Raw genomic sequence first — 54,844 nt, 5'->3', positions numbered from 1 at the left:
GATTCGCTGTGGTGATGATCCGAATAATTGGATGCAAGCGTTCGTCCGTTCGCCGTAATCCCGTATGCCAAGTCTTTCTACCCGCATCTATTCACACAAACTGAACCCAGCTTGATATCCTCGGTGGGCTATCATAAGATCATTGCTCCATTCATTGTAGAAACCGACTCTATCCGCACCATAATCTGATAAGGCCCCCTTGTTCCGCTCCATGGCTTTGCAAAACTCACCTCCACTTCAAAATCTTATCTTAGGAAATTGCTCTCCCAACTCACCCCGACGATACGATCGACGTTGCAGCAGCCGTTTGAATGCAGGAAAGCACCAAGTCACTTTCAATTAGCAGTAATTTCCATGAAACAAAGCCTCGGTTTGCGGTTGCAACAAACCGACAAGCCGGCAATCCGATGAATGCCGAGGACCAGACTATTTCGACAAACTTGACCGACCGCAACGCAATTCATGCCGGAAAGAGAAACCATTTGGCCACCGATACACTGACCATCCTTAATTCATAGTCCGTAACGTGCAGCTTGGTGCAGCCGCTGCTGAATAGAAACAATAGCAAAGCAATCGCAGCAACCGCATCCCAACTCTCGCCATTCCATGGCCTGCTGCTGCGACTACAACCGTGACGACGGTCCTGAAGCTGATGCTCTTCGAAAAGACAAAAAGATCCCTCGCCCAAGCAATGCACTACGCGACGTTCTTCCAGCAGCGAAAATGTTGAAAAAATGTAAATCACAATCTCAGCCGGAGTAAAATATTCCACAGCATCTTTTCCACCCGCGGCGAATTACAAAGTGTCTTCACAACGTTAGCCGGCACCCGTATGGATCAGCACTGGCCCCAGCACCAGCCAGCGTCAGCGCAGCGAGACATTCCGTCTCCGATGCGATGGATGCCGTTTCAACACACAACCCGGACCCGGGCACCACCCAGACAGATATCCTTCAAACGGTGGAAGTCGCAGTTCACACTGAATCACTTACGAAAAGAAATGAATTCGCGCGCGCCAAAAACAATCTCCGTCGCAAGTCACTTCTCGGGAGCATTCGATTTGATAAGTTTTGGGCCAGCTTGGATGGCATGCAACCGTTCACGCCGACCGTCGTTAGAGGACTGAATGCGCTGGGAGTGCTGCTATCAACCAACAACGTTGGTGCTGGACCCCAAAAGGATATACGAAACTGACAGCCAACAACCGGTGCCGGATGCTGTGGCTTTCGCTCTCGAAGGCTCGCTCTCTCCCAGAACTGCTCACCATTGATAAGGGTGAAAGTAAAAGAGGGGGAGATCTCTGAGGAGGGGAATGAATTATTCCGCCGCTTGTTCTAGGCGTTTGTTATGGTGTTCTTAAGTATTCGCTTTCAATGCCATTGCAGCCTCCGTTACGTGCGATGATGGTTCCCGATCATGCATGCTCTTTCCGTTGGGTGGTGGACGCACGGTAGTACCGTGCGGCATCGAAGTCCGTACACTTAAGCACCTTAGTATATGAAAAAGTCATTAGAAAGTAGGAATCGAATGTAAATAAAACGTTTGTCATTGACACAGGCGCATGAAGGCTTCTACTTTTGAAGTGTTTCACATTTACTCATTAAAAACTACGAAAAACATGATAAAATAATGAATTAAATCAACTACTTTTGACTCGAAATCCGTACACCGTGGACGGAGTTCGAATCAAAGGATCAAAATCCGTACAGCTATTTCTTCACTGAATATTTAAATTGAAACAGTCTGATTGACTGAACTACCAATGTTAATAGTTTGATACGCACCTTGAGAAGCGATCCCTTGGATTTGTATTCTGCTTATCTTATGTAATGATTTGCAATTAGCAATTAAAACACAGTTACTTTTGGTGCAATTATGCTCTACCTGAAAACAAAATGGCGACACAAACTCCGCGTTTGGTGGTGTGTAGATTTGTTTTTGATTTTTTTGTTTTAATTTCAAAGCCTTCTTTCCAAATCTATGCCCTAGAAGCTTACTGTCAAGTATCTGAACAGGATAAGATTAATTATTCCTGCATTTATTACCTTTAACCTCCTTTAATTTATTGATATCTCATTAGGTGGACGGATTTTCGGTGCTGTACGGACTTCGGTCCTGCACGGTAATTGAGAATGAGATTTGTTGACGAAGGATTGCGATGGAATGTTTATCTGCAAATAATATCAATGAGTTTTCTGAAGAAATTCAAAACAATGTACCATGGGAAGTCGGTTTCCGGCAAATATTTAGTAAATTGAGTATTAGACTCCTTGCTTGTGTTAAACTATTTTCAAGGTTTCGACATTCAGTCAGGAGATTTTTAGAACAACTGTTTTAGATCGTACCAGTACCAGTCTTGTTTGTCTTTGTTTGTCTTCTTTGTCTTCTTTGTCTTCTTTGTCTTCTTTGTCTTCTTTGTCTTCTTTGTCTTCTTTGTCTTCTTTGTCTTCTTTGTCTTCTTTGTCTTCTTTGTCTTCTTTGTTGTTTTTGTCTTTGTCTTCTTTGTCTTCTTTGTCTTCTTTGTCTTTCTTTCTTCTTTGTCTTCTTTGTCTTCTTTGTCTTCTTTGTCTTCTTTGTCTTCTTTGTCTTCTTTGTCCTCTTTGTCTTCTTTGTCTTCTTTGTCTTCTTTGTCTTCTTTGTCTTCTTTGTCTTCTTTGTCTTCTTTGTCTTCTTTGTCTTCTTTGTCTTCTTTGTCTTCTTTGTCTTCTTTTGTCTTCTTTGTCTTCTTTATCTTCTTTGTCTTCTTTGTCTTCTTTGTCTTCTTTGTCTTCTTTGTCTTTGTCTCTTTGTCTCTTTGTCTCTTTGTCTCTTTGTCTCTTTGTCTCTTTGTCTCTTTGTCTCTTTGTCTCTTTGTCTCTTTGTCTCTTTGTCTCTTTGTCTCTTTGTCTCTTTGTCTCTTTGTCTCTTTGTCTCTTTGTCTCTTTGTCTCTTTGTCTCTTTGTCTCTTTTTGTCTCTTTGTCTTCTTTGTCTCTTTGTCTTCTTTGTCTCTTTGTCTTCTTTGTCTTTGTCTTCTTTGTCTTCTTTGTCTTCTTTGTCTTCTTTGTCTTCTTTGTCTTCTTTGTCTTCTTTGTCTTCTTTGTCTTCTTTGTCTTCTTTTGTCTTCTTTGTCTTTGTCTTCTTTGTCTTCTTTGTCTTCTTTCTTTTGTCTTCTTGTCTTCTTTGTCTTCCTTTGTCTTCTTTGTCTTCTTTGTCTTCTTTGTCTTCTTTGTCTCTTTGTCTTCTTTGTCTTCTTTGTCTTCTTTGTCTTCTTTGTCTTCTTTGTCTTCTTTTGTCTTTGTCTTTGTCTCTTTGTCTTTGTCTTCTTCTTTGTCTTTGTCTTCTTTGTCTTCTTTGTCTTTGTCTTCTTTGTCTTCTTTGTCTTCTTTGTCTTCTTTGTCTTCTTTTGTCTTCTGTCTTTGTCTTCTTTGTCTTCTTTGTCTTCTTTGTCTTCTTTGTCTTCTTTGTCTTCTTTGTCTTCTTTGTCTTCTTTGTCTTCTTTGTCTTCTTTGTCTTTGTCTTTGTCTTCTTTTGTCTTTGTCTTTGTCTTCTTTGTCTTCTTTGTCTTCTTTGTCTTCTTTGTCTTCTTTGTCTTCTTTGTCTTCTTTGTCTTCTTTGTCTTCTTTTGTCTTCTTTGTCTTCTTTGTCTTCTTTGTCTTCTTTGTCTTCTTTGTCTTCTTTGTCTCTTTGTCTTTTGTCTTTGTCTCTTGTCTTCTTTGTCTTCTTTGTCATCTTTGTCTTCTTTGCCTTCTTTGTCTTCTTTGTCTTCTTTGTCTTCTTTGTCTTCTTTGTCTTCTTTGTCTTCTTTGTCATCTTTGTCTTCTTTGCCTTCTTTGTCTTCTTTGCCTTCTTTGTCTTCTTTGCCTTCTTTGTCTTCCTTGTCTTCTTTGTCCTCTTTGTCTTCTTTGTCTTTGTCTTTGTCTTCTGTATTCTTTGTCTTCTTTGTCTTCATTGTTTTCTTTGTCTTCATTGTTTTTTTTTTGTCTTCTTTGTCTTCTTTGTCTTCTTTGTCTTCTTTGTCTTCTTTGTCTTCTTTGTCTTCTTTGTCTTCTTTGTCTTCTTTGTCTTCTTAGTCTTCTTTGTCTTCTTTGTCTTCTTTGTCTTCTTTGTCTTCTTTGTCTTCTTTGTCTTCTTTGTCTTCTTTGTCTTCTTTGTCTTCTTTGTCCTTGTCTTATTTATCTTCTTTGTCTTTTTTGTCTTTTTTGTCTTCTTTGTCTTTTTTGTCTCCTTTGTCTCCTTTGTCTTCTTTGTCTTCTTTGTCTTCTTTGTCCTCTTTGTCTTCTTTGTCTTCTTTGTCTTCTTTGTCTTCTTTGTCTTCTTTTGTCTTCTTTTGTCTTCTTTGTCTTCTTTGTCTTTTGTCTTCTTTGTCTTCTTTGTCTTCTTTGTCTTCTTTGTCTTCTTTGTCTTCTTTTGTCTTCTTTGTCTTCTTTGTCTTCTTTGTCTTCTTTGTCTTCTTTGTCTTCTTTGTCTTCTGGCTTATTTGTCTTCTTTGCCTTCTTTGTTTTCTTTGACTTCTTTGTCTTTCTTGTCTTCTTTGTTTTCTTTGTCTTTTTTGTCTTCTTTGTTTTCTTTGACTTCTTTGTCTTTCTTGTCTTCTTTGTTTTCTTTGACTTCTTTGTCTTTCTTGTCTTCTTTGTCTTCTTTGTCGTCTATGTCTTCTTTGTCTATATTTTCTTCTTTGTCTGCTTTGTCTTTTTTTGTCTTTTTTTGTCTTTTTTGTCTTCTTTTGTCTTCTTTTGTCTTCTTTGTCTTCTTTGTCTTCTTTGTCTTCTTTGTCTTCTTTGTCTTCTTTGTCTTCTTTGTCTTCTTTGTCTTCTTTGTCTTCTTTGTCTTCTTTGTCTTCTTTTGTCTTTTGTCTTTTGTCTTTTGTCTTCTTTGTCTTCTTTGTCTTCTTTGTCTTCTTTGTCTTCTTTGTCTTCTTTGTCTTCTTTGTCTTCTTTGTCTTCTTTGTCTTCTTTGTCTTCTTTGTCTTCTTTGTCTTCTTTGTCTTCTTTGTCTTCTTTGTCTTCTTTGTCTTCTTTGTCTTCTTTGTCTTCTTTGTCTTCTTTTGTCTTCTTTGTCTTCTTTGTCTTCTTTGTCTTCTTTTGTCTTCTTTGTCTTCTTTGTCTTCTTTGTCTTCTTTGTCTTCTTTGTCTTCTTTGTCTTCTTTGTCTTCTTTGTCTTCTTTGTCTTTGTCTTCTTTGTCTTCTTTGTCTTCTTTGTCTCTCTTTGTCTTCTTTGTCTTCTTTGTCTTCTTTGTCTTCTTTGTCTTCTTTGTCTTCTTTGTCTTCTTTGTCTTCTTTTGTCTTCTTTGTCTTCTTTGTCTTCTTTGTCTCTCTTCTTTGTCTTTGTCTCTTTGTCTTCTTTGTCTTCTTTGTCTTCTTCTTTGTCTTCTTTGTCTTCTTTGTCTTCTTTGTCTTCTTTGTCTTCTTTGTCTTCTTTGTCTTCTTTGTCTTCTGTCTTCTTTGTCTTTGTCTTCTTTGTCTTCTTTGTCTTCTTTGTCTTCTTTGTCTTCTTTGTCTTCTTTGTCTGTCTTCTTTGTCTTTGTCTTCTTTGTCTTCTTTTGTCTTCTTTGTCTTCTTTTGTCTTTGTCTCTTTGTCTTCTTTGTCTTCTTTTTGTCTTCTTTGTCTTCTTTGTCTTCTTTGTCTTCTTTGTCTTCTTCGTCTTCTTGTCTTCTTTGTCTTCTTTGTCTTCTTTTGTCTTCTTTGTCTTCTCTGTTTTCTTTGTCTTCTTCGCCTTCTTCGTCTTCTTGTCTCTTTGTCTCTTGTCTCTTCTTGTCTTCTTTGTCTTCTTTGTCTCTTTGTCTTCTTGTCTTCTTTGTCTTCTTTGTCTTCTTTGTCTTCTTTGTCTTCTTTGACTTCTTTGACTTCTTTGACTTCTTTGACTTCTTTGACTTCTTTGACTTCTTTGACTTCTTTGACTTCTTTGTCTTCTTTTCTTCTTCGTCTTCTTTGTCTTCTTTGTTTTCTTTGTCTTCTTCGTCTTCTTCGTCTTCATTGTCTTCTTTGTCTTCTTTGTCTTCTTCGTCTTCTTTGTTTTCTTTATCTTCTTTGTCTTCTTTGTCTTCTTTGTTTACTTGTCTTCTTGTCTTCTTGTCTTCTTGTCTTCTTGTCTTCTTGTCTTCTTGTCTTCTTGTCTTCTTTGTCTTCTTTGTCTTCTTTGTCTTCTTTGTCTTCTTTGTCTTCTTTGTCTTCTTTGTCTTCTTTGTCTTCTTTGTCTTCTTTGTCTTCTTTGTCTTCTTTGTCTTCTTCGTCTTCTTGTCTTCTTTGTCTTCTTTGTCTTCTTTGTCTTCTTTGTCTTCCTTGTTTTCTTTGTCTTCTTCGTCTTCTTCGTCTTCTTGTCTTCTTTGTCTTCTTTGTCTTCTTTGTCTTCTTTGTCTTCTTTGTCTTCTTTGTCTTCTTTGTCTTCTTTGTCTTCTTTGTCTTCTTTGTCTTCTTTGTCTTCTTTGTCTTCTTTGTCTTCTTTGTCTTCTTTGTCTTCTTTGTCTTCTTCGTCTTCTTTGTCTTCTTGTCTTCTTGTCTTCTTCGTCTTCTTGTCTTCTTTGTCTTCTTTGTCTTCTTTGTTTTCTTTGTCTTCTTCGTCTTCTTTGTCTTCTTTGTCTTTTTTGTCTTCTTTGTCTTCTTTTGTCTTCTTCGTCTTCTTCTTTTGTCTTCTTTGTCTTCTTTGTCTTCTTTGTCTTCTTTGTCTTCTTTGTCTTTTTTTTATCTTTTTTGTCTTCTTTGCCTTCTTTGTCTTCTTTGCCTTATTTGTCTTATTTGTCTTCTTTGCCTTCTTTGTCTTCTTTGTCTTCTTTGTCTTCTTTGTCTTTTTATCTTCTTTGTCTTCTTTGTCTTCTTTGTCTTCTTTGTCTTCTTTGTCTTCTTTGTCTTCTTTGTCTTTTTTGTCTTCTTTGTCTTCTTTGTCTTCTTTGTCTTCTTTGTCTTCTTTGTCTTCTTTGTATTCTTTGTCTTCTTTGTCTTCTTTGTATTCTTGTATTCTTCTTTGTATTCTTCGTCTTTCTTCATTGTTGCCTGGGGTTTTAATTAATGAAGACCATGCTCCAGAGCAGCCGTGCACAAATAAAGGAAACATAAAGAAGAAAGCTTGTAATCAATCCCTCAATTAAGTCCCACCCATGTTTACGGGCGGAAGCCGCACCGCTCCAGTCAATGATGCACTTCAAGTCAAGGCTCACTCGACCGTGTTGTTCCTTTCACAATCAAAGTACGCCTGCTGTTTACTGAGTTCATGTCTGCCCGCTCATTCATGCCGCAACCCACATGGCTTCAGTTTGATTACACACCGCAAATCGAACACATTGCCTGATCAATAATTCACAGATCGGAGCACTTCGAACCAGGATATTGTAAACCCCTCCTTTCACCCACAAAAACCCGAACAGGCGCGTGCTCAACAGCAGTCGCCTTGGTCTGCCCTTTTCCGCCCTACCACGGGAAGCGTCAAATGCATTGTGTTTGTTTTGGGATGTTGTTTGCTCGGACGTTATCCTTATTTTTCAGCCATTGAGGAAATCGAGTCTTGTTTCCGTTGCCCCCATGCAAATCCAACCAACCAGCTCAGCCAAGTTCTTGCTCTCGGATCATTAAACTCCATGCAGCTTGCTCGGATTTCTTGGCCGAAGTTGTGTAAATTATGGGCCCCATTGTGCTTTCGCAATATGCAGTGTCGCAGGGGCTCCGGGTAGGTATTTTTATCGCCATTCTCATGGTATGCTTCGTTTCAGCAGTTCTGCAGAAGTAAATTCTCGAGTCGTTCAACCGGAGCAATCGATGTTGGTTCTTTTGCTCCGAAACCCCGGAAATGTGAAGAAAAATTGGAGCGAAAAGTTTTGTGATGGCTTTGCATTAATTTGGCTTGTTCGGGGATTTTTACGCCGATCTGGCTCTGTGATTCATCCAACGAGTAAAATTAACAGAAAATCTATGTTTGATTCTTATTCATGGTGGGGTGAAATCATGCAAGCGATGCTTTTTCCATCGCTTCAAAATTTGCCTAATAGAATAGAAGTACTTGCATTATGGATAGAGTTGATTCCTTCTTCAAAACTTTTTTTTTGTTCCATATTACCATAGCTGGGAGAAAAGACTAACAAAACGATTGTCATATTTCGCCAAACTAAGAACCGTCTGAGGTACCGAGACGAAGAATGAGTTTCATGCATGCTCACATCATGCCGGATATGTAACTCAAACGTCTTAGTCTTTCTCTTCCGTCTACCTTCGTCTCCGGGGGAATTCAGCTCCACATCCAACATCCAAAAGCGCAGTTCTGGTTCCATCGCCGTCATAATCATCATCATCGTGCTGCCCAGAAGCTATTCATTCCGTTCTGCCGACTAGTTCTAGTTTCACAACCAGTCGCAAAAGTGCTATGGGCAACAGTTTTTCCTTTTTCGTAGAATTCTCACAACTAGGAACGACATACAGTGGCAAATCCGTGCTTTTCGGTTGGGATCCTTCTCTCCATTGAACACCACTAGTGTGTATAGAGAGGGGTATGGAAGAAGTTTTAATGGAATAAGCGATGGTTTTCAAAGGAAATTATGCTTCAGGATGAAGACGTTCTTTATATGAAAAGTCAAATCAGTTGGTTTCCATCTTTATGACGGATCCATCTAATGCTATGTTTGTTTCGATTGTTCGATGATCATCAGAAAGCAATTTCCTTGGATGCAGCATGCTTTTGTGGATTTTTCATTACTATACGGATTTTGATCGAAGTGTCTCCGTATGAGTATGACTAAAAATTTTCAGTTTTAGTAGAAATGATTAAAATAGATCAGATAAGATGGAATGAGTCTCAAATTTTTTATTGTACCGGAGTTGGATTCTATCCAATTTTGAGTAGATCAGACTAAGAATGTAAATGGCAGAGTCCATACTACCCATGGTTTCATAGTTGACGTATCAATGATTTAAAATTTCAGCAAGTTTGGATTATTTCGCGTTTACTAGAATGATTAAACCGCTCCAACATTGATACATTGCTTGTTCCAAACCTCATTTAAGTGCTTGTGGGCTGAAAGATTTAAATTTTGCGATGTTTGCCCTTAAATAATTCAAAATACATGCAAAAGTGCAATGGTTGTTACGTCAACTATGAAATCATGGGCAGCATAAGGGTACAAAAAATGTGTTTTGGCCAGGTTCACTGGTTATTTTTTTTTAGAAAGAACATTTGGAACCAAGGAAATTGGAATCGATGTTGGATCTCTAAAGGAACACTTCTTTGCACCCATGAATTGCCGATATCTCATTTTGCACGTCGCCGCACGCCTGGATGACCCCACTCTACATGGGCGGCTTTGGTGATAAGGCATGTAAATAACGCCATCCATCCCTTGACCGAAGATCGCCCATCCTTCACTCAGTTGGACCAAAGAAGTCCAGTCTGCCGAAGCTAAACGACCGAGTATGCGGGCTCAGTCGCGACTTGAAAAAAGGAGTCTCTCGTGAACATATCAGTTTCGCTTTTAATACTTTGCATTGCGTACACATTTTAGACAATTTTCGCACGATATTGGTACCAATCGACTACCAGGTTGGCTAGGCGATGTCCTTTCGGATTGATGAATGCAAATTTGGTGTCGTACGGTACGAAAACTGCCCCAGTGATGCGAGTGTCCAGCCAAACAACACCGCAAATTCGACAATAGACGGCGAAAATTTGTATATTTCCTCTGAAAATTGCACCTCAGCCAGGACGAGTTCTTTCTTCAAAATGTTCTGCTGGCAGTTGTCCACAAAGCGATGAATATATTGGTGACTGTTCGCCTGAGCTTTCCGAACTTGTGAAAGCGACTCCATTCGATGACATCACTCTGCTGCATCACTAGGATAACGCGACATGGTTTCTTGTGGATTTGAGCCACTTTTCCACGCGGTTCCGTCATTTGCGACGTTGATCTTCGACGGTGCACTCCTGGAGGTTGGATTTGGAGAATTTTTTGCCTTTTCTGCAGGTGACGACTTGTCGTTAGCGTCGATGATCGGAGTCGGCCCAAAACACTCGCAGCGAAATTGACAGTCGGCGACTGTTGCATTCCGTTTTCATCAACCAATACAGCCTCTGGAGCTCCAAACTGGAAATGGAGAGGTGCCACCTTTGGTTTTACTCCTTTTTTGGCGTCCAATATTGTTGCTGTATCTCACACGATTCTGATATTGCTTGGTGTTTTTGATGTTTTATCTTTTGTGGATCAACTGCGGCCAACTCCACTGTCGTCGCTTTGTGGATGTACCCTTCTGTGGTATTGCACTATTTGACATTTGTCACTCTCGAACATGGCAGGATCAAATAATACTGCTTGACCAGCCCATGCAAACTCTTGATGGAACCGCAACCGCAAACGGGCATGTTACACCTGGCTTAGTTGACCAGTTCGGGATCAATCCGTAGATTGCCAACTTAAGGTGGACATTCGTCGCCATTAACTCACTCGCATGACCTAACGGTATCTGTATTACGTAAGTGCTCAGGACAGATGCGAGGTAGTACAGCTCTTTAGAGATCATCCCGATCCATCTTCTTGAAAATGTTGCATTCCTCACACGATGATCCGGTTTTCCGCAAACCAAGCAGCTTACTCCTTTCAGCTTCTCTTCCTTCTCCGACGCGTTCCCTTTGGATGCAATGAAAACATGACTTTCGCAGGTATAGAAACCAAGTTCACTATACATCCATTTAATATACGGAGGTCGACTACTGGGAACTGCCATTTGAATGTGAACCAGTCCAGCTTCAGATTTACGGGAGGTTTATCCACTAGTTTTTGGAGCACTATCGGATTGGAAAGATGTGGTACTTGTTCTGCCTCTAGATTATCGCAGAAATACGTCGCCTGGCGTACCCCGACGCCGGGTTGAAACCAAAGGCAGGGGTTCTTTCCATCACGGGTGACCGAAACAAATGAGGCTAAACCGTGCGGAGGTACATTGTCTCTTGTCTGGAGGGGAAAATCGACCCGGGAAGCGCGACATCCGTCGACGCAGCTCTCTCTATAAAACCAGATTAATCCACCTAGCGGTGATGGTGCCTTTCTCGACCTTCGTAAAATGTGTGCTTGAAAATAGATGAGCTAGTAGCTAGGAGTAAAAAAGAAAAAAAAATCTTTGTCCATTCTATGAAAATCGGATTTTTTCAAGCAAAGATGTTGTAGTTCCAGTTGAAAACCGAAAATCATATTTTGTCCCATTCCCGGATGTCGCAACTGCATCGCGAGTGGTGCACGATTATGGCACAGATGCGCACTACTCGCGATGCAGTTGCAACATCCGGAAATGCGAGAAAATGCGATTGTCGCGAGACCTCGGTTCGGTTTTCAACTTGATCTTCAATATGCTAATAAGAATTTCGACAATTTTTTTCCTTTTCTAATCTTTTTGACGTACATACCCATGTTTTATTTTACCCAGTCATATATTTTGAGGATATTACTTTTGGATGTTTGTTAAACTGAAGCTCCGACTACACAAAAAGAAAACGAAAATGTCATTCCCATCGAGCGGAGAGCAATATTTGTTATGATATAAATCTCATGACCGTCCTTCTGCCAAACTCCCGTATGAAGAGGGAGGGAAGCGTATCAGTGTGGAAGCATCCGATAGATCGTTTTCGGAGAGAAATTATAGCCTTTCGGTACAACTTTGTTGCACAGGAAAGGCAAAAATTATGGCCAATTTCTAAGGTAATAGTCCAATCTGGCAAATTTTCAATAGAAAATAATAGAACAGGATTCCGCGTCCAATGCAATTTGTTGTGAGTAAATCGAGGGTACGTGCATTGAAAGTGAGCTAGGCTTTTCTACGCGCCTTTTTTAAAACACAAAGTGTTTTGGCCATAATTTCTGTGCCCATAATCCAATCTTCCAAATTTTCAATATAAAACAATACGGCAGGATTCCGCGTCGAGCGGAAATTGTTGTAAGTGAATTGGTTTTGGATAAGTACCAAAAAAAGTGAGCTAAACTTTCGCACTTTTGGTGCGCGCACACACACACACATACACACACAGAGACACCATCTTAGTTCGTCGAGCTGAGTCGATTGGTATATAACACTATGGAACTCCAGGCCTTCTGTAAAAGTTTAGTTTTGGAGCGAACATATAACCTTTTCGTATACTTTGTAGGCAAAAGGCGAAAATGGTGTTTTGGCCATAACTTCCGATCCCATAGTTCGATCTGGCCAATTTCAAATAGGACACATTGGGACAGGATTATGCGTCAAATGTAACTTGTTGCGAGCAAATCAGCTAGAGATAAATGCCTAAAAATTGAGTGACATTCTTTACGCGATTTTTTCGTAAAAGTTTGCGTTTTAGCTATAACTTCCGATCCCATGGTCCGATCTGGCCAATTTTCAATAGGAAATAATGAGACAGAATTTTGCGTCGAATGCAACTAGTTGCGTGTAAATCGACCAAGGTTAGATGTCCAAAAAAATAGGTGACTTTTTGTAAGTCTTCTAATAAAAAAGGTATTTTGACCATAACTTCCGATCCCATAGTCCGATCTGGCCAATTTTCAATAGGAAATAATGGGACAGGATTCTGCGTCGAATGCAATTTGTTGCGAGCAATTCGATTGAGGATAAGTGCCTGAAAAATGAGTGACATTTTTTGGTCATAACTTTAGATCCCATAGTCCGACCTGGCCAATTTTCAATAGGAAACAATGGGACAGGATTTTGCGGCGAATGCAGTCTGTTGCGAGCAAATCGGTTGAGGATAAGTGCCCGAAAAATGAGTGACATTTTTTACGCGATTTTTACGTATAAATTTGTGTTTTGGTCATAACTTCCGATCCCATAGTCCGATATGGCCAATTTTCAATAGGAAACAATGGGACAGAATTATGCGTCGAATGCAACTTGTTGTGAGCAAATTGGTTAAGGATAAGTGCCCAAAAAATGAGTGACATTTTTTACGTGATTTTTTCGTATGAATTTGTATTTTGGCCTTAACTTTTGATCCCATAGTCCGATCTGGCCAATTTCAAAAAGGAAACAATGGGACAGGATTCTGCGTCGAATGCAACTTGTTGTGAGCAAATTGGTTAAGGATAAGTGCCCGAAAAATGAGTGACATTTTTTACGTGATTTTTTCGTATGAATTTGTATTTTGGCCATAACTTTCGATCCCATAGTCCGATCTGGCCAATTTCAAATAGGAAACAATGGGACAGGATTCTGCGTCGAATGCAACTTGTTGCTAGCAAATCGGTTAAGGATAAGTGCCCGAAAAATGAGTGACATTTTTTGAGTAGTTTTGCGCACACACACACACACACACACACACACACATACACACACACACACACACACACACACACACACACACACACACACACACACACACACACACACACACACACACACACACACACACACACACACACACACACACACACACACACACACACACACTCACACACACACAGACATCACCTCAATTCGTCGAACTGAGTCGATTGGTATATAACACTATGGGTCTCCGGGCCTTCTATAAAAAGTTTGTTTTTGGAGCGATCATATAGCCTTTACCGTATACTTAGTATACGAGAAAGGCAAAAAGGTGGTTTGGCCATAACTTCCGATCCCATAGTCCGACCTGGTCAATTTTCAATAGGAAACAATGGGAAAGGTAAGAAAATTATTTTGAGCTTTTTAGTGGAATGTCTTCACTTGTCATAAGACGAGTTAGTACAATCCCATTGAATTCCACCACTTAATTGTATCTTGACAGATACGTATTTCGACCTCAAATGTAAGGCCGTCTTCAGTGTCTCGTAGTCGAGTCAAGTACGAGACACTGAAGACGGCCTTACATTTGAGGTCGAAATACGTATCTGTCAAGATACAATTAAGTGGTGGAATTCAATGGGATTGGGAATGGGAAAGGATTCTGCGTCGAATGCAATTTGTTGCGAGCAAATCGGTTGAGGATAAGTGCCCGAAAAATGAGTGACATTTTTTACGCGATTTTTACGTATAAATTTGTATTTTGGCCATAACTTCCGATCCCATAGTCCGACCTGGCCAATTTTCAATAGGAAACAATGGGAAAGGATTCTGCGTCGAATGCAATTTGTTGCAAGCAAATCGGTTGAGGATAAGTGCCCGAAAAATGAGTGACATTTTTTACGCGATTTTTACGTATAAATTTGTATTTTGGCCATAACTTCTGATCCCATAGTCCGACCTGGCCAATTTTCAATAGGAAACAATGGGAAAGGATTCTGCGTCGAATGCAATTTGTTGCGAGCAAATCGGTTGAGGATAAGTGCCTAAAAAATGAGTGACATTTTTTGCGTCGTTTTGTGCGCACACACACACACACACACACACACACACACACACACACACACACACACACACACACACACACACACACACACACACACACACACACACACACACAGACATCACCTCAATTCGTCGAACTGAGTCGATTGGTATATAACACTATGGGTCTCTGGGCCTTCTATAAAAAGTTTGTTTTTGGAGCGATCATATAGCCTTTACCGTATACTTAGTATACGAGAAAGGCAAAACCGGAGGCCTTGCGTCCAGCCGCCTCCCACTTCGCAACTTTAGTTTAGTTAATGGCACGATTCTTCGTTCGCCGCTCCTATCGTCAAGGACAGCTTCGAAGGGGAAAATGTACTTTTACACATAAAAAAGTACAAATGATCCACAAAGAAATACAAAATGATCCATGAAAATATGTTTTTTGATCCATAGATTGAAAATGAAAATCCATAAAAAAGGGTCGATGATCCATAAGGCAGTGTAAAACGATCCATGGTTCATGCAAAATATAGCAATAAAATGAGGTTTTTCTGTGGGTCAAATTTTGAAAAAATATCGGCATATTTAACCAAAATACCCATAAGAGAATCCCAGATGATCCATAAAGTACTTGCTTCTGCGCAATAAATTTAATGATAATGTTCCAGTAAAACCGAAAAAATTACTTTAATGTATATTGGAATGATCCATAGATTTGCAAGGTATTTTCCACACTTCAACAAGAATGTAACATAAAAATAAAGCAAATGTTCCATGATATAAGTCAAAACGCATACTTAAATTGTTTTTTTGTTCCATGGAAAATATAGAAATGAGCAATAAAATTGCATAGTGATGAGCCATGAAATAGTATTGTTCGATCGTTAAAACCAATACAGGGTTACACTACAAATCCTAATAACGGCAGCAATGAATCATCGCAATTGATGGACCCCTCAAAAATATGTTCGGTAATAGATACAAAGTGTCCCTAAAAACATACGAATGATCCATAAGATATGAAGTCCGATCCATAAACAATATTGGTATGAACCATGAAGTAATGCGTATTTTCCATCAAAGTGAATTCGTTTTCCATACAAATTTGCAACTTAAAAATGTCTTACATGATCTGGTAAAACTGTTCAGAAAGTGCAAACTTAAATAAAATGGTCACCCTTAGTCTTGTTTACGTATGAATGACGCTTTCAAACTTTCGAGCCTATTAAACAAGAATGAGAGTGCCAGAATGAATGTACTGGTGTATAAGAACTGGACGTTTATGGAATTTTCGGATGTTCAAAATACAAGAAGCTTAGATTTCATGATTTTTTTTACACGTTTTATTATAAATCTAGAAGTTTCTCGTCGATAATCTGACAATTACAAAATTAGTATTTTTATCTAAATTTGGTATTTTGTTGAAAATATTTTACGTTGACGTAGCTTCCATGACAGATCGTAAAAAAAATGTTTTTTAACAGTTCTATGGAATAGATTTTATTTGTTGATAAATGATTAACAAATAGTGTCCTTGAAAAGTTATTTAATGTTAATATTCGTATAATAAAAAGCGAGGGTCATATGATAATATAGGTGAATTGATCCAACCGAACCTTTGTGGTGCATATAATAATAATTGATTTTGAACTTAATCAATCTGGTTTAAACGCGTTATTGATAAAGGATACCAAAAAATGCTCCCATATTATTTATGCACTGGCACAATAAACTATAGATTTAACGAAAATTGTATTTAGAGCTTGTTCTTGACGCTATAAGACATAATAAGCAACGAATACATTGATGTTCAAACGCTAAGATCGCATTACAATTACCTCAAATATTCAAATCAACCGAATCTAAAAGATTTGTTAACATAATGCGTATACTTTGGTCATAGCTTAACTCTCGTGCTTCACCAGTCAGATTACTGACCTCGGCTGACCTGAACATCATGTGTGGCAACTCTTTAAGCGGCAGGGGAACTATGCCATTAGCGCGCAAGAGTTGTTAGACCACTGAGTCTGGCGCCAATTGTGAATGACGAGGTACCATAATGGTAGTGTTACAGCGAGCTAGACCTTATTGTAAGCATTGGGACAATCTGATAGAAAGTCGCTTTGAATATTTAAAATAATAATTAGCGATTATTTTATAGTTCATCGTCTTTTAATGTTTACTGTGCTTATTTTGCCTTATTTTCAGTAGTTACTATATTGTCAATATGTTGAAAATAACATTACGAGCAATATTTCGTATATCTTATATCACATTTTACCTTTTGATTTCGTCAATTATATATTCATTTTCTTTTAAATTGTACTACTTTTTTGTTTTTTATAAAATTTAAATAATATTTCACAGAAGAATTTCAATAATTATAATGTGAAGTTAACGAAAAAGGTTTGATCTTTTTTTGTATTTTGTTTTCGGTATTGGGCTATATTGATAGATATAGAGTATTTGGTATTCAATCTCAAATGCATTAGTTCCAGTGATAGTTGGTTGTTAGATGAATTGTTTCATCAAAGAATGTGAATGTGTAATTATTTAACTCTATATAAAAACCCTAAGTAATTCTGCCTTTCTCGTAATTAGTCAACATTCCAACCACAGAACGCACCTAAAACGAAAGATTATTATTTGCCTCAAAAGGAAAGGTTGAACAAAAACATTTAAACTGAAATTGTAGGCATCTAAAAATGGTTTCAACCCACAGCATAATAAACTATGTTTCCAAACAGGTTGGTGGATCTGACTATTTGAGTATTTTACATTTCGTATAAAATAAGACAACATTCATCCTTAGTAGTGGATGATGTAGTGGATGTACTGGATTTTGTGTTGTTTAAAATTATATATTCATTCATATTGTAAGCGTTCAAATGTTAGTTGCATTCATAGTTTTGAATAAAACTGCTAGAAAATATCTATTTATTATTAAACCTTTTAAATAATGTTTTTCCGTTTTCACGTAATATCTGTTGAATTTTTGATGTTTTGGTTTTCGAAAATACTGTCTTGTTCATGTACAAACTCATAAGAAATTTTTTTTTTGTGGCTATCCCGCTACAATAATTATCTACTTGCGGTTTGATCATTCTATTTTTGTTACGTATGACTACGTCTTTATTGATTCTGTCTGATATAAAAAAAAAATGGAAAAATTGAACCGTCACTGATCGTGCAAATGTTTGCAATTTTAATACGTTATGATGTATACCCAATCGTGTATGTTTTGTTGTTGAGTGCATTTTTAAAATTGACGGGTTCTACTCATCTACGTAATAATACGTCTCGTCTACAGTTCGTACAGCAGGTCAAAAGGCTGATTCAAGAACTTACACATCTACTGTTTGAAACTTTTTTAAATGAGAAAAAAAGTACGTGAACAAGAGAAAGTCAAAGTTTAGTTAGTTTAGTTTTAGTTTTGGTTTAGTTTTAGTTTAGTTTTAGTTTAGTTTTAGTTTAGTTTTAGTTTAGTTTTAGTTTAGTTTTAGTTTAGTTTTAGTTTAGTTTTAGTTAGTTTTGGTTTGGTTTTTAGTTTGGTTTTGGTTTGGTTTTGGTTTGTTTTTGGTTTTTTTTGGGGTTGGTTTGGTTTTGGTTTTAATTTGGTTTTGGTTTGGTTTTGGTTTGGTTTGGTTTGGTTTGGTTTGGTTTTGGATTGGTTTTGGTTTGGTTTTGTTTTGTATTTTGTTTGGTTTTGGTTTGGTTTTGGTTTGGTTTTGGTTTGGTTTTGGTTTTGTTTGGGATTGGATTTGTTTTGGATTGGTTTTGGTTTTGGTTTTGGTTTGATTTGGATTTGATTTGGGATTGGTTTTGGTTTGGTTTGGGTTTGGTTTGGGATTTGGTTGGGTTTGGGTTGGGTTTGGGTTTGGTTTGGGTTTGGTTTTTGTTTGGTTTTGGTTGGTTTTGGTTTGGTTTTGGGTTGGGGTTGGGTTGGGTTTGGTTTTGGTTTGGTTTGGGTTTGTTTTGAGTTGGGTTTTGGTTTGGTTTGGATTTGGATTGGTTTTGGTTTGGTTTTGGATTGGGTTGGTTTGGGTTTTGATTTGGTTTTGGATTGGTTTGGGTTTGGTTTTGGTTTGGTTTTGGATTGGTTTTGGTTTGGGTTTGGTTTGGTTTTGGTTTGGTTTGGTTTGGTTTTGGTTTGGTTTGGTTTGGTTTTGGTTTGGTTTTGGTTTGGTTTTTGGTTTGGTTTTGGTTTGGTTTTGGTTTGGTTTTGGTTTGGTTTTGGTTTGGTTTGGTTTGTTTTTTAGTTTGGTTTTGTTTTGATTTTGGTTGGTTTTTGGTTTGTTTGTGTTTTGTTTTGGTTTTGGTTTTGGTTTGGTTTGGGTTTGTTTTGGTTTTGTTTTGGGTTGGATTTGGTTTTGTTTTGGGTTTGTTTTTGGTTTGGTTTGGGTTGGGTTTTGGTTTGGTTTTGGGTTTGGTTGTGGTTGGGGTTTGGTTTGGTTTTGGTTTGGTTTGGGGTGGGGTTTGGGTTGGTTTGGGGTTGGGTTTGGTTTGGTTTGGGTTTGGGTTTGGTTTGGGTTGGGTTTGGTTTTGGGTTGGTTTTTGGTTGTTTTTGGGTTGGGTTTGGGTTTGTTTTTTTTTGTGTTTGGTGTGGGTTTTGGTTTGGTTTGGTTTTTGTTTGGTTTTGGTTTGGGTTTGGGTTGGTTTGGTTTGGTTTTGGGTTGGTTTTGGTTTGGTTTGGTTTTGGTTTTGGTTTGGTTTGGTTTGGTTTGGTTTGGTTTTGGTTTTGGTTTGGTTTGGTTTGGTTTGGTTTGGTTTGGTTTTGGTTTGGTTTTGGTTTGGTTTGGTTTGGTTTTGGTTTGGTTTTGGTTTGGTTTTGGTTTGGTTTTGGTTTGGTTTTGGTTTGGTTTGGTTTGGTTTGGTTTGGTTTTGGTTTGGTTTGGTTTGGTTTGGTTTTGGTTTGGTTTGGTTTTGGTTTGGTTTGGTTTGGTTTGGTTTTGGTTTGGTTTAGTTTGGTTTAGTTTGGTTTGGTTTGGTTTAGTTTTGGTTTGGTTTTTGGTTTGGTTTTGGTTTGGTTTGGTTTTGGTTTTGGTTTGGTTTTGATTTGATTTTAAGTGGGTTTTGGTTTGTTTTGGATTTGGTTTGGTTTGGTTTGGTTTGGTTTTAGTTTTGGTTTGGTTTAGTTTGGTTTGGTTTGGTTTGGTTTTGGTTTAGTTTTAGTTTAGTTTTAGTTTAGTTTTAGTTTAGTTTTAGTTTAGTTTTAGTTTAGTTCAGAATGAACGATGTTTTTCAAATACGAATATAGGAGCGAAATATGGACTGTTATTAATTGAAATATCAAATGTAATTAACAATGACAATTTATAAAATTTTGTCTAGAGACTTTTATTACCAATGACGTTCGGCTACTGCTTCACTGATATTAGTCTCTACACAGTGCTTTCGTGATAAATTTTGGCCGTCCACATGGCTTCTTCGAAGATAATATTTCGGTGTTAAGCTTCAGCCCGGAGAGTATAGCATTTCCTTTTAACAGCAACGACCAGTATATGGGCGCACCCATTAGTTTTAAAGAAGTTTTTACACGTGCAGATCCATGCCGTGAATCTACTCCCTGTAACCTCCACACGGGCAACTTTACCCAGCTCCTCCATGTAGGCATCAAGGGAAGTATATTCAGGGTTCTCAAAATTTTCGATGTCCAGCTGTGTCACTTCGTTAACTCCCTTCCCGGGAGATAAACGAATACTCTGCCTTGATGGTTTTGGATTACTGTTCGCAACTTTTTGGCTGTCTTAAGGTATTCGAAAGCTTTCCTTTCATCGGCGAGAGCTACTTGCCTCTCCGATACCACTAAACGATCTGGGTCGCTGTACGCTTCTGTAATACGCATTATTTGCTCTTTAAATGCCGAGAAAGGCTCTTTATGGCGCTTCAAATAATTGTACTTAATCGATTTGTTGATCGCTTCCACACCATTATTGGTAGCAGGCACTCCTGGCAGAGCCGCTTCGTACCATTCGAATACTTTTCATTGTGAGCGTACTTATCGAAAAACGCTGTGAACGATTCGTAAATACTATACTTCGCTATAAATAGCTCAATGCGGCACCAAAATGTCTTTTGGTTGGTGCTATTTGCAATAGCGCCACTTCCCGCTTCAGCTGCTCCTGAACCTCTATAGGCATCTCAGGGGTGCTTTTGAAGTGTTTGATTATATTTTCCTTGACATGAAAATAACAGTTAAGTAGCACGACAGCTTGTCCGAAGACGCAACGCGCCGCGTTCTTTAGCGCCAGTTCCCCGTCACTAAGGAAATTAGCAACTCTGACATCTCCACCTTGATTTACAGCCGCGGAAACAAGGGTCTGGAAAACGAACGTATAATCGATTTGCTCCTGATTGGTGATGCAAGCAAATGCAACAGGGTGCGCTTTTCTCATTTGATCGATTATGCAGATTACAAGAAGTGGATACCCCTGCATAGTGATTTTAAATGTGCAATCAGCAGCGATCGTTGTAAAACGACAGAGGTATGAGAGCATACGTTTCGAAGAAATTATGATCCGAAATTTTCTGTTATCGTGGTCGACGTCTTTTCCGATTATGAAAGCCTCGCGAGCATCATCTGGTACAGCACATCTAGATGACAGCCAAGTTTCCAGCTCACCTAGAAATGGTCAATTGTAAAAATACACAATGCATTAGAAAAAACGCAGGCGATTGAAATGAACAATTGTCCATATCCATATACTAGAAACGAAGTAATTCAGCTGTAAGACGCCCGAGTAATAAACGTGGCGAACGAGAATGGGGGGTGCTAGAAATTTTCCTCGGGGATTTATTCTTGCAGTCGAAGAAATTCCTACAAGAATATTTGTAGAAAATCCTGTAGAATACTTTCACAAACACCGAAGAATGTCCCGGAGGAATTTTTGTAACAACAACCGGAGGAATCCGGAGAATTCTCTTGGTTAAACTTGAAAAGTTTTCGTATTAAACCGCAGAAGAATCTCCAAAGATTTCTAAAGGAACTCAAGGGTTGCTGGGGAGCTCCCGGAGAAATCTTCAAGAGATCATATAGATGATTTTAATGTATATGTATATATATATATATTTACCAAAAGACATCGTTCCAGTGCCGAACAGTTTTTCTCTTGAAGATTTCACTGCGTAGTTCAGCGAGCCTTTGGCAAAGTTGCCATTGTTCGCTTGAAGCTGTAGTTTAATATGCATCGACGGTATACCCGATCCTACTAGTTTATCAATCAGTTGTTTATCTCCGGTTGCTAACTTGGACCGTGCCAAGTTTTCGGCTGGGGCTTCATGGCAGCTATGTTGTCCTTTAGCACTGACTGACACGTCTCCTGTAGTGTTGGGTATAAAGGCCAATAGTTGTCGCGTACATTGAGGCTTTGCACGTACTTTGATCCGGCTACAATTGTAGTATCGCATTCGACCCTTAGCCGGCGTGTTCTCGGATTTTAGTCGAAATCCTTGCTCCCAACTTCTGACGAAATCATCCAGGTCTTTCAACGGAAGCTCGCGAATAAACGACCAAGTACTCTTAGCTTTTGACGAAACTTCCAACTCAACAGTGCCCGGTCCGGTGTCCGCCTTTTAGCAGAAGGAAGGAAAAATAACATTCAGGTCATCATATAACCAGATAATTTTGAGAATCATGTTATTCCGGTCTAATAGGATGCATTTTTAACCGAGCTGTGAAATGCGCACGCTACAAAACAAGACCGTACTGAAGGTGGCCAAGTTTCGGGTTAGATTTTCCGTCTACTTCTCTGGACATAAAAAGTATCAAATATCAAAATTGTAACTTGGCTCATAACATAAGTCTCACAGTTCATAACTGAGGAATGGCTCATGTAAAATTAGCTGCGTGGCGGTGCCATTGTTTCCTACCTTATACATACTATAAATTCCATAGACAAGCGGATACACAGTTGAGTAATTACGATTTGAGTGTGCTTTTCCGTTTTTTCACACGCTACGTCGATTGCAATCGTGATATTATTCTCGTTTAGCTACACTAACTGACATTTCGTTTGGCTACACTCGTTTCGCTTGTGACAAAGGGGCAAAATGTGATGAGTAATAAATTATCCTCTTTGCAGAGAAAGAATTAATTCTCAAATTCAATTCTTCAAATAACAAATGATTTAAAGCTCAGCATTGGCAATGGCCAGTTCTTTTTCTAGAACACAATTGAGACAGCAGCATCCCACATTTGATTTTCTCTATGCAATAAGATTCGATGTGATATTTAGATAGTATTTATACTTAAGGGACCATCCACAAAGTATGTCACGCTCTAAGGGGGGAGGTGTTTCGAGAAGCGTGATGACCCGTACATTTTTTTAGTGAAATGATACAAAAAGCGTGACGAAGGAGAGGATGGAGTAGAAAAACTACCATTTTTGCGCGACATATTTTATCAACTTTCCCTAATATTGCGATATGTTTATTATTGTTGGTAGTAAAAAGGATGCACTCATAACAAGGAGATGCAGTGTCAAAATTGGAATAGCGCGCTTGCTTTCAAATCAGTTGTTCCAGTCGAGCACAAGGTTCTTAAAGGTAGGAATATTGCGCCACTTGTATAATGCAGGCACTTTAGTTTGTAGGTAGATACTCCTGTTTCATAGCTTTACACGGAACTTCAAAACATTGTGTACACGCAAATTGGAAGAATATGTTTCAACAAATTAGTTTGCTGGTAATTAACTCAATAATTTGGAACTTTGCTGATAGCTTTGAAATTTTCGGTTTACTGAAATTTAGTAAATCTTGCTAGATTGCTGTACATTCAGCATGTTCTACCGCTGTCACTGTCACTGCAGGCCTTGGTAAAAAAAACATCACGTTTAAATTTTCTTAGACCGCGTTTCTAGTTTCGTTTTGCAAATTTTAAAATCGTAAAATCATTTAAAAGTTAAGTGCTGAATCGATCTGGAAGTTCATGAGGTCTTGCAGAGCCTGAAGTCCAACCGTTGCAAAGTGGATGTGAGGTGAAGCAGTGAAAAAGCTATTCGTAAGTTGAGCAATAAAAATAACAATTTGTCTTTTTTCAGCTTTCAAAAATGGCGGGCATCATAAAATGTTTTAATTGTCATCAATCAATTGCATAAGGCTGCATATTGCATATGGTCGATGGCTTTCGAAGACAAGTCAAAATGCATGAGGTCATTGATACAAATGCATGAAAACTTTATGCTTGCACCAAACTGATCATTTGCAACAAATGTTTAATTGTATGTATATTAATAAATGTAAATCTTAGTTTCGTTTTATTTGTTATTGCTTTACTGCTTTGAATAAAAGCCATAAAAATCCTAAATATCCTTTGAAAATACGAAGAAAAATATTTTATAATAATCATGATAATAAATAAACAAAACGTAACCAGCTGGTTTACAGCAATTTTGAACATTTTGCTGAATTGATACAGCAAAGTGCTATCAAATCATATTCCAGCCCGAAATGCGGAATTTTCAGCATAACAAGCTGATGATTCAGTAAACGACTGACAGATATGACAGTAGTTCAGTTTGCTGAAAGTTTCGGTAATTTTATTTTACTGAAATGATTGCTGAGTTATCAGCTCGGCAAAATTCAGCAAAATTTTGCTGATTTTCGGCGAAAAAAATTTGGTGTGTATGGATCGACGCTAATTGAACATGACCATACTAATCCAAAACAAGGCAGTTAGAGACTTATTTAAAAGTGACGAGATAAACTGATATATATTTTGTAATAGTAAATATGGCAGCTGAGAAAAAGTAGATGTACCGCGCAGATTACTTTTACGTAACCTTTCGGAGGTATATTCAAATTTTAAGGAGCAGCATCCTGATGTAAAAATAGGCTTTTTATGTTTTGCAGCAGCCGTCGGAAGCATTACATTCAAACACCTAAAATATAATAATCGCTGACTTTTCACAGAACTGTATAGATGCTGTACAGTATATAAGGATTTCATAAGGGCCAAACGCTCAATGCATAATCCATCTCTTTGCTATGGGGTCGTACACATATTACGTAAGAATTTTGTGGGGGGAGGGGGCTCTGTCAGTTTCTTACGCACCATAAAAATAAAAAATCATTTGTACGAAAGCAGCCTTAGGGGGAGGTGGTATGGTGAGTCAAAAACCCAGAAAAAAGTGCTTTGCGTAATAAGTATGTACGGCCTCCTGTAAATCAAGCGCAAGAATTAAATTTTATAAGCTTTATAGCAATCGCGGAGTTTGCTTATTAGTTATTTTGCTTATTTTTGCTTATTTTAACAATTGACGAATTTATCGCAAATTGTTAAAAACCTAAGTTACCTGGCCTATACTGCCGTTATACGCATAACTGCCCCATATACATAGGAAATCCCAGCAAACATGGGACAAATATGCGTATGATGGTAGTATAAAATATGCGTATGTTGGTAGTATAAAAGATACATGTTTTCAGATCAGGCAGTCAATACCAAAATGAAATGAACCGGCGCCAGCGAAAGTGGTACATAAACCATTTTTGTCGATTTTGTGTTTTTTACACTAACTGTTTCTGTGTGCAAAGGTCTAGTGAGGGAATAACGAAGAGATATGCACTTTTGAATTTCTGGTATATATCACAATAGCAATTTCGTTGCCAGAAAAAGTGGTACATGTGCAGTTCTATCCACTAAAATCAGACTACTGAAAAGAAATTTTGACAAATGGATGTTTCCGCCATAGATTTTGACCCTATTTTGAACTTCAAGATGGTTTACTGCCGTTTAAAATAATTTGATAAATTTACATGTACCACTTTTACTGGCAACGATTTTCGGTTTCTGTTGCATTTTGTTCCCATTAATAGTGGTACATGTGTATTTTGTTCTAACAAACTTGAAATTTGTGAAGAAACTTCGCATATTTCTCATCACTACCTTTCGGCACATCAGTCACGACACGTTGGTACGGTTGAGCTGCAGAAAATTGCTAATTTGAGTTTTATTTTCGAGATTTTTGGAGAAATGCGTCTCCTGTAAAATTTACTCAATGTAACATGAACCACTTTCGCTGGCACCGGTTCAAATGATGCAAAGGACGCCAAAAATTAAGCAAAATCATGTTTGCCTTTTACGTAAAGCCTATATGATCGCTCCAAGAACAACCTTTTTATAGAAGGCCCGGAGACCCATAGTGTTATATACCGATCGACTCAGTTCGACGAATTGCGGTGATGTCTGTGTGTGTGTGCGCGCACCCTTGTACCAAAATGTATCAAAAGTGTTACTCATTTTCGGGAACTTATCCTCAGCCGACGCATTCGACGCAGACTTCTATTCCATTGTTTCCTATTGAAAATTGGCCAGATTGGACTATGGGCTCGGAAGTTATGGCCAAAATACCATTTTTTTTAATAGAAAAATTGAGTAAAAAATTGTAATTTTTCCAGCACTTATCTCCAACCGATTTACTCGCAACAAGTTGCATCCTGTTCCATTTTTTTTCTATTGAAAATTGGCTAGATCGAACCTTGGGCACGGAAGTTATGGACAAAATGTAATATTTTATTTGCACGCGAAAGGCACCATCACCGCTAGGTGGATTAAACAGGGTTTTACAATTATGCTTTGCTTGTTTTGGAGGAGTTCAAAGGTGTTATCGTATCATATAAATATATGCTTTATCGATCTAAACTTTTTTCCTGTACAAATACTACAACTTTTCTGGACGATAGAGATTGTTTAAATTCTATTCTTTCTCAGTCGATACTCTATGCAAAGTGAAGTCATAATATATGCAATATATTCAACCCAAGTGAATGAAACCCAGTCACATTGCAAAATATTTAAGAACAAAGTTTAAAGTAAAATGCAAAAGAATTACTCACCTCCAACTTACGAAACGCTTGAGGAAGCCTCGACAAGAGGCAAACCAAGGAAGTCCGCTCCTGCTCCTGCTCTTGCACTTTGTAGCGTAGTTGGCATATTAGGAATAGCATTTTTCGGCGGTGTAACGACGGATTCATTGCCATGCTCTTCAGAGCTCGCTGTTCTATCATTGATTTGAGGAATCGAAGACCTTCCTTTGATGTTGATGGGCTTGCCCTAAAATAATTGCAATATGTAATTAAGCATACGCTATGAATGTGATAAAGGCGATAACATTAAAATTCATAGCAATCACATGTTTTTTTTACGAACACCTGGGGCCACTTATAGGTCCGAATATTTACTTTGACATAAAATCAATCATGAGTCAGCTGAGTGATGAAACGAAAATGGCAATGATGCTCTCTAAGAGCATCATTCCCGGGCGGGAGCATCTTAAGATGCGTCATGACCACCAGCGCAGCGCTCTTATTATAATTTCGTCAATCCTTTTCGCATTGGTGACTATTCGGCTCTCAAATTGGTTGCTGCTGTATTCCGTACCGGTGACGTTTGACAGTTTATCAAATTAGCAGCGCTGTTCACGCGCTACCAAATTTGGTCACCTGTCAGTTGCGCTACTTTTATAGCAGCGCGTTTAGTAGCGACCGATATAGTGTCAAGTAATGATTCTGGGAGCATCATTAATGGGCGCGAGTATTTTGATCACCTGCGTAGCGCTGTTATTTTAGTTAATCACTCTTTTTCGTATCGGTCATTGTTTAGTAGCGACTGGTAAAGTGCCAAGTAATGATACTGCGCTGCCAAACGACTAATACTCGCGCCCGTTAATCTTGCTCTACGAGCAATGGATATACTATCGAGCTCGTCACCTCCGGATTGGCAATCCTACGCATTGGCTTCCAAGGCTAACTGGAGACCAAATATAATATGGCAGGCTTTACCCAAAATCAAATCAACCACATCTACGTCAGTCGAGAATGGAAACGGAATCTTATTGATGTACGGAATAAACGTAGTGCCGATATCGAGTCGGATCATCACCTCCTCATTGGCGAAATACGCCTTTGCATTGCGCGGATTCGCCGCCAGGAGGAGAGAGTCGGACGACGGTTCAACACACGCCGACTGGGAGATGCCACGGTGAAAAGATCCTTCGTTGAAGAACTGGAGATCCGTGCAACAGATATTCCGGAAGGTGGCAGCGTGGAAGACCAATGGACCGCCATCAAGAACGCCTTCATCGCCACCAGCGAAAATAATAATCAGGGCGAAATGCGCGCTCAGAGAAAACAATGGATCACTGACGCGACCTAGAGAGCGGTGGGTAGAAAATCTGCCACTGCCAATTATTCATTGTGTATTTTCTTTTAGACCTCACATACAAAATTGCTGAATTTTTGAAACATTTATTTTTAAAGAGCTATTTTACCCCACTAGAGAACATTTTCTCCCTAAGTACCATCGGGCGGGGTTTCTATTGACAAATCGGGGGCTAATTAGGACATTTTGAAACAAGAATTATAACGTAAGCTACTCTCATATTGCCAGTTTTTTTTTTAATCAAAAATCCAAAGTAGCCCCCTGAGTCAAAAGAAGCCCCGCACGACAATAAGCTGATTTTATAATCATGATAAACACTTGATATAAAGTTCTAATAGAGTAGAAAGCATGCAAAATTTGAACAAAATCGGTCAGTTCAAATTTAGTGGAAATCAATCAACCAGTTCAGAAGTTACCTGAATTGATCAACAACTAAACAATACTTATCCCCATACTCTCTCCCATTTCCAATGATCCTTCCATCCTCACTATAATCGTAGCCACAGGATCGAGAATATGTGTTTTATATTTGGTTAAAATCGGTCAACAGGTTCAGAAGTTACAGTAAGTTGATGTAAGTTGATCGATAACTAAACAATGAATCGCCTGCTTTGAGCGTGCTTACAGCGGCCCACTAGAAGTCAACTTTTGGGAATCAGTATGGCGAAAGGCATCTAATGTTTAATATCTCGAGAATAAGAACTTTAATCGAAAAAATATTTGGTAGGCGTAGCAGCGGACACCTTCCTACATAACTGGTGCCAAATAGTTTTTCGTGAAAAGTTCCTACTGTTGAGAAAAACAACGTTAGATTTCGCCATACAAACTTCAGGTGGTTAACTCATGCTGGCTATTTTCACATATACGTTAGCGCCTGCTGGTGGCAGCGACGGGTAGGAAACCAGCCACTGTATGTGATTCATTCCCCTCCCCCACACCTTGGCCCTTGTTTCAATGACTCTCCCATCCCCACAATTAATATCTGCTTGAAAACAGAATATGTGTTCCGAATTTGGTGGGAATCGGTCAATGAGTTGACTCTCCCCCATTCCAAAGATCACCCCGCCACTTCTATCATCGTCTCCTTAAGGTACATAAAGAATGTGTGTCCCAAACTAAGTTGATCAGTAACTTATCAACAACCCTCCCCCCGAAGCCCCCCTCCTTTACCAATGACTCTTCTGTCCCCACTATTAGTTCAGTACCAAATTTTCAAACCGACTTATCTGCTTTTTGTAAACAAAGATTCAGACGTCGATTTGACGAATCTGATACCACTCCCACGCAAATCAACACCATCAACACGTAGGTGAAGCCTTCAGCTACCTGTTGATGGTGTTGGTTTGCGTCGGCGCTATCAGATTCGTAAAATCGACGTTTGAATCTTGTTTAAAGCAGATATCGTTGAAATTAATACTAATTTATATGCAGTGCAGGTGTTTATCAACAGATGCCTGCGGTACATAATTCGAGCCTGGATCGTCGTTGTCACCAGAGGTCGATAGCAACTTCGAAATTCGGGATCGGTTTTCTGGGCTGGGTCGGTCACACCTTACGTAAGGGTGAAAACGAAATCCGTAAACAAGTATTAGACTGGAACCCAGCTGGACATCGCAGCAGAAGCAGACCCAGGGGCTCATGGCGGCACAGTCTCAATAAAGAAATTAAACAAGTCGACCGAAATCTAACCTGGCAACAGGTTAAAGCAATAGCTAGACATCACTCAGGATGGAGATCTTTCAAGTCGGCCCCTTTGCACCACTGGGGGTGTACAGGACGCATAAGTAAGTAAGTAAAGCATTTAGCAACGTGGTTCAGAATGTTTAATTATTTTACTAAAATTTCTAACAAAACCATGAAACATGAATAATTTTAATTCAATTTGTGCACATCATGACAACACAATGAAGGGGCGTTCCGTCCTCGACAGTGAAAAAGCTATTACGTGATCTATGAGCCTAGGTTAATGTTCAAATAGTTAGCAGTGAATCAGAGAGGATTATTTTATTTATCACAATTGTTATTTCAGAATTATTGTATCGTTGTAACGTACCACTCAAGTTTAAAAAATAATCTTCTTGCAAGTAGTTGCATAAATATTTTTACCTTTCTCGTATATTATATTATTACCGAAAGGCTATATGTTCGCTCCCAAAATTGGTTAAGTACCAATACCAAAAGTTCGATGAGCAGTGTGGGCAAAAAGTCTAGCTCATTTGTTTATACTTACCCATAATCGAATTACTCGCAACAAAGTGCAATCCTGTCCCATCATTTCCCATTGAAAACTGGGCTGTTCGGACTATGTGTTGTGGACAAAATACTATTTTTGTAATGCACGAGAGAGGAACCATTTTCGTTAGGTGGAATAATCAAGGTTTTATTTTAGGGTTGTTTTGTTCGAAGATGTTTGTCAATTTTCTAATAAAATGGAGCGTGAAACGCCTACGCTACGCGTAATATATTACAATGTGGAATGACTTCCGGAGGATAAGAAAAACTCAAAGGTGCAGCCCAATCGGGTTGTACGCAAAGGTGACGTAGAACTACGTGGCAGTTTTCGTGATTGTCTGCTGAGATTGAGTGAGCATTACGAGCCCTGGTGATTTATATAATTTTTGGACCAAAATTTGAAAAGGATGATAAAAATAAAATTTTCAAATAATCGATGATGAACAATACTCTCAAGCGATCACATATCCAAATTATCAATTGATAAAAACTCGCTAGAGAGTAAAAGTCGTTCGATAATTGTATCTCGATTCGAAGCTTTGCATTGGTAAATGCTACTTTTGAACTTATTTTCCTAATGCTAGAAGATCACTTAGTTGAAAAGCAGGCCAAGTTGCAGTTGGAATGTAGTGCCATGTAAGAAGAAGCTTGCGATGCACTTACGAGATTGACTGATTCACCAAAACCGATTGCTAAACTGTTAGCAAGTGTTCAGTGTAGTAAATAATCATACATAAATATTGTAACACACTGGAGTCAGCTTTTACGCGGAGGATATGGGCCGCGTAAACTAAAACAATGTAATAAACCGCATAAATTCCAAAATATGTCTAAATGAACCGCGTTTATCCCGAAATTCTAGTGAAAAAAATGCGTAAAAAGCGATTCGTGTAAAAATAAACCGCTTAAAAACTACTTCAGTGTACATCGGGAATAAAGCGTTGACTCTTCCTTGATCGAATGGTCCAAGAAAATTGAAAATCCATCCAGAAACGGCTGAGATATTAACGATCAAAGTCTACAATATTTTCGTGACGTTTTCGATTTTTTGCAATCGTAAAGTGTACTAATATAGAAAAGACAGACGTAGTTCTACGTCAAAAATCAACAACGAAACTCACCTTAGGTTGCCAGAAACTGCCTTCGAGCTTGGAGTGCATGGATGGGAATTCGTATTCGGATGTTGTCCTGAATTCGGTTTTGCTGGTCTGGACCTGGTCCGTCTTAGTTCTCGCTTTCCCGCGGATGGGCTTCATCTTTATAGAGCTGGACACTGGATGGCCGGAAGAAGATGGCTGAGATATTGTCACACTGCTGTTCTCACAACCTCCAACGACCCGTTTCTTGCTGTCCTCGGTTTTACGACGAACGGTTTTGCACCCGAATTGCCGATGGTGTAACGAAACTTTCTGACTCGTTAGTAGCAGTTTTCAACTTTGTTGGACTGGACACCATATGGCCGACGGAACAGAACTGGGATGTTGTTTTATTGTATTCATGTTTGATATCCTCCCGACCTCAAATAAGATGTTCTGCGTTATTCTCGTTCCATTTGCCAACTGATTGCTGACGCTTATGAATTTTCGTTGGAATGCTGGGCACCATGTGCGATTTTTGGCCGTGAATAACTGAGATGTCGGACTTTTCCGTTTTCGTCATCCTCGCGGCCTACGTCAACAGTTGTTCCGCGAACGGATTGCCGCCGCGAGCGAATTCCCGTTGGAATGCTGGGCACCATGTGACCGTCTGTAGATAGCAGAGTTTTCGCGCTATTGCCGTTTTCGTCGTCCTCGCGGCCTACGTCGACAGTTGTTCCGCGAACGGATTGCCGCCGCGAGCGAATTCCCGTTGGAATGCTGGGCACCGTGTGACCGGCCGTGGATAGCAGAGTTGTCGCACTTTTGCCGTTTTTGTCGCCCTCGCGACCGACGTCACAGGTTTTTCCGCGGACGGATTGCCGCCGCGAACAAATTCCCGTTGGAATGCTGGGCACCGTGTGACGGGCCGTAGATAACAGAGTTGTCGCACTTTTGTCGTTTTTGTCGCCCTCGCTGCCGTCGTCACAGGGTTTTCCGCGGACGGATTTCCGCCGCGAACAAATTCCCTTTGGATTGTTTGGCACTGTGCGACCGTCCGTGGATGGCTGTGGAGTCGCACTGCTATCGTTTTCGTCGGCCTCGCGGCCTACGCCGTCGACCTGTTTGGTGTTATTGGTGGTCTTTGCATCAACGGATTGCCGCCGCGAGCGAATTCCCGTTGGAATGCTGGGCACCATGTGACCGTCCGTAGATAGCAGAGTTTTCGCGCTTTTGCCGTTTTCGTCGTCCTCGCGGCCTACGTCGACGGTTGTTCCGCGAACGGATTGCCGCCGCGAGCGAATTCCCGTTGGAATGCTGGGCACCATGTGACCGTCCGTAGATACCAGAGTTTTCGCGCTTTTGCCGTTTTCGTCGTCCTCGCGGCCTACGTCGACAGTTGTTCCTCGAATGGATTGCCGCCGCGAGCGAATTTCCGTTGGAATGCTCGGCACCGTGTGACCGGCCGTAGATAACAGAGTTGTCGTACTTTTGTCGTTTTTGTCGCCCTCGCTGCCGTCGTCACAGGGTTTTCCGCGGACGGATTTCCGCCGCGAACAAATTCCCTTTGGATTGTTTGGCACTGTGCGACCGTCCGTGGATGGCTGTGGAGTCGCACTGCTATCGTTTTCGTCGGCCTCGCGGCCTTCGCCGTCGACCTGTTTGGTGTTATTGGCAGTCTTTGTGGACAGATTGCCGCCGCTAGCGAATTCCCGTTGGAATGCTGGGCACCATGTGACCGTCCGTAGATACCAGAGTTTTCGCGCTTTTGCCGTTTTCGTCGTCCTCGCGGCCTACGTCGACAGTTGTTCCTCGAACGGATTGCCGCCGCGAGCGAATTTCGTTGGAATGCTCGGCACCGTGCTGACCGGCCATAGATAACAGAGTTGTCGCACTTTTGTCGTTTTGTCGCCCTCGCGGCCGTCGTCACAGGGTTTTCCGCGGACGGATTTCCGCCGCAGAACAAATTCCTTTGGATTGTTTGGCACTGTGCGACCGTCCGTGGATGGCTGGCCAGTCGCACTGCTATCGTTTTCGTCGGCCTCGCGGCCTACGTCGTCGACCTGTTTGGTGCTATTGGCAGTCTTGCACGGACAGATTGCCGCCGCGAGCGAATTCCGTTGGAATGCTGGGCACCATGTGACCGTCGTAGATACCAGAGTTTTCGCGCTTTTGCCGTTTTCGTCGTCCTCGCGGCCTACGTCGACAGTTGTTCCTCGAACGGATTGCCGCCGCGAGCGAATTTCCGTTAGAATGCTCGGCACCGTGTGACCGGCCGCATAGATAACAGAGTTGTCGCACTTTTGTCGTTTTTGTCGCCCTCGCGGCCGTCGTCACAGGGTTTTCCGCGGACGGATTTCTGCCGCGAACAAATTCCCACTTTGGATTGTTTGGCACTGTGCGACCGTCCGTGGATGGCTGTGGAGTCGCACTGCTATCGTTTTCGTCGGCCTCGCAGCCTACGTCGTCGACCTGTTTGGTGTACTGGCGGTCTTTGCACGGACAGATTGCCGCCGCGAGCGAATTCCCGTTGGAATGCTGGGCACCATGTGACCGTCCGTAGATACCAGAGTTTTCGCGCTTTTGCCGTTTTCGTCGTCCTCGCGGCCTACGTCGACAGTTGTTCCTCGAACGGATTGCCGCCGCGAGCGAATTTCCGTTGGAATGCTCGGCACCGTGTGACCGGCCGTAGATAACAGAGTTGGCGCACTTTTGTCGCCCTCGCGACCGACGTCACAGGTTTTTCCGCGGACGGATTGCCGCCGCGAACAAATTCCCTTTGGCACTGTGTGACCGTCCGTAGATAGCTGTGGAATCGCACTGTTATCGTTTTCGTCGGCCTCGCGGCCCACGTCGTCGACCTGTTTGGTGCTATTGGCGGTTTTTGCACGAACAGATTGCCGCCGCGAGCGAATTTCCGTTGGTGTTTTCTGTAAACGGAAAAGTAATTAACAAAAAACCAAATGGTGAACAATTGCTCAGAATGACAAAGCATTTAATCATGAGGAAAAAAACATTTTGGCTTGGCACGTATACTAAGTAAGTATATTAAAAGGCTATGGGATCACTCTCACAGAAAATTCTCACAAACATGAATGCACAGTTCCTCGTTTTACCGAGACAGCCATAATAAAACATACAAAAAATAAAAATACATTTTATTGTAACAACACCATTAAAAACAAAACAAAAATACTAGTGTAGAAGCAATCGTAGAAATATATAAGAAAGTGTTCTTATCAACTGTTTTACTGAATTGTGAATGATGTTTTTCGCATTAGGGTGGATAGGTATCATAACAATACAAAATTTGAGATATTTCCAAGCTCTTTTCGTACACACTCAGTTTTAATTCTGCAGCTCGGCAAAAATCCGCACAACCGTCTGCCCAGCAAAATAAAACTGATATCCCGCCAAATATGACTTTTGTTAGCTGATTTTTGGCATGTCTGCTGGTGCACGGCTGTGCAAAACTCAGTTAAAGTTTAATATTTTGCTGAGATCCCGGTAAAATAATTTAGTGTGTAGAACAATTTTACAGTGTATGGAAAATATATTGTTGACAAAACCGACCAAAATTATTACAGTACAATGGTTTGATTTCATTCCTCACCGACCAGCCAAAAGATATTTTAGTTACTAGATAAAGATTGTTGCTTCTGTTCCCTTTGTTCTGCTGTCTGGAACATGTTGGGTACCAAGCTGTCAAATCGTATGGATTTTCCTTCTTTGACATTTAGCTCCCCTATCCTCGCCAGCAAAAGATGTTCCGGACAGCGAAGACAGCGACAATCTTTATCTAGTAACTAAAATAACTTTTGATCAGCCGTTCTTGTCAGCCTCTGTTAAATTTCGGTTTCAATATCCCAACACAAAATTTAAGGTCCAGGAGGGTAAAAGCATGTCTACCGGCGAATTTCAGCAGACAACAAACCCGTTTGATTTCACCATGTGCGCAGTAAAATCAGCTGTGGTCCTAGTGGAATGTTGTTACATGAACTGAATCAGTGGTGAATTTGTCTGGATGCATAGTTAATTTAACTGAACATTTGTGGTACCGTCAACTGGGGAAGATGATCATTGAGGTGAAGATGATCACTTGATGTATCGATCAAAAGTGCCAAATTTTTTATGAAATGGTAGTCAACAATATTCTCCGTTCAAGTAATGTTACCGCTAGGTAGAAATCCGAGTTTTTCGACTATAATCATGAAAATGTATTTTGTGGAAGAAAGGAGAGATAGTCATAAATGACGCTATTTTCGTTTCAAATATTGACTTCGTGAACTTCTTTACGTAGTAAATTCAACATTCATACAAATAACCTAGTGTATTTTGACTACTAGGTCATAATTATTTTAGTAGAGCTGCCTTGATCAACTTCACCCCAAACCAGATTACTCAAAAATGAGTGATAATTTAATTTATTTTAATAAATGCGAATGCATTTCAGAAAACTAAAGTTGTTGATTATTGCAACGTATAGCAGTACATGTTTTGAAAACATTTGTTTCGATTTAAAATGTAAACACACAATGTTATTGCATGTTTTGTCTTAAAAATGATCATCTTCCCCCCAGTTGACGGTAGTTTTAAAAACATGGCGTAGTCTACAAATTAGTAATTGTTACCATGGATTTTTTTGTGTACTTTAAATTGGGTAACTGGCCTTTTCATTGGACTGGGTGATTTTTTTACCCAAAAATGGGTAGAAGAATGAGAATAGCATGTATATGTGGTTTGCAGAATTTCGACGATACTAATTTAAAAAAATCTTTTATTTAAAATTTTTCTTTTCAAAACCTAGCTCAAAACTGCCCTCGCAAGGCAATGGCAAACATAGGGAGGAGCGCCATTTGGGCAGCACCCCCCATTCTCGTCCACAATGTTCACAACTCGACCGCCTTCCAACCATATGACTTGATTTTTCGTAGGGGGAACGGTCCAAAATGCACCCCTTATGTTTTTTCGATGTTTTCGCCCACATAAACAAAAATACCCCACCATTTATACGTATAGTTGCAAAATTTACAAACCCAGCTACATTTCACAATGATCTCCTATTCAAAACAATGAGGTTTTCATGCCTTTCTAACGCATTTAAAAAATGTTTTAAAAATAAGCCTGGGGCAATACGTCCGAATGATGGTGAACGCATGGTTGTTTGTATTTTCTTAATGGAATGAACTACAATCTTACGGGTGTGGAGGAAAAACAGCAAATCGTGAAATTAGAGTGAATATGAAGGATTTTGCTATTTTTTTCCAATGGAGCTAAATGCTGGATAACCAAGGAATGTAGTTGTCGCTGAAAGATGCAAAAAAAAAACAGAATGAAGCTGGAGACTTTAGATGTTCCTTCTAACTCTAACATTGGAAATAATTCTTCTCCTATCGAACTGAGCAATCTTTTGAAATTTTGAGTAACCTTCAGGGATCAAGGTTTCATTTCAGATTGCCAGAAGGGAATGACTGCAGTGTTTTGCCGGCAGAGATGTCCTACACAGTTGGCACAATATCTGCTCTTAAATTTTCATAATTTTAACAATCATATATAATTCATTTAGTTAGTGCAACTAATGGATGGATATTAAAGCTTTCGAAATGTCACTTCGATCTGTCAAAATAATACACACCGGAGCCACGCGGGTGCGTGCACAACAAATACACCGCCCAACAAACATTCACTAGTTGAACAAACATCAGTGTGATGATTTAATTCAGCGCTGTATTGAATTATGTCTGTACTATTTCTTATCACAACTTCTGTTCAAGCTTTGTTCACACAATTTTGGCGAAGTTATACAACTACATCATCTCTGAGAAACAACTTTATTAACCGATTCGTTGACCATATAATAGGGATTTGATTAAGCCTCAATTCAGCTACTTGTGAATTCTTCGAAAATAATAACGCATAGAAGGTAACATCAGTAAGATCTTTAATGAACGTATTTTGAAGCAATTGCTATTTTCATATAATCATTTTAAAATTTTCCTAAATCGGGTCTCGAACTGCTGTCATTTGATCATCCGCCGATAACGTTGTCATCCGCGCCATCCTTGATTTGTTAGATATGGCTCACTCAATGCATAACATAAATAATCTTATTGCTGAATATGAATCATAATTGGACTCTTATTCAATAAGTCGATCTGTCAAACTACAGTTTGTTAATAACTGTACAATTTTTTATTTCAACCATTGTTCAACCAGTCATAACCATCGCACACTAGGAAAAATACGTAAAAATAATGTCGATAAACGATAAAATAAAATCCGTCCCCAAATCAATGTATATTCTGCCTTCCTCAGAATCTTTTGACAATCGGTTGCGATATGATTGTCAAATGCTAAGATAATTTCAATTATTTCGCCGCAATAGAGATCAACATCCATTCGATAATATTGGGATTCCACACATCAAAGATTCAATAATTTTCCGATGTTATTCAACCATATTCAACGGCGTTATGTCCGGCTTTTAGTAAATTTAGTTCCGCATGATTGCATGAATGCATGATTTTTTATTGCTCCAGCAGTTTTGTTCGTTATAATCTCCGACAGTTTAATAACTCACGAAAATAAAAAGCATGTCTTGAAAATAAATCAATATTTTCTATAAATCAAATTTCCCAGATCTAGAATCCAGATTTTCTCTCAAACTGAAAAAGCATGTTTTTCCCACTGTGCGATAGATCAGATAAATGTGAAATCCAATGGTTAAGAAGAACAAAGGTTAAGAAGAATGTCTAATGCCTGCTTATTAACTTACTATTAACTATTATTAACTTACTATTACTAAACTCAATTCGACCACCCTTTCAGAGCATCACATCATAGTCGAACAGAGAACTTTAAAAATCATTAGTTCAGTACATTGTTAAACTTCCCCAATGTGCTGAAATGTGATAAAACGAAAACGTAAGTTCGACTTCAAATAAAGGTAGTAAACAAATAAATAGGCCATGTCGAATATTAGTTACATTAAATGCTGAAATGAAATCTGTCTAGCAAACTATTCAGCATCCATTTTATTCAGCTACAAAGATCAAAAATAAACAATAATTCAACCTAGATGCTTATTTGTAGCTTGTCGTTGTTTGTTGGGCGGCGTGTAAAACACGCCGGTGTATTTGCTGTGCGTGCACTTGCGTTATTTGGCGTGCACTATTTTGTCATATTGAAGTGACATTTCGAAAACTCAAATATCCATCTATTAGTTGAACTCACTGAATGAATTTTATATGATTGTTAAAAATTGTAAAAAATAAAAGAGCGAAATGTTTGCCAACTGTGTAGGACATCTCTGTTTGCCGGGATCCGTTGGCGATCGCAAACGTTTTCTTCAGTATGTAACTGAGAAGTGCCATAAATTCTTCACGTACGACGACAAAACTGAGCGATTGTTCAAAGTTGTCTGTGATGAAAAATCACTGGATGAGATTAAAATTGAAATTTCTCAATTACTTGGATTTTCACCAGACCAAATAATTAAGATGAAAAAGAAATCTCGCTCTGATACTTCCCAGATGGTTATTTCTTCGTGAACTAAATAATATGAAAAGTTTGGAAAAGGCCTATATTATGTCCCATGTCCGTGTTACATGGGAACATTTCCGCAGGCCTGGGGGAAATTTCCAAAACCCCATTCCCATTCCGTGCGTGCCAAAAGTGAGGTCACGGAACTAAACATTCTACCACACGGATGCTAAATGCATGATTTGTGGTGGAACTTCTCACGCCAAGGATCCCAGATACACAGGGTAAAAATATTAAAAACGCTCAACATCCGCAATCAATTGTCCGCGGACGAGCAATTCATACCCACCACAATCAACGAACAAATTTTGCTCCTACCTCTCACCGGGTAGCGAACAGTTGGTAGAATTCAAATTTTTCAAACATACCAACCTATGCAAGCATCGCTGCAGGCAGGCAAAATTTCGTTTCTGAAAATTTACCGACGATGAATGATTTTCATACCCATTCTTCAACGGTAAATAACGTTCGTTCTGACGAATCCGGTAGCAAGTCTGCTTCCTACTTTGATTTTTAACCTTTGGGGACTCGCACCGTTATAAAAAGTAAAAAAGTACAACACCTTCGATAAAAGCACGCTTGTCATTCACTACAGAAGCGGGACTGCGCATCGAAGCGGTCTAGGACCAAGCGAGTCCCGGAAGGTTAAATGAACAATTGCATCACATTATTGATGCTGTTCAAAGCAAATACTAAAACTGAAGCTGTTCAGGTTGGTATCAAATTTACTAAAACATTGTTATTGGACTTCGTTTTAATGGACCCACATATTTTTTTGAAAATTATAAATTGGAATGAACGCTCTTTAAAGGGTAAGGAAGACGAATTATTCAACTTCATAGCAGTTCATAATGTGCACATTGCCATTATAACTGAAACATATGTAAAACTTGGACTTCTCCATCAAAAGAGATCCAAATTATTTTATTTACCGCAATTAACGTCTTGACAGCGTTTGTGGTGGGGTCGCCATTGTCATTAATAGACGTATCAAGCATAAATTATATTCTTCGTTTGAAACCAAAGTTTTCGAAACCTTGGGAGTTTCTGTTGAAACAAATTTTGGACAATTCTCTTTTATTGCTGCCTATTTGCCATTCCAGTGCAATGGGCAGGAAAGGAATTTGTTGAGAGCTGATCTTCAAATTCTAACTCGCAACAAATACAAATTTTTCATAATTGGTGACTTCAATGCCAAACACCGTTCATGGAACAATGCTTAAATCAATTCCAACGGTAAAATTTTATTTGAAGATTGTTCTGCGGGATATTATACTATGCAATATCCCATTGATCAACTTGCGTGGCCAATTGGTAACTCATGCTGATTTTCACTCTGATCACCTTTCTGTGACGTTTGAAATGAGCAAAAGAACTGATAACTTTTGACTGTCAAATCCATACAAATGAATCAAAACAAAATCACAGCACAAATTTGAAAACTGACAGCATAATGTGTTTAAATGGGTGTTGATACTTTTTAATCCGGAAAATTCCGAATTAGCGAGATCCGGACTAACGAGTCGTCGGATTAGCGAGGTCCGGATAAGCGGGGGGATACTGTAATTGATCTAGCGAAGATACACTGAAAAAAACTTTGTAGTAGAAATAACAATTTTATGGTAAAATTAAGAACGCTTAATTTTACCATAAATGTAGTAAATCTGATTGATATTATTTTTAATTTCACCACAAAAATTGTTATTTAGCATAGACTCAAACAAAATAGTTGATTTTACTATACAATTTTACTATATTTTCAGTAAGAATAACCATGTAAACGGTTGAATATACTATTTTTATAGTAAGATAGACCATATTTTAGTTATTTTAAGACGACTGGCACTTCGGTTGAAAAACGTCGGTACTGACTGTTCTCAATATTACCCCTAAAATGGTAGTTTCTACTATAAAACTTTTCTCAGTGTAAATATTTAGGACTTCTGCTACACGGGTAGAAAAAAGTACCTAACTTTAGGTACTTTTTTTTTCTCTTGCATCTCCCTCCCTCTTCCCTTTGTTGTTATAAAATGAAGAGCAAAACCACTCAACAAGGGCAGTAAAGTGGGTAATCTCATGTTTACAAAAGTTGAGTGAAATTTACCGAAAATACCAAAATGGGTAGTTGCTATTTAAATCAAGTATATTTTATTTAGTATTAAGTGAACTTTACTTAATTTCAAGAAAAAACTAACTTAATTTTGGGTTCCCACACTAAACCTTCGATTTGAGGTGAAAAGTACCTAATATTAGGTACTTTTTTCTGACCAGTGTAGATTGAAAATTATCTTTAAAAAATCACATTGAAGGCATTCAAGCCAAATGTAACAAATATATTAAGTGTCTATATCCACTTATAAACAGAAAATCAAAACTTTGTCTTAAGAACAAACTTTTGATTCACAAACACATTTTTAGACCAGCCATGTTGTATGCTGTGCCAATATGGACTAGTTGCTGCAATACCAGAAAGAAGGCACTTCAGAGGATTCAAAATAAAATTTTGAAAATGATTCTAAAGTTGCCTCCGTGGTATAGTACCAATGAACTTCATAGAATTTCTAATATTGAGACATTGCAACAAATGTCCAACAAAATAATTTCCAACTTTAGACAAAAATCGTCGCAATCTTCTATTGCAACGGTTAGCTCCTTGTACCCTTAATATAAATTAGGTTAGGGTTAGTTTAAGTTAAACACATTGTAATTCCTAAATGGTTCAATTCAACCAGAGAAAAATACTAACTGCCAGAGGCAATTGAAATGTATTAATAATAACTAAAAATATAATATAGCAAATAAGGATGATAGTGTTAAGAAAACACGGAACACCTAGTCTAAGAGATGAATGCATGTGTTAGATAATTAGCAAATAAAATATAAAAAAAAACTAGAGGTCTGCAGTTTGTATCCATATACCAAAAACCAAGTAGTTCAGTTGTAATACGCCCGAGCAATAAAAGCCGCGGACGGGAATGGGGGGTTCTACCCAAATGGTCCGGTACCCTATTGTCACCAACCAATCTACCTTACAAATGATCCTATACCAAAAACCTAATAATATTCATAAGTTAATGAAAAGTATAAGTTTTTGCCTTTCTCGCATACAAAGTATACGTAAAGGCTATATGTTCGCTCCAAAAATGAATTTTTAATGGGAGGCCCATAGAAGTCGAAGGATGATATTTGAAAAACCCAGATTAATTCACCTAGCAGTGATGGTGCCTTTCTCGTGCGAATGAAAAATAGTATTTTGGCCATAACATGCGAACAAATCGGTTAAGGATAAGTGCCCGGAAAATGAGTGACACTTTTTACGCGATTATTCCGTAAAAAAAAAGTATTTTGGCTAACCGATCCCATAGTCCGATCCGGCCAATTTTCAATAGGAAGCAATGGGACAGGATCCTGCGTCGAATGCTGCGAATGCTACATTTTGGTACGTGTGGTGCGCGTCGATCAGCATACATATAACACTATGGGTCCCCGAGCCTTCTATAAAAGTTTGTTTTTGGAGCGATAGTATAGCCTTTACGTATACTTAGTATACGAGAAAGGCAAAAAATTAACGAGAAAGCATACGGATAAAATTTTCAAACTCTTCTCGAAAATTCTAGAAGCAATTTAATTAAAACAGTTAACTTAACGACTTTTCGTACAGTGTGTATAAAGTGCAATATCACAAAATAAAATTCTATACAATATGACAAAAATCCAACCCCGTACTGCTAACCGTTTTTAATTAAATTACTGCTTCAAGAATTTTTGAGAAGAGTTTTAAAATTTTGTTTGTAGGGTAAGGCACCCGTACATCGCCCTTCCCCACCCTTGAAAATTTTCTTGAAAACTAGTTGTTGTAAACAGGTTTTTTCATCCTTCTATTGAACAATTATTAGAAAACTTGAAATTCGAAAAATTAAAATTTTAAAATCGGTAGGCGAATACGGTGGGAGGGTGATTTCTGGGTGCCTTACCCTATGCTTACCGTTCAATTTTTTTTCAAATGCCATTCGTTCTACTTCTTCTTCGTGCAACTATTCCAGATGTACCCAGATTGTTCATGCTGTTTCACTCACACTGCTGCAAAATCAACCCAAATTTGTGAAAAACCGTGGTTATTCAAAAGTGAGTAACAACTGGTTTTTCATCAATTTGAGTCGATTTGGCAGCAGTGTGAAAAGCTATGAAAAATCAGAGGTACCGTTTAGAGAATAAAAATCATGGTTTCGGTTTATAATTATATGTTTCGGTGTTCTTCCGCTGCCATGCGGCGACGCTAACCTCAAAATCACAAAATGGCGGTTTTAAATAAAAGTAGTTCAATCAGAACTCACCCTTTGAACTATTCCTTTTTTAACGAGGAATTCCTGTTTAGCCAGCTTAATCCGAGCCAAACGCTCCTTTGATGGCGGCATTGTTATTAAAATTCAACTTCTTCCACTAACAACTATTTTAATTAAAAATAATTTATATTTAAAAGGTTTCTGCCACCGGCGTATGAACACTACTCCACGAATGAAATACAACTCAGAAGGTGCAGCCCAATGACTTAGATACTAAGGTGAGGAGGAGGACCAAATGCAAGCGTATTAGTGGATAATGAAAATGTAAACAAAAATGTTGACGTACATAATTGCACGGATTCTTAAGGAAGCTCGTCCGAATGTAGTAGTGAGAGCTTACACAGAATATGGATTTTCTCACCTTAGTATCTAAGCTCGTTGGGTACAGCCAAATCAGGTTGTACGCAAAGGTGCGACATTGAACTACGTACACTCAGAAATAGGCCTTTTCATGTGACACTGCCGAGACTGATGCTACACGGAAGAAATAAACTACCCAAAAGTGAGTTCAATTCGCTTTGACGCAGCCGCGCTGTTGCCATCTAGCGGCGACGGACGTGTGCGTGAAATCACTGTTTTTCAACATGGTGAAGTATAGGAAGTATATTTTAAAATGCTTTGAAAATGTTATTAACAGTGATTATGTTGAAAACTTTTAAATACGTAGGGTTAGAATTTTGAAAAAACTACATGTTAGGTTCCTCATCTACACATGTTTTTTAATCAAAATAATTCAACTTTCGTGTTACCTATATGAAAGTAAATTAAATTTCTAACCCAAAAAAGTGAACAATTTTAGGCTAAAATGTGTTTTAACGCTTTAATAAGCATTTTAAAATTGACGTCCTATATCCCTTGCTGGGTGAAATAAAAAAGCATCAGCCGGCCCCCATTTTGTTTTCTCGCTTTCGTCAGGGCCAATTCACCCAACCTCGAACATCCGCACACCCAAAAAAATCTGCACGTTGTTTCCACCTGAAAAGTACGTAGATTTTTTCCACCTGAAATTCACGTAACTTTTACCTGATTTTCGATAGAATTTTCATTCTACGTGAAAATCAGGTAAGCTCTACCTGAGTTTTGGATAGAATTCACCGGACATGAAGTTTCACCTGAATTTTCTGAAGCATTTGCTGTTACGTGTGCAAGAAAAATGTATCTAAAAATTCAGGTGGAAACAACGTTTAGATTATTTGGAGTGTACACTGTAAACCCAGCAATACACATTAAAAAAGAGTTAAAAAGACATATTATTCGATGGTATATGAAGCTGTCAAAATAATGGGTACTTCAAAATGTAGTATAATGCGTATTTTTCCCCTTTCTAAAAGAAATTATTTCACCCAATAAAGGGTAAAAATCAACTTTACGTCTTGATGGTGAATAAACGCAGAAGGCTGAACCAATCTCCAGCAAACGGAATTAACGTGAGTACTATCTTCATTTTATTTAGATTCGCAGGATAATATTGAAGAATAACTTTGATTAATTTAGCTAACTATTCTTCTATGCATTTGTCAGAAATGCGAAAATGAAGAACACCTTGCCGTTTTATGGCGGAATCCCGCGTCAGGAACTGTTGGCGCTACGCTACGGAAGCTCATCAATTTGTTCTGATTTAACGCCGAGAATGTACAAATTTAGATGATGGCTTAGTTTACTAGTGAAATAGCGCTACTTACGCTAACTACAAATGTATCATACTTGATGTACAATTATGTTTATTATGCACACTAATAAAAATGCAATGCTAAAATTTATTCCGAATCCAACAATACTATTATAAGGTAAAGGGAACTCATTTTTATGTTAGAGGTTAAAATGATCATGCCACACCCTATACCAATTATAGAGTAGGTTATAACACATATTTGTGGGAAACATTTTATTTATGCATGTGAACATACACAGGAAAAAATTACGGTTACTATTTTGAAGACTACGCCATGTTTTTTAAAACAACCACAAATTTTTCAGTTAAATTAACCACGCATTCGGACAAATTCACCACTGATTCAGTTCATGCAACAACATTCCACCAGGACCACAGCTGATTTTAACTGCGCGCATGGTAAAATCAAACAGGTTCGTTGTCTGCTGAAAATCGTCGGTGCGTATTCTTAAATTAACCCTCGGAATAGTACTTTCGACCGTAACAATTTTTTGCGTGTATAAACAATATTAATAATTCTCATAGTTGAGATTGATATATGGGTTCATATATTCTTTTACCTTTGAATGGCTTTACTCCACTCTGTTCGTACCATCATCTGCAGCAAAAGCATTTTCACAAGGTGATTAATCATATATTTACTTAATTCCTAGCTGATTGAAGCTTTCTGTTAAATTTCTGCAGTAATTTTCCTCGAGGAACCTGGATGAAAAACTCTCAGGTTACACGCCGGTTCCAGTTCATGAAGAACTGGAAACCGACAAACTTAAAAACGCCAAGGAGAAACATGGAGGAGCTGCTGCTAAAACACTGCTGCTCTGAAAATCATAATCGACGAGAGATCCTGGCCACTCTTTTCAACAGTTTAAACGGGGAATCCCTTTCCGGAAGTGTGGTATGTTGTGGCAAAGGGAAATAAAATCGTCTTGATGGCTATTGGCACGCACGAAAACGGCTACGGATGTAGTGTAGAGCTGATTACTCCTGATAGTTTATACCCGTTTCCATCACGCAGCTGGTCGTGGTTTGTCAGCATACGGAATTTCATCCATAATCCATTCCGGTTAAGAATTTATGATGCGCGGAGCTAAAACTACAATCAAATGTATAATTTTGAATCAATAAACTCTCCGTCCTCTAAACATTTGAGTGTGTCTTTTATTTCCCAAATAAATATATAAACAATATTGATTACCTTTTGCATAAAGTGAATCAACAATTTTGACCCGGCCACCTAATGCACAGTTCGAGGCCCGCATCTCTCCATCCTCAGGTACGCCCCAGGCTGCATAAGTCGTTTTACACCTGGTCTGCTTATCTCGCTCGCTGCGCTCCACGCCGTCTCGTACCCACCGGATCGGAAGCGAACACCATTCTTGCGGGTTGCGCCAAATCATTTCTTATTAGACAGAAGCTGTACGACCGTGATTTAATTTAATTTCATCAGCGTGGCATATTTATCTCGATGCTACTCGTATAGAGGATACAGGGAGTAGCAAAAGGGAAAGCAGAGATGAGGAACGGAGTCCAAATGTTATCGCTAGGCAGCGACAAGTGTGAAAATGGTTGAAAGGTGTTAAAGTATGAGGGCCATCGAGAATAGCTGTTCGAGGTCGAAGCGTCCGTCTTTGCTGCCATCCTTTCTGGGATGGCTCGGGCGAGTGAAATGAAAGTCACTGTTACTGGGACTGGCAAAACGGAGTGGCATGATATGCATATTTATTATTCGGCTAATTTAATTAATTAGTTCTAGCGATCGGATGTTCAATATTGGAGAATCATCGATTATCGTGTATGGTTTGTACACATTGCACCGAGTCTCTCTGATGCCACCTATATGATGCTATTGGAACCACAATTCTTTATTTACGCGCCAATCATTTCTTATTAGATGAAGCCAAAATATTCCGAGTGATCAGCTTTAATTTAGATTTCATTGGCATATTTGGTCTCGATGCTGCTCGTATAGAGGAACCGGGAGCAGCAAAAAGGGTTAAAAGCAGATGGAAAGAAAACGGAGTTCAAATGTTATCTTGAGCAGCGACAAGTGTAAAATGGTTGAAAGGTGCTGAAGCATGCGAGGGGCTATTTGAATAATTTAAATTATGTCGAAGCGTCGTCGTTCAAGGCACATCCTTTTCTGGGGATGGCTCAAGTGAATAGAAAACACTGTTACCGAGACTGGCAAAACTGGAGGCAACATTACGCATATTTATTATTCCGGTTAATACTTAATTAGTTCTGAAGTCGATCGATGTTCATCATTTGAGAAGTCATCGATATCGTGTATGGTTTGTGCTAATACTGCACCGAGTCTCTCCTGATGCGCCACCATATGATGCTTATTGGAACCACAATTCTTATTTACATGCCAAATCATTTCTTATTAGACAGAAGCTGCAATGACCGTGATCAGTCGCAATTTAATTTTATTGGCATATCGGTCTCGATGTTGCCTGCATAGAGTGAAGGGAGCAGTAAAAGGAAAGCAGATGGGAAAGAAACGGAGTCCAAATGTTATCGCTAGGCAGCGACAAGTGTGAAAATGGCTGAAAGGTGTTGGCAAGTGAGGGGCCATTTGAGAATAATACTAAATTATCAGTTGTCCGTCTTTGCCGTAACATCCTTTCATGCAGGATGGCTTCCGGGCAGTGAATAGAAAGTCACTGTTCACCGAGACTGGCAAAAACGGAGGCAACGATACGCATATTTATTATTCACATACTTAATTAGGTTCTAGCGATCGATGTTCATCAGGTTTGGAGAATCATCGATGGTCGCGTATGGTTTTGTGCCAAATTACTGCACCGATCTCTCCTGATGCCACCATATGATATTGGAACCACAATTCTTATTTACGTGCCAAATCATTTCTTATTAGACAGAAGCTACCGACCGTGATCAGTTTAATCAATTTTATTGGCATATCGGTCTCGATGCTGCTCGTAATAGAGGAAGGCGGCGTGTGTGCGAAAATGTCAGATGGAAAAGAAACGGTTCAAATGTTATCGTTAGGCAGCGACAAGTGTGGAAACAACAGGTGTTGAAGTATGCGAGGCCATTTGAGAATAATTAAATTCATCGAAGCGTCCGTCTTCGCTGTACATCCTTTGGGATGGCTCGGTGAGTATGAAAGTCACTGCTACCGAGACCGGCAAAACGAGGCAACGATACGCATATTTATTATTCGGCTAATACTTAATTAGTTCTAGCGATCGATGTTCATTTGGAGAATTACCGATGGTCGTGTATGGTTTGCGGCCATTGCACCGAGTCTCTCTCCTGATGCCAATGGCGCGATGCTATTGGAACCACAATTTTATTTACGCGCTAAATCATTTTCTTAAAGTCATTGTTGTCGAGATCATAAAATCTGAGGCAACGATACGCATACGGCTATTCGGCTATCACTTTAATTAGTTCCAGCGATCGATGTTCATCATTTGGAGAATCATCAATGGTCATGTATGGTTTGTACATTAATAAATATGCTACCAGAATAATAAGCCATATGCGTATCGTTGCTCTGTTTCTGCCAGTCTCGTGTACAACAGTGACTTTCATTCACTGCCTGACGCATCCCCAGAAAGGATGTACGGCAAAGACGGACGCTTGATACCTATATTATTCTCAAATGGCCCCTCGCATACTTCAACACCTTTCAACCATTTTCATTGCGACTTATGTCGCCGTTTAGCGATAACATTTGACTCCGTTTCTTCATCTAGTTTTCGCACACGCTGCTCCCTTCCTCTATACGAGCACTGAGACCGATATGCCAATAAAATCTTTGTAAATTAAACTGATCACGGTCGTACAGCTTCTGTCTAATAACAATATTAATAATTCTCATAGTTGAGATTGATATATAGGTTCACATATTCTTTACTCTTTTTGAATGGCTTTACTCCACTCTGTTCGTACCATCATCTGCAGCAAAAAGCATTTTCACAAGGCAGGATAATCATATATTTTTACTAATTCAGCAGATTGAAGCTTGTTAAATTTCGCGGTAATTCTCGAAGAACCTGGATGAAAAAACTCTCAAATTATACATTTGCCGTTTCAAGTTCATGAAGAACTAGAAACCGACAAACTTAAGAACGCCAAGGAGAACACGTAGGAGCTGCAACAAACCACGACCTGCTGCTCTGAAAATCAGAATCGACGAGATAATCTTGGGCCACTCTAATCAACAGTTTTAAATGGGGAATCCTTACACATCCGAAGTGTTGATTGTTGTGCGCAAAGGAAATAAAATCTTTGATGGCTATTGCGCACGCACGAAAACAGTCACGGATGTGGATTGTAGAGCTGATTACTCCTGATAGTTTATACGTCGTTTCTATCACGCAGCTGGTCGTGGTTTGTCGGCTTACGGAATTTCATCCATTATCCATTCCAGTTAAGACTTTATGATGCGCGGAGCCAAATCTACAATCAAATGTATAATTTTGAAATGAATAAATTCTCCGTCCTCTAAACATTTGAGGTGTGTCTTTTATTCCAAATAAATATATAAACAATATTGACTACACTTTTACATAAGTTTTATGGTTTTCAGGAATATAAATTTTACTTGTATAATGGAAAATAAAATTCTACTGACCTCACACAAATTATTGTATTGTCAGCGCTAACAAACTTCATGTACTTTCAACATAGCTTTATTTCACAAAGATTTGATTGCATATTATGTATGCTCTAACACTAAAAAAATTACATGGCAGACTCAAACATATTCTAGGTAAAATTAAACATAAATATGGTTAAGGAACAATCATATTGTCGCAATCAAAACAAACGTTAATTATGTTTGAACTAATATACATCTCAGTTGCTTCAATCAGCGTATTGTTTGAAGCAAACATACATATTATTGTTTTGTTCACAAGCTAAAATGTTTCCTTATCGATTATTCCACTAATATTCATATTCTGGTAGCATCAGTTCAGATTACATACCATATGCGACCATCGTTCATACTTCATTTATTTACCTTTTTGGTACCTAAATTCATCGCTCATCAACAATTTAGAAGTATTGAAAAAATATGTTTCCACCTTTTGCTGCTTTGGTGCAGCCTCCGAGTTTTCATTTACATCTGTAAGAGCTAGCTTAGCTGCTCATACTACCCGCATAGAAAAAAAAATACTTCGCTCATTACACAGATTATAAAAACACATTTTAACGTACACACAGTTAATATTCACGTTGCTCTTCGATCCTTCATTGACATTAAGACCGAATAATTAAATGCTTTTTCAGCATTGTATTATTAACTACATCATTTGCACAATAATACATTATATGGGTTAAAGTTCAGAGAACAGTTGATGAATGATTGTATAAAACTGGTCTATCATTTTTCTGACTTTTTCCATCCTGTGCGACAGTTTTTTTGTTTAAAAGTTTATTTCAAACTTGTCGCTGTAGTGTGTGGTGAGATTTTTTGGTCGGATGCTTTGTCCAGAGTGTATTATATATGAGTTGGCTTAAAGAGGAAGTCAAATCTACCTAAATTGACATTAAACTGATCAAAACTGTCTACCTATTGAGCAAAGTAAACAAATGTTAGTTGGTAAGGCGAAGTATTGTTCCAATCGCCTAATGATTATTATGGAGAATCGGTGCAAATGCATGAACCATACGAAATGTATTAGATTTGTTCGAAAACAGCCTCAAAAACTCACACACCTCTCTACAGTAGCAACAAGAAAACTCTTAATGTGTTTGCCTACCTGTGGCCAGTGACTTGTTATCAAATTAAAAGCTTTAACAGTGAATACCCTGTGGAAGTCACTTTGTTAGGGTTGAACAAAAATGAAAGTTGCAAACAGAATAACAAGATAGATCATTCAGAATAAGGTAAGAAGATCCTCTTTGCGCAATCCCCATATAATTTAGACTCTGGCTCTGTCCAAATGCAGCAGAGTCTCAGCCAAGCTGGCAGCAGCAGTTCCAGCTCTAGTTCCTGACTCGATAGCACTTCCTCTATGCTGTTGAAGACCGACCAAACTGCAATTGGCCACTAACGGGTACATGATCTGGTGACAAACAGCAGAAATGAATGGTGGCGGGAGCAGTGGAAGTGGAAACAGCACCACCGTGATCGGGGATGGCAATGGGAATTCTGGCAGTGCCGTTCGGGGTATCGGTAGCGTGGAGTATTCTGGACATCGATCGATCAAGGAATTCGTGCCGGTCAAGACGAAGTTACACACCCCGGTGGTAATAAATCCATTAAATAGTAAAGGCAGTGCTGGCACCGCGACCAACAACCCAGCAAACACCATCACCTGATTGCATCTTCTAGTCAAGAATAATTCCAGGGCCCTTGGAAAGCAGTGCTAATGGCGGCAGTTTGAACATGAACGGTGGCGGCGGTTTCGGTAGGCTACATCGCAGTACTCTTCGGATTCGACTCGAACGACGATAATCATCTGAGCTTGAACCGATAATCACGATAATCATCTGAGCAAAATGGAACTGGAATAGGTAGGATAGGCGTTAAGGAGGAAAGAGGAAGAGAACCGCGAGCTAAGTTCATTATTTTATTTTTCAGGTACGCATAAGTACCAATGGTGCAATATGGGTTTTAATTTATAAATTAAATTTTCAAATAAAGGATTGGAAATAATCTGTATAAAGATGTCTACATATAAAAATTGAAAGAAATTGAAAATACTATCTAAGACAATAATTAATCTTTTGCACAAATTTCTCCTTGATATGCCTCAATTATGTTCTCAAAATAAGACTTATTGTCTCGAATCTCCCCAAAGTGGATGATAACTCAACATGCGTTGTACAAGGCGTAACGCTGAGCACAATGTGGGTTACGATGGGCAGGATTATGTTGCAAGAATGCTGACAGCAACCCTGCAAGATGGTGTTCGCTTCCGATCTCGGCAGGTACGAGACGGCGGGATGCGTAGCGAGCGAGATGGGCAGACCAGGTAAAAACGACTTATGAGCCTGGGGCGTATCTGAGGATGGAGAGATGCGCCTCAGTCCGTGCATTGTGGCGTCAAATTGTTGATTTCACTTATAAAGGTAATCAATATTGTTTATATATTTATTTGGAATAAAAGACACACCTTAAATGTTTAGAAGGACGGAGAATTTATTCATTTCAAAATTATACATTTGATTGTAGATTTAGCCCGCGCATCATAAAATTCTTAACTAATGATAATGGATGAAATTCTGTGAAGCCGACAAACCACGACCAGCTGCGTGATAGAAACGGGTATAAACTATCAGAGTAATCAGCCTCTACACACTACATCCGTGACTGCTTTCGTGCATGCTGACGCAATAGCCATCAAGAAGATTTTATTTCCCCTTTGCCACAACAATCAACAACACTTCCGGAAAGGGACCCTGCTCAAACTGTTGATTAGAGTGGCCGGGATTTCTCGTCGATTCTGATTTTCAGAGCAGCAGCGTTTTACTGCAGCTCCTCCGTGTTTGCTCCTGATGTTCTGTTTGTCGGTTTTCTAGTTCTTGAACATGAACTTAAATCAAGTATACCTTGAGAGTTTTTCATCCAGGTTCTTCGGAGGAGAATTACTGCAGAAATTTAACAGAAAGCTTCAATCTGCTAGGGAATTAATGTAAAATATATGATTAATCACCTTGTGAAAATGCTTTTTGTTGCAGATGATGGTACGAACAGAGTGGAGTAAAGCCATTCAAAGAGTAAAGAATATATGTGAACCTATATATCAATCTCAACTATGAGAACATTAATATTGTTTATATCGCAAAAAATGTTGTACGAAACTACCATTCCGAGGGTTAATTTTCTAAGAATATGCACCGACGATTTTCAGCAGACAACGAACCTGTTTGATTTGTACTATGCGCACAGTTAAAATCAGCTGTGGTCCTGGTGGAATGTTGTTGCATGAACTGAATCAGAGGTGAATTTGTCCGAATGCGTGGTTAATTTAACTGAAAATTTGGTGGCTGTTTTTAAAAAACATGGCGTAGTCTTCAAAATAGTAACCGTAATTTTTTCCTGTGAAATTGCTCACATGCATAAATAAAATGTTTCCCACAAATATGTAAGTTATAACCTACTCTATAATTGGCATAGGGTGTGGCATGATCATTTTAACCTCTAACATAAAAATGAGTCTCTCTTTACCTTACAATAGCTGTTGGATTCGGAATAAATTTTTATACTTACATTTTTTATTAGTGTGCATAATAAACATAATTGTACATAACATCATGATACATTTGTAGTTAGCGTAAGTAGCGCTATTTCACTAGGTAACCAAGCCATCATCTAAATTCTGTACATTCTCATGTTAAATCAGAACAAATTGATGAGTTTCCAGAAGTAAAGCGCCACAATAGTTCTGACGCGGGATTCTGCCATATAAACGGCAAGAAATTTTCTGGCTTTCGCATTTCGACAATGGTTGCATAGAAGAATAGTAAGCTAAATTAATCAAAAGTTATTCTCTCAATATTATCCCAAGAATCTAAATAAAATGAAGATAGTACTCACGTTAATTCCGTTTGCTGGAGATTGGTTCATTTCTCTGCGCTTCATTCACCATCAAGACGTGTAAAGTTGATTTTTTACCCTTTATTAAGTGAGCTAATTTTCTTTTAGAAAGGGGTAAAAATATGCATTATACTACATTTTCAAGTACCCATTATTTTGACAGCTTCATATACCATCGAATAATATGTCTTTTTAACTCTTTTTAATGTGTATTGTTGGGTTTACAGTGTACACTCCAAATAATTCAATGAAGAGCCTCTAATTTGAATTTTCAGATACATTTTCTTGCGGTCATCGCAATAACAGCAAATGCTTCAGGAAAATTCAGGTGAAACTTAAGTGTCCGGGTGAATTCTATCCAAAACCTTTGTAGAACTTACCTGATTTTCACGTAGAATGAAAAAATCTATCGAAAAATCAGGTAAAAGTTACGTTAATTTCAGGTGGAAAAAATCTACGTACTTTTCAGGTGGAAACAACGTGCAGATTTTTTTTGGTGTGCAAGGATGTTCGAGGTTGGGTGAATTGGCCCTGACGAAAGCGCGAGGAAACAAAATGGGGGCTGGCCACGCTTTTTTTTATTTAACCCAGCAAGGGATATAGGATGTCAATTTTAAAATGCTTATTAAAGCGTTAAAACACATTTTAGCCTAAAATTATTCACTTTTTTGGGTTAGAAATTTAATTTACTTCCATATAGGTAACACGAAAGTTGAATTATTTTGATTAAAAAACATGTGTAGATGAGGAACCTAATACGTAGTTTTTCGTAAATTCTAACCCTACGTATTTAAAAGTTTTCAACATAATCACTGTTAATAACATTTCTCAAAGCATTTTAAAATATACTTCCTCATACTTCACCATGTTGAAAACAGTGATTTCACGCACACGTCCGTCGCCGCTAGATATAACAGCGCGGCTGCACAAAGCGAATTGAACTCACTTTTTGGTAGTTTATTTCTTCCGTGTAGCATCTGTCTCGGCAGTGTCGCATGAAAAAGGCCTATTTCTGAGCGGCCGTAGTTCAATGTCGTAACTTTGCGTACAACCCGATTTGGCTGTACCCAACGAGCTTAGATAATTAAGGTGAGAAAATCCATATTCTGTGTAAGCTCTCACTACTACATTCTGGACGAGCTTCCTTAAGAATCCGTGCAATTATGTACGTCAACATTTTTGTTTACATTTTCATTATCCACTAATACGCTTGCATTTGGTCCTCCTCCTCACCTTAGTATCTAAGCTTCATTGGGGCTGCACCTTCGAGTTGTATTTACTCCGTGGAGTAGTGTTCATATTGCCGGTGGCAGAAACCTTTTAAATATAAATTATTTTTAATTAAAAGGCCGTTAGTGGAAGAAGTTGAATTTTAATAACAATGCCGCCATCAAAGGAGCGTTTGGCTCGGATTAAGCTGGTTAAACAGGGAATTCCTCATTAAAAAGGAATAGTTCAAAGGGTGAGTTCTGATTGAACCACTTTTATTTAAAACCATATTTTGTGATTTTGAGGTTGAAGTTGCCGCATGGCAGCGGAAGAACACTGGGGAACATATAATTTATAAACCGAAAACCATGATTTTTATTCTCTAAATGGTACCTCTGATTTTTACAGCCACATCACACTGCTGTTAAATCGACTCAAATTGATGAAAAACCAGTTGTTACTCACTTTTGAATAACCACGGTTTTCGCCAAATCTAGGTTGATTTTGCAGCAGTGTGAGCAAAGGTATGAACAATCTAAGTAAGACTGGAATTGTTAAACGAAGAAGAAGTAGAACGAATGGCATTTGAAAAAAAATTGAACGGTAAGCATAGGGTGGGCACCCAGAATCACGCTCCCTCCGTATTCGCCAACCGATTTTAAAATTTTAATTTTTCGAATTTCAAGTTTTCTACTAATTACATAATAGAAGGATGAAAAAACCTGTTTACAACAACTAGTTTTCAAGAAAAATTTTCAAGGGTGGGGAAGGGCGATGTACGGGTGCCTCACCTTACAAATAAATTTCTTATCTCTTCTCAAAAATTCTTGAAGCAGTAATTT

General features: G+C 38.8%; 3 protein-coding genes across 3 annotated transcripts; all 3 read right to left on the bottom strand.

The window, feature by feature from the left end:
* Positions 1–20,286: 20,286 nt before the first annotated feature.
* LOC134202719 (uncharacterized) lies at positions 20,287–21,959 on the bottom strand. Its single transcript, XM_062677727.1, has 2 exons — positions 21,319–21,959; positions 20,287–20,867 (listed from the first exon to the last, which is right to left on the bottom strand). Exons 1-2 carry the CDS (start codon positions 21,650–21,652, stop codon positions 20,287–20,289), a joined length of 915 nt encoding a protein of 304 aa, XP_062533711.1. The 5' UTR covers positions 21,653–21,959.
* Positions 21,960–26,185: 4,226 nt separating this feature from the next.
* Positions 26,186–32,548, bottom strand: LOC134202721 (uncharacterized). The gene is made up of 2 exons (XM_062677729.1): positions 30,758–32,548; positions 26,186–26,297 (listed from the first exon to the last, which is right to left on the bottom strand). Exon 1 carries the CDS (start codon positions 32,038–32,040, stop codon positions 31,210–31,212), a length of 831 nt encoding a protein of 276 aa, XP_062533713.1. The 5' UTR covers positions 32,041–32,548; the 3' UTR covers positions 26,186–26,297; positions 30,758–31,209.
* A 608-nt stretch (positions 32,549–33,156) lies between these two features.
* LOC134202720 (uncharacterized) lies at positions 33,157–42,769 on the bottom strand. The gene is made up of 2 exons (XM_062677728.1): positions 42,589–42,769; positions 33,157–33,642 (listed from the first exon to the last, which is right to left on the bottom strand). The coding sequence occupies exons 1-2, from the start codon at positions 42,667–42,669 to the stop codon at positions 33,172–33,174; spliced, it is 552 nt and encodes a 183-aa protein (XP_062533712.1). The 5' UTR covers positions 42,670–42,769; the 3' UTR covers positions 33,157–33,171.
* Positions 42,770–54,844: the final 12,075 nt, after the last annotated feature.

This window comes from Armigeres subalbatus, unplaced genomic scaffold (genome assembly GCF_024139115.2).
Source record: "Armigeres subalbatus isolate Guangzhou_Male unplaced genomic scaffold, GZ_Asu_2 Contig1371, whole genome shotgun sequence".
NCBI lineage: Eukaryota > Metazoa > Arthropoda > Insecta > Diptera > Culicidae > Armigeres > Armigeres subalbatus.
Note: the sequence above shows the minus strand (reverse complement) of the source record. Positions and strands in the feature narration are given on the sequence as shown.

Excerpts from the sequence above, each read along its gene's own strand:
- LOC134202719 (XM_062677727.1), bottom strand. The coding sequence starts at position 21,652 with ATGCGATACTACAATTGTAGCCGGATCAAAGTACGTGCAAAGCCTCAA. Across the intron at positions 20,868-21,318 it reads CACTGGAACGATGTCTTTTG|GTGAGCTGGAAACTTGGCTG; the intron begins GTAAATATATAT and ends GACCATTTCTAG.
- LOC134202721 (XM_062677729.1), bottom strand. The coding sequence starts at position 32,040 with ATGGTGCCCAGCATTCCAACGGGAATTCGCTCGCGGCGGCAATCCGTT.
- LOC134202720 (XM_062677728.1), bottom strand. The coding sequence starts at position 42,669 with ATGCCGCCATCAAAGGAGCGTTTGGCTCGGATTAAGCTGGCTAAACAG. Across the intron at positions 33,643-42,588 it reads AAAAAGGAATAGTTCAAAGG|AAAACACCAACGGAAATTCG; the intron begins GTGAGTTCTGAT and ends TTCCGTTTACAG.